At 35.7% G+C, this 69,750-nt stretch overlaps 4 protein-coding genes and 1 non-coding gene across 5 annotated transcripts; 4 read left to right on the forward strand and 1 right to left on the reverse strand.

The window, feature by feature from the left end:
- Positions 1–5,058: 5,058 nt before the first annotated feature.
- LOC122092864 (probable polygalacturonase At3g15720) lies at positions 5,059–16,273 on the reverse strand. Its single transcript, XM_042663170.1, has 7 exons — positions 16,063–16,273; positions 7,025–7,203; positions 6,907–6,927; positions 6,382–6,494; positions 5,731–5,845; positions 5,481–5,597; positions 5,059–5,286 (listed from the first exon to the last, which is right to left on the reverse strand). The coding sequence occupies exons 1-7, from the start codon at positions 16,271–16,273 to the stop codon at positions 5,059–5,061; spliced, it is 984 nt and encodes a 327-aa protein (XP_042519104.1).
- A 29,223-nt stretch (positions 16,274–45,496) lies between these two features.
- LOC122094158 (auxin-responsive protein SAUR71-like) lies at positions 45,497–46,265 on the forward strand. The gene has a single exon (XM_042664856.1). The coding sequence runs from the start codon at positions 45,618–45,620 to the stop codon at positions 46,008–46,010; it is 393 nt and encodes a 130-aa protein (XP_042520790.1). The 5' UTR covers positions 45,497–45,617; the 3' UTR covers positions 46,011–46,265.
- A 5,971-nt stretch (positions 46,266–52,236) lies between these two features.
- LOC122092865 (glycosyl hydrolase 5 family protein-like) lies at positions 52,237–54,877 on the forward strand. The gene is made up of 5 exons (XM_042663171.1): positions 52,237–52,635; positions 53,224–53,459; positions 53,696–53,896; positions 54,086–54,216; positions 54,441–54,877. The coding sequence occupies exons 1-5, from the start codon at positions 52,237–52,239 to the stop codon at positions 54,875–54,877; spliced, it is 1,404 nt and encodes a 467-aa protein (XP_042519105.1).
- A 2,723-nt stretch (positions 54,878–57,600) lies between these two features.
- Positions 57,601–60,719, forward strand: LOC122093603 (glycosyl hydrolase 5 family protein-like). Its single transcript, XM_042663960.1, has 4 exons — positions 57,601–58,028; positions 58,581–58,828; positions 59,162–59,685; positions 60,102–60,719. Exons 1-4 carry the CDS (start codon positions 57,630–57,632, stop codon positions 60,539–60,541), a joined length of 1,611 nt encoding a protein of 536 aa, XP_042519894.1. The 5' UTR covers positions 57,601–57,629; the 3' UTR covers positions 60,542–60,719.
- Positions 60,720–68,739: 8,020 nt separating this feature from the next.
- Positions 68,740–68,846, forward strand: LOC122094520. The gene has a single exon (XR_006144835.1). It is a non-coding gene; the product is annotated as a small nucleolar RNA R71 (small nucleolar RNA).
- The last annotated feature ends 904 nt before the right edge of the window (positions 68,847–69,750 follow it).

Consider the following 69,750-nt stretch of genomic DNA (forward strand, 5'->3'; position numbering starts at 1 on the left):
TTATCTCTTTTTTCAATTCTTTTTATTTTTTCAATATTATTGGTACCCTTTATATTTTTTAAATATTTAGTTATTCTCGAAAAAATTATTTCTTTATTCTTCTCATATCCCTTTCCTTATCTCTCCCTCACTTTTCTATTTTCCTTTTCAACCTTTCTCTTACCTCTCTCTCACGTTGCTCTTTTCAAAACTCTATAAATTAGGATTTTTTTACCAAAAAAATAAAATCTATATTTTTCTCTAAAAAAAATTCTCACACACTTCAATATTTTTCTCTTTTGATCTATATCTTTTCTTAAAAAATCCTATATTTAAGGAATATTTTTTATCAAAATAACCCTTCTTTCTCTCAAGTTGCTCTCTTTAAAACCCTTCGATATTCCTATTCTTATATTTTAAGAATTGTAAACAAAAAAATATACCTAAGAAGACATCCGTTTTAATAAACAATCAACTTTGCTTATCTATTTTGGTAGTAATACCAAGTGCAAAACGACACCTTGCCAATCAAAATCATCAAGCTTAGGCAGCAAAGGGGGACGGTTTTTGGGATCTTTATTTTATTATTTTTTATTTTTTATAACTATTTTGTGTGTTTTGTAGCTAGATGATAAGGTAAGTTAATTTATGCTTTATCAGTTATCATTGGCTGCAAGTTCTTTTTCAGTAGGTAGCACTCTTTCTCCTCCTTTCTTCATCCCCTTATTCACACAACCCAGTGATGCTTCATCCCGGTGGTGCATGTTCATGTTGTCTTCATGTTGTGCTACCACATTGTTATCTTTCAAAAATAATCATTGTAAATTTTCTCCATGAATACAATGCAATTGGATGAAGTTTGTGACCCTATTATGTTTAGGCAGCTTGATCTTACATCACTTCGGAAGTCTCTAGAGGAGATTTTTGTAGACAAATCTTGGAAGAATTGGAATGGTGTAGCCTCTTGCTTTGACACTTCAGTTGGGTCCGGCATTAGTGGATACATTCTCCACCAGATGTGGTATAGTTAAACTTTGATGGGAATTTTTTTTTGGTAATTCAAGCCCATTGGTAATTGTAGCGTTCATGGATGCAAAACTATGTTAATCTGTTCCAGTGGTTAATGATGTTGGAGCTTTCTTTCAGAAGTCAATTACCACTGATTTACAATGTTAACCACTCTCTCTTTTAGTTTATTTGGTGCAGGAAAAAAAAAAATAAAACGAAGTTAAACAAAGGGAAAAAGAAGAAAATATACAATCCTGTAAGTTAATCGAATTTATAGACGGTTAAATCAATTCTTTTTGTTCTAAGCTTTAATTTCTTCTCAATTTTCTTTTGCATGATTTAGTTTGACTTTTACCTCTATATGCAACCAAATTATTATCTGTGATTTAGCTCATCCATTTGAAAATAATATTGTTTCTCATGAAACAAGGGTATGCAAGGGTTGTTTCTTCCCTCTTTATGAAATATTTTCTATTACTCTTTATTTTATTCCTTTAGAAAAATTAATCTCCTTATTTGTCTCAATATCAATTTTGTGGCTCAATAAATTATTTGTCTTGCTTGCTTCTCCTTTGGAACCGGCAACTTGAAACCCCCCTAACGACACTCTGATTCTCTCGCTTGCTCACTCTATGGCTTAATTTTCTTTTATTTTTCTTGGTGTATTACCTAACCTTAATTGTTTATAAATGAATTAGAACTACTTTCTACTTGTGGATCTGTTGTTCAAATTCATAGGAGAGGCCTTCATTGATTTATAGGATTTATTCTCTTTTTACATATTATTAGGGTTTTTTCATAAAACCTTTCCTCTTTCTCTAACCGCCTATTATAGGGTTGTGATCTGCCCGTACATTCCATCCTACCTGTGGCTGTGAGCTCCATCTTATGGTGGTGATTTTAAAGTTTTTAATTTCACCTCGAACTTAACTTTTAGTATCTATTTATTCTAATTTGTAGTTTGTTGTTTGTTTCCCAGATTGACTTTGCAACTTGACCTTTAGAACAAGGATCAAATATTTTAGAAATCTTTTTGGAGTCGTTGTTGAGTGTAGAGAAAGGATGGGTTCATGGCCAACATAGTGTAAAGAAATGATCAAATGCTTCAGAAATATGGTCGTTGAGTGCAGATATCAATTTTCCCTAATATTTTGGTGATTGTTTAATTATGTCATCTCTTCTCACATGCTCACGTGTGCGTTTTTATATGGATTTTTGTAAATTAAACAATAAGATGCATGCAAGAAACTCTCCTTGCTTTTGATTTGCACAAAATCTTGATCGTTTTAGGGACGTTAAAAACTAAAAAACATTGTCCAGGCTCCAAAATAATACTATTTTCTTAATAATTTGAAAATTTTGGATTGGTATTTAATCTATTTTTGTAGCTGATGTGGTTATGTTTTATGATGAATTCTCAGTATTAGACTCCAACTATTTATCTCAGATTGGATAGAGGGGATTAGATGTTAGTCTAATCATTATTTTTTATTCGTTTAGGTTCAGCATACATTTTTGTACGTCCCTAAGTTGTTGACTGGAGACTATTTGGTGCACATTCAGAAGTTTAGGAATGGTAAATTGTCTGATTTTTGGATACATTTATAGATACTACTAATATATGTTTTCAATGACTTTATTTTTGAACTATTATGACCTTATCTACTTTCTTGATGTAATTTATCTCAATTTCTTTTAAATGCTTCTTCACTAATGCAAAATTGAGGCAATTATCTTTATTATGGTTTTTCGTGTATCTTTATTATGATTTTTTCATCTCTTTATATTATTTTTTGCATGCCCTTAAATTTTAAGGTGTTATTACTCACATCCTCTACCATAAGTACGTCCCCTACATCTCCCTTCATTCTATCTTATGTCCCTTGTTATCTTTATCTTTCTATCTCACACACATATCATATCTCCCTCAAAACAAAGACATAAACTTGTGACTATATAACTAAGTAGTACGGCCAATTTTGCAAAATGATATTTTATTTCATATATTCATTTAGTCTTTAATGCTTTATTTATTTTTATATTTTTCACATTCAACTGTCCTTTCTTGTAGCAATGCTTATTTAAACTTTCAGTAGTCATCAACTCTCTTTCTCAATGTAAGTCAAAACATATAGCTTTGATTTATTTGTAGTAATTTCTTACCCCACGTGCATATGCACATATGTTTTTTACTAGTATATATATATATATATATATATAGAATAGTCAATAAAATGTATGAAAATGGTCTAGATATGTATCATGTCAAAGAGATGCAAGACACTCTATATATATATATATATATATATATAGAAATAGTTAATAAAATGTAAGAAAATATTTTGGATATGTAAAATATAATTTTGAAACATAAAACACTATAAATAAGTAATATGAAAAATCTATTATGTATAACCAGGAGTATATAGGGAAGAGTTCAATCACTACTCACAAAGCTTTCCTGGGATTGGTGGTGAGACAAAGCTTATTTTTCATTGGAATCCTTAATTTCAATTGTGAAGTTTGGTGCAATGAGTAATATCATACATTTTCTTTCCACTCATTCTTGTTGAGACTTGACTGGTATATATAATTAATTCAGATTCTTTAGTTTTGGGTCAAACATAGTTCATGATTTCTATCTAGTGGAGAACTGAGCTTCTCAATGAGAATAATTACAACTTATTTCCCTTTTGATGAGCTTTATGTTGTGTGTCCTTTTTTGGAAAATAATAATTATAAACCGTATAAAAATGTAACCAAAATAGATTAGCATTGATTAAATTTTAACCAAAAGTTAATGTTCCTTCAATGATAGACAAGTTTCATGACCAAAAGAGTTGAAACTTCCTCACATATTTGATATAAAATTGAACCCAAATTTCTAATAAGTTAAACTTGAATGACAGAAAGGGTGAGATAAAATTGAAATTAATTAAAGATCCCATGAGAAAACTACTATACAAAGGAAAGAAGGGACATTGTTGTTTGATAACATGCTCCTAACTTTTGAGCTTCTAAAATTCCATTACTTTTGAGCTTGAGGAGAGTCACGCTTCTCACTTTTGGGATTTTTTATTGGGCACAAATCCAGAATTTGTTGCCTTCACTTGTTTCATCATAGTTGTTTTTTGTAACATGAATTTTCATAATTTCCTATTTATGTTTCTAAAAACGGGTGGAACGAAATAAGATTATCAAACGCTTTTTGTCCCCTTTCTCCATTTCTTGGAACAGGAAAACGCAGAAACGTGTTTTTAGGAACATTGTCAAACAGTGCCTTTATGTGTTTCTCTTAGCTTTCAGTTTGTTTTGGCCCAGTTGGGGTTTCTGAAGCACTGAAACAGGCAAGAACATATCTTTGAGAATATATCTAATTTCTTAAGTACTGAAACATGCAAGAATAGGTTTTACAGGATTGGCCTAATCTTGATTCAAGGGTAATTTTAAGGAAGGGAATACTTAATCTTGTTGGCATTAATCAACTAATTCACAAGTGCACCTATGAGTTAAAAATTCTTCCCTTCCTGGTGATACTTTACCTCCCCAAAAATCTGATACCCTTTTATCCTTAGAAGATTACCAAAGATTAAGTGATGAGATTGAGTGCTTGATGCTTTGTTATGGTAGCTTCGAGACAAGTTCGGGCATGGCTGCTTGAACTGAAGCCGACAGAAGTCATGGGCATTGAAGAGAACAAGCCAAGGTTCTCATCACCTAGCATCAATGTGCACATGCCTTCGTACGACTCTAAATGAGCCCATGCCAATCCACCCACTATCCTCCTCCACAAATACCTATAGGGTTTTAGTATGTTTTCAAAATACCCTCCCGATGCCTTCTATAACTAATGCATGCCTTCTATCGCTTATCCCATGCCCTTCATTCACCATTGGTGGAGGGAAACCAGATACTCATAACACATCATTTTATATCTTATGGGTTGGCAGCATCATTGTGTTGAGAGTATGAGTTATTGTATTTTACTATAACAATAAATGGAATTCTTTTATTATGGGATATGAAAGCTAGTTTACATCAACAAATTTGAATGTAAAGCTAGCGGCTTCACTATGCTAGGCATTGTACAAATGGTTCTACAGAAATTGCGTTTCCATGAACAGAATCACAATAAGAAGTTGTCTTGTATCTTGGATCAGTTCTTCTCAAATCAATATCCTTCAAATAGATGCCTGTGCAAGGAACAGTCTCACTACATGCAAGCTCAATGGTGACTTCTCTTGTGGAATTCCCTTTTATCCCTCTCAACAAAACTTTGCTTACTTCAACAGCCGATGTCTTTGCATCCATAACAAAAACATAAAAGAAGGTAGTGATTCAATCAATAAATCAATCTACATAAACACGGAAGCATTTGATACTCTCATCAGAGTCCCTTAAAAGCTGAAGTACTTATAAGCTGTCACATCTGATGTGAGATCATTGCTTTCGCATGGAACCCTAACACATAATGGAGGTGAAGGAAATTGTACTTGGTTCTTGCAATCAGTTTTACCATTACAGTAGTACTGATCAATGACAATAGGATTATCAACCGAAGACATAGTCTGGTTCTCAAATGTGATCTCTCTAGCAAAACCTGATCCACCCTAAATAATTCAGACACAACTTAGAAGGATTAGTGACCATTTAAAGTGAACTAATTTGTAAAACCACAAGAACCAATTAAAAAGGTGAAGCAATAGGAAGATCAAGGATGAGCAAGACATTTATTCTTTTTACCTGCCATGTCTTTGTCCTTGCCCCATTCATTGTCCCAATAAACTCACAATTGGAGACATGAATCTCTTCAACTACAGCTTTTGAGTACTCACCTGGATCCCCTAAGCTTCCAATTCTAAGAAGATATACAATGAAAAGATTATTTGGTTCTGATCATGGAAAAAATCCTATTTCCAATTCATTTACAAGATCTGAATAATGCCTATGGCATAAAAAAGAGTCACCCATGCACATGGCTCGTCCTGCTTCATAAGAGAGGTTGTTTCCAAAATTTTGAGCATGTAACCAATGTTGCAATTGTGCAATTTAACCGTTGCGCCACAAGATCTGAATAATGCTTATGGTATATCAAATTCAAATGACAGACCTTATTCCATGTCCCAAGCCACATTTAATTCGACTAACATTTAGGTCCCTGGTTCCGGTTTCGATAGAAATTCAGTCATGTCCTATAAAACAAGAGAGAACAAAAATAATCAGAGATTTGAAGTATTGAAATTGTTCCTTAATTTCCTTAGAAAAGGGTAGAAGAGATAGAGAAGTGGTAGTAGTACCAGTTCCTATGATTGAGTCTGTGATCGGAACATGTTCAGTACTACTAGTTATATGTATACCATCTGTGTTTGGACTGTCCCAGGTGCTACAATATACAATTGTGACACGTAAACCCAACTAGAGTCTTGAATCACAAAGTTTATATTTGGGCTGTCAATGAATTTCAAACCAGTCACACTTAGACCAATTATATTGTCAAAAAACAATGTCTGCAATAGTAGAACAAGAAGTTAGGTAAAGGAAAAATTAATCAAAGATAGAGAATAAGTGTTATTGGTGAAGCCTAATCTCAGTTTAATCCAAGAATTACTTTTCACTTTTCCCCTATGTTGACGGTTTGAAAATTTTTAGGAATCTGTTTATAATGGGGTTGCAAAGTTTTGTACTTTTGGGGATTAGGGTTTCACCATATCTTAACTGTGTCAAAATTCTATATATAAGATGTTATCTCATAAGGAAGTGTGGATTAGAGTTTTGTAATTTCCACATAAGAATAATGGAGGCTCTGGTTTGTAACTTGATTGTGGACATAGTCCATCTTGAGCGAACCACGTGAATTATGTGTGCAATGAGTATGGTTTTCTTTAGATTTTTAAATAATAAGGTTGACTAAATACTTACATTGGGCACACTGGAGCACTTCTGCACAAGGAAATTAACAAAAGAACTTTTGAGTCAAATAACTGGAAATAATTTAAAGATTTAAAATGTTAAAGAGAGTATTGCTTCAGAAATTTACTTCATTATTTTTGCAATCCCACCAGTAAGAACCACGTCCATCTAACCGGGCAGGTCCTGATCCAGTGATTGTTAGCCCATTAATGGAACCAAATCTAATCCAGTTATCTGTATCAGAATCTTTCCATTCTGATATATCACTTGGAGCTGTTAACTTTCCTGAAATCTGCATCTCACATTCTACAAGTTCGAAGAGCAATAGAAAGAGTGGAGAAAGTGATAAATGAGCAGATTAATGGTTAGTAACAGTACCATGACAAGTAACAATACCGTGACATTAATTTTATCTGTTTTGCATGGACCTTGAAATTTTAATGGCTTCAACAGGAAGGTCTTGTCTAGAATTGTCAAGGTGGAAGGTGCAGTACTTTTTGCAAACCTCATTCCATGCTTTCAAGAATGCCTACAAGTAAATGAAGAGAATGCCTACAAGTAAATGAAGGAAATATCAATAAAAATAATAGTGGAAAAAAAAAAAAAATTCTGCAATAGTTAGTTGTCACTTGTCACACATCTTACTTGAAAAAAATGATACCAAGTAACAAACCAGGGACATCTCAAGAGATAGGATTTAACAAAGGAACTAACCCTTTTTATGATTTATACAGCAAAAGGCAGGAGAAGAAAAACTTCAATATGAATGGAATTTTTTTTTTTTTTCAACAAAAGGTGAGGCTGTAATTTCTGACACCCTTATGTTTGGGCGCAAGGGGGATTTGGCTCTTCTATAGCGCGTGGGTGCGTCATATATCGTCTGGCGTAGCATAATAGCTTGACACGTGGATTTTCTTCATCGTGCGGTGTAGTTATCTTAGGTCATAGATATTGTATATACATTAGCGCTACACTTGATCATGTAAATATGTAGAACCAAATCCTTTGGCTGTTTTGGCTCTTTGCCTTTGTTTTTGACGTTCTTCGAGGTAAGGGGTATCAACCGGTCGGGTCGGTTCAGTTTCGATCGGGCTTAATCGGGCTTGAAGACTTTTAAAGGCTACATCGCGTCCGCCCATTTAACTAATTGGGCTTAGTTAGTGAGGGCATGGTACGCTTTATATTCGGTCGATCGGTCTCAGGTTATAATCGGGCTACTAAAATCAAACTTTAATCGGGTTTTAGTCGGGCCTTAACCGGGCCACGGACATATTTAATGTTAAACGGGCTTTAACTGATTTTTAAACGGGCCCTCTTTAAAATGACGGAGCAACTCAAACTCAAAAAAGACACAGAGATAGGCAAAGTGGGGTGACGCTGTGACGAACGATGTTTGGAACCCCAGAGTGAAGTGGGCGGGCTGGCGATGGCTTTGAGTGGCAATGCTATGCTCTTTATGAGAAGTGATGAGAATCCCGAAATAACCATGTCCAATTGTCCATTCCTCAAAGGCTAACTCTTCCCAAAGTAATTATTTGCTTGTAGATACTATTTTTTTCTTTTGGGTAAATACTAATTCATATCAACTGTAAATGCAATTCAATTAAACGAAAAAGGTTCCCAATACAACATAAACTTGTGGCTGCGGCTTGGGACTATCAAAACTCAGAAGGGGTTGGTTAACGAAAAAGGCAAATCAATGTGATGGACAAACCTTTTCAATTATTGAAATTTGAAGAGGAAGATCGAAGAAGGAGACCGACTACGAGGGTTTTTTCCTTTTTGCCTTTTTGGTTTCTTTGTTTACTTTTTATTTTTAACTATTTCATATGGGGTAAAATAAGTATTCTATAACCGGGTTGGGGCAGGCCGGTGCAAAATAGATCGATCTCCGTAGGGTATTAATTGATCGGTCTCGGTCAGGCGCCCGATGGTCCAAGTATCAGGACTGAGACCGACTGTTTATAAACCGGCCGGGCTCAAGCCCGACAAGTTTAATAAATGCGGTTCTGCCGGGTCGGGCCACGAATTGACACCCCTACTTCGAGGGATAGGCCAACGATGACTTTGATGATTTAACTCGTCTCTGCCTCCGGCATTCTTCCCATCGTCTCCAATTGGCCTTCTTCAACTTCTCTTTCGAACCCCTTTCTCTGTGTGAACCCTTTTTGATTTTTTTCTTTAAAAGGGTTTGGCTATACGCATCTAAGCGAAAGGGTTTCCTCTTCCTGGATTTGGTGATAATAGGGTCTTATCTTTGAAACCCGAATAGTGGAGACTGTTGGATACTAGCGCTCGGCTATAGTATGCCAGCCGCCTCCAATGAAAAAACTAGTTTATGGGAGGAACAGAGACCCGCTCAAGAATGGCTACTTCAACCCACATGATCTTGAGCTTCCCTTTTCCATGGCCCCAAGACGTGAAATCGAAGACTCTCAGGCTTTGAGAAATCTGAACTTCTTCATGATCAATATGAATTGATCTTCAACAGAAGCGATTGAAAGAACGGGATGGAGTTGTAAAACTATCGGTTGGTTCTCTATTTCTAATATTTGAAGGAACGAGACAGAGTTGCAAAACCATCGCATCATGATTCATGAAATCTGAACTTTGCTCGTCTTTCTCTTTTTTCTTTTTATTTTTTATTTGGTAGGGGCGGGGTGTTAAAGAGGGATTTGGCTCTTCTAGTGATAAGGTGTATCGTGCATGTATATTTTTCCCTAAGGTTTAAGCCACACACACCATAGGATCAATAAAATCCAAATGTCACGAGCTATAGAAGAGCAGAATCTGTGCAGGGGCCACTTAACTAGGTAACTTCTTTTTCCCTAGAGATTATTATTATTATTATTATTATTATTTTTGAGATAGGGTTCTCTATGTTGCCAGTGGGTGAATTTCTTAACATCAACAATGATGGCATGAGATTAGTATCATCTACATAGGCTCACATGATAAAAAAAAAAAAAAATATGAGAAGGTATATAATACATTGGCTAGAAACTTTTTCCTTATTATCTTTCATTGACTCAATTTAACTCCGAACTCGTATACTGATTGTTCAAACTCAATACTTTGTCAAGTCATACTAAGATTTTTTTTTCAAGGATATTCCTTCATCACAAGAATAGGTTTCCTAACCTATCTAGGGTCATTATTATGATTTGTTCATATTTCATGAAGTCCAATGCACCCAAGCTTTCAAGCAGGGATTCTCCATTTCTCGTGGGTGAAGGGAAACTGCCTCTCTTCTTTTAATGCTATGAACACACATAAAAACAAGAGAGAGAGAGAGAGAGAGAGAGAGAGAGAGAGAGAGAGAGAGAGAGAGAGTAATTATACAACGAAAGACAGAAACGTTTATCTCTCTCCTATGAAATGAATATCCCATATTGTACGAAGAGAGATAAACATAGAAAGGTACTAGCGTGTGCTACGCAGCCAAACAACGAAGTCTATCATTTATTGGATTGAGTAATGCACGAGAAGGGTGAAATTTTACCACTTAGTCATCAGTTTTGCCATCTCCAACTGCTCCAAAATTCATGACATCAAAAATAGTCCCTGAAGATTCATCTAAAGGGTCACTTCTTGGGCGAGCCCATGCAAATAGTGAAGCCAAACAAAACAAAAAAGAGAACAGAAACGCCCGGCACAAAAACCAAAAGAGAAAAAAAACCCATTAAGGCCATAGATATATAAGAAGAGAATAATATCGTTAGCCAATAAACAACCTCCCAACCCACTTATTCCTTCTGTTACTAAGAATAAACCATATGCATTTCAATGTAGAATCTCTGTCTTTAACTTATAAGAGACTCATAACCTATGAAAGACATGCAAAATAGAAATGATTGAGAGAAGAAAGAAGAAGAAGAAAAGGAACTCACATTGTTAGCCATGGTTTCTTACTCTTCACATGTAGTTGAGCTTAGTGAACTATTTAGTATTTATAAGAAGAAGGTGGCGAAATGTTAAGATAAGTAACAATTATTATCTTCCTTTCTCTCCCACTCTGTTTGGATATCCTACTTTTATTTTGGGTAAAAGTTTGGATATCCTACTAATACTATGTTTTTAGTAATAAACAAAATATTTTTTTTAATCCCAAATCAAATTGAATCTACAAGATTCCTTTCGGCCCAAAAAAAAAAAAAATCTACAAGATTCCTCCTTTTCAGAAATATGGTCGATTTTATGGGAATAAATCAATATAATCTTTACAAATATAATGCATGTTTCTCATGAAAAAATGACTTATAAGTAGTAGCAAATCTCTCTCTCTCTCTCTCTGTGGTAAAGATTTCATTCTAATTTTTTAATATTTTATTTCTAGTTTTATATTTCTTTGCATAATGTCATCTATTTTTTAATATTTTATTTCTAGTTTTTATATTACAAGCCCAACTTGAGATAACCTAGGCAGAGCCCAAGCCCAGCCTAACCTGATTTCGGGCTGGGGAAAATTCCAAATAATTGCCCACCACATCCAAGCTTCATTAATCCAATCAATACCATAGTCTGAGGGATGAACAATCTTGTATAATTGCATATAAATTGGGTTTGAGCCATGAAGGAGAAAGTGGAATTCCTAAACCCAACCCAACCCAGCCAGCTGATCATCCATAGTAGGCATGTGGGCTGGAAAAACCAGCTCAAGCCCAGAAAGTGCCAGGCAGGTTTCAGGTTTTTTGGGCCCCACTTGTGACCCTAATCGTTTCTGATTTCTTCTTTCATGAATATTATCCAGTTCATATATCCCCAAGATGTTGAAATCAGGGTCATGGTGTTCAACACCAAGAACAAATCAAGCTTTATTGGTAGGATTGTTAAACAAACTTCCAAAACCAATTCCAATTACTTAGCTGTTTTAGGTGTGGGTATCTTGTCCAGATAATGGCCCATGTACAATATGTAAATCAATCTAGGACAACTGGCTAGAGGTGCTCCAAGCATTATTCATTTATTTTTTGTAAAATATTATTATAACTAAAGTTGGTGAAAATGGGGTTGTATCTTTACTTTCTTTATCCACTTTGAGGTTCGAACGAGAGTAAAAGCATGTTATTTCACATGTGTATTCAAAAAACATGTCAAACTATAATATTTCTTGAGAGTGTTGTAATTGGAAAATCATTTTCATTTCTAAAAATCCATTTTTTACCAATGACTTGAGAACTTTTGAGAAAAAGATAAAGATCAATCCAAAAAATGTTACAATGCATCAACAAATAAATAACTAAAAATGCTCAATTATCCATATATATAGCCAACCCTATTTAGCTGAAATTTCTTGTTTTACTGGGCTATATCTCTTTCCTCTTATTCGCATCTTCCTACTCTCATCTTTTTGTATATTCCTTCCCTCTTTTTGTTAACCGACTCCATTGAGTTGGGATAACGCAAAGTTAGAGATTGAATTGTTTGAAATTTGAGGATTTACAGGCTACAACCTTACGTAGCTGAGAACACATATATCTTGATAAACAGATATGGATAGGGAGAAGAAATTTTCATGTTTTTGGAAGCATTAATTTGGTTATAATTTAAAATGGGTAAGACAAAACAACTCATTCTATGAAAATTTTAGAAGAGTACAAAGAAGATAGATATACGCCAGCACAACGTTTGGGAGGAAGTTTGAGAAGAAATCTTTGAATCATATTTATTTTTGGTTGAAAAATCTTGGATTAATATGAATCCACAAAAAGATTGAGGGATTGGAGTTATACCTAAGCTATTATTTTGGGTTGAAATTATCAAATCCATATATTATCAAATAATTAGTCACTCACTTTAGGCTACATGTGTGACATTTGAATCATTGCTTTGATAGAGCATTCACTCGATCCTTCCTCTTCCTTAAAGCTTAGGCTGATATAGGCTGGGGAACATGGATTTAGGTATCGGTGTTGGATTGACTGTATTGATCGTCTTGTATCGATATTGATTGAGATCGATCTCAATACCTAGCCAATTAAGGATCGAGTATCGTATTGATATCAGGGGTAAAATTGTAGTTTTATTTATCAAAAGTAGGGGTAATATTGAACAATATGGGTCGATACAACTAATCCTTGATCGGTATTGTATCAATATTGGCCAAGACCAATACCAATATTGATACTGATAACTAAATCCTTGGTGGGGAATGGTACACTAGGGATGTTAATTCTAGACCCCAATTGAGCCCGAAATGTTTATGGCCCGATCAATAAACGTTTATTTAATAGCGGTATTAATTCTTGCCCAACACGTTCATTGAATAAGCGGTGTACGGTGCAAGCTCAACGGGCACCCAACACATTGACAAGCCTAACTCCGCCCGACCTACTAGCCCGGTGTTTGAATGGACTTTATTTATTTATTTATTTATTTGTACAGAATAAGATATGCATTGATATTTTTACTGATGATTAAATGAATGTGATTAAGTGTAAATTCTTTTTTAAATTACTGATGATTTAATAAATATATTAAAATTTTCTAAAATTTAGGACAATTAAAGCCCTAACCTATTTACATCCCAATTGATAGAAGCCCGGTTAATGAAAAAACCTGATCCGACCGATTGACACCAACTACACATATTAGTAGTTGGAAGATCACCAATAAATACTTCAAAAATTATTTAAAAAAATACCTCGGCTCAAAATAATGAATTTAATGGAATATAGAAGTGAATGAAACTATTTCCCCAAAGATTGACATTCTTGATTATTTCATTAAAATTCATCTCCCATAAAAAATTGGAAGCAATTTCTCTTCATCCAAGGGAAAGGAGGAATTCATTCACCAATAGGCATATGTGTCTTCTATCATTCAAGGGTTTACATATTATTTTCAACAGTTATTGCACTTGATATTAATTAATGTTATTTATTAGGCAAATAATAATAATAATTATTACTATTATTATTATATACGAGTTAGACTTGTGTAAATTAAGTGGGAAGTGGGAACTTTCTATTGACACAGCATGAGAATCTTGAGAGATACATGATTCCACACATGCCCAATATTTAAGGGTTTCAGATCCCAAAAATCATGGGAGCCTCTCTCTCTATCTCTCTCTGTGGGGGTTTTAAGAGTGAACCCTAATTCAGTAATTCAGGAAGAGCATTTTTGTTGTGTTGATCTCTGTTGCCTCACACAGATTAGTCAGTTCAAGTGTTGCAATCCTAAACTCTTATTCTATTTATTTGTTCAAACTTGTTTTACACGTTCCATGATGTGAAGATACAAAATTATTGTCCGGCCGGTATTTCCCACTGCGAACAAGTCTATTATGTAAATTTTTTGTACATCAGTATATTCTACTTTAAATGGATTTGCTCAACCTCAATGGAAAGACTTTATTGCAAAAAAAGAAAAAAAAAATTGGAATTACTTTATTATTCATAGATTAACTCTTTATCATAAGCACTATATTTTGAGAAGAAATCTACACTAATAATGTCAGTGTTATTTATTTATTGTTAGATTTTATTTTATTTGCAATCAAATAAGAAACCCTAAACTCGCATTACGTTAAATTTTGGTAATTTTCTCTATGCTCTTAATTGATAGTTGATTGCCTGGATTTCATTTTTAAAATATTTAAATCATCCTTAAAAGTTCATATCAAATCTACCCAAATGTTTGATACTTTTAAAAGGAAAACAAAATCTTAGATAATGTCCTTTTATGTAAATTCTTCCAGAGCATTAAATTATTATTACAAAAAATAATTAATTTGTTTCTTTCTTTTATTTTCTATGATGCCAAACAAACATTTAGGAAAAAAAAATATGTTTCTCGCTCACACATCCATAATTAGGGGTGTCAAAAAAGCCCGGTTAGCCCGAACCCGCCCTAACCCACCCTGAGCCCGAACATGGCCTGGGCTGAGATTTTAGCCCATAGGGTGGGTTAGGATTGAGAATTTCAAACCCGACGTCGGGTTAGGCTAGGCTTGGGCCTGGGTTGAGGTCTCAACCCGACCAACCCAATCCAACTCAATCCCACATATTAAGTTTATAATAATATAAATATGTAAATAATTATAAATGATACTTATAGAAAAAGGTCTACAAAAAGTCTTTCATTTTCCACAATCTACATATATATGAAAATTCTGGTCTTTGTCCTCTGCAATGCATCAAGAACAAGCAATCAAGTAACCAAGCAACCAAGTAATCAAGTAACCAATAGTACTAAATTGGGCTGGATTGGGTTAAGCCAGGCCCAATCAAGGTCCATCAGTGTTAGGCTGGGTTAGGCTAAACCCGACAAGATTAGGGATCGGGCTCGTTTGTAACTAAGGGTGTCAATTGGTTCGGATTCGATTATTCGGACTGGTTTCAATTTTTGTTCGGTTCCAAATAATGATAAGGTGGACCATTACCGAACCAAGAACTAACTCGATTCCATATTTAGATACTCAAACCAATTCAATTCGGCTTGGTTCTGTTTTGGTTCCAATTTGGTTATGATATACAGTTTTATACCTCAGTTTTAATTCAGTTATGAAAACGGTTCCACTTTTGAACCATGACTGTGATGGACTAAACGCCATAATGGGCTCAAGTTATGGGCCTTATGGCCATTGCTAACTCCAAAATTATCTTAGCTTATAAATATGTGATGATAAATTGCAAAAAACACTTACCACATAAAAAAAAATTGCAAAAAACACTCTTGAATGATAAGAGCAATTCGGTTCGAACCGACAGTTTTGACACCCTAAACCAAAACTGAGCCCAACCAAATAGCATACTCAAATACTCAAACTGAATTTGAATTGAATAAATTCGGTTCAGTTTCAGTTCGATTAATTTGGCTCGATTTTGATTTTGGTATTCGGTTTCGGTTTGAAATTGACACCCTTACCTGTAGCACACCTTTGTGCTACAGATCTTGTAGTACACTCTAAATGATGGACACGTGGCAGATTTAAAATGAACAATGACGATATTTGAGGGAGGGAGACATCTCTACCTGCGCTGCAGCCAATAGAGGTATTCCCTGCGATTCTTCTCCGTCGAAAATATCTCAGGTAAGTATTCTTTTAGTACCTCTCTTTCCTCGGTTCAACCCGATCACCCCACCCCACCCCACTGAGGTCCTGACCATGGGTAGAACACCATAGATGTTTTCCCCCGCACAGAACACCAAGCATCTTACCAACTTGCATTTCATTCATCTTCTTCACCTTCGTCTCTAGCTCGTTCTCTTCTTCCACCCACATCAAGGCAATTGCGTCGGCCATAGCAGCGGCGTCCGATGCTATCATCGTTGTCGACACCCTCTGCGTTGACGGCTTTCTTACCGCCGCTATGAAGCAAATTAGAGACCCAACGAGAACCAAGATCACAATCGAGAACCCAACGACCATGATTGTGCACTTGTGTTCTGTTGCGTGCAAAAATAGGATAGTATTTTATTATTTTTGGTTAGTTAGAATTAAGTGGTTGAGTCAAACATGGGTTAGTAGTAAGTTTTTTATTGAGTGTGTGTTGTGGGCCATCGTGGTCGGTTACAGTGTGTAAGTGGAGTTGTGATGTTAGTAAGAGTTATATTAGTTATGAATAACTTCTTTTATGTACCTATTTAATAGGATGCTATTGGAATGGAAATAAAGAAGTTTAATCCCTAAAATTTCTCTTAAGAAATTGAGGTTGGTTCTCTCCCAATTAGCCAAAATCAAGGTTAGTGACCTCCCAATACGCTAAGACAATCCCATCCTATTCCTTCTCTCCTATTTTCTCTCTTGTATTCCTATTTTGTCTCCACCAAATTTGAGTACGTATCATGTTCCTCTCGTGATGGCAGAGGCAATACCAACCCTTGAACCTGCTCGTTCTGTCCAACTGCCATAGGTGGCGGTCCCAGCGCTGATGGCCCAAAAAAGGATAGATGTGGATGGCTTTCTTGGTGCACAATCTTGCCGCAGAGCTCGAGATTAGCAGAAAAGGAGTGTTGGAAGCGCGAGAGTGTGACAGTGACAGGAATGGCACCGGTGAGGTTGTTGGAGGAGACATTGAAGATTTGGAGAGAGGACTGGTTGAGTGGAGGGACGGAACCGTAGAACCGGTTGTTATCGAGGCGTAGATAGTAGAGTAGGTCGAGAGAGGTCAAGTCAGGCAAATAGCTCCGGTAAGGTTGTTGAAGGAGAGATCGAGGGTTCGGAGACGATGGAGAGAGAGAGGATAAAGGGAAGGAAGGAACCCGAGAAAGAGTTGTCGTCGAGGAAAAGGGTCCTGAGATTGGTGAGGTTGGAGAGATCGCTGAAAGGGAGTTGTTTTGAAGGCTGAGAACTCTGAGCTGATCGAGAAGACTCAAGGTGTTGGGGGCGAAAGAACCAGCAAGCCCAAAGCCTTCAAGGACGAGACGAATGACTCTACCTTGAGCGCATACCTATTTGTGATATTGTCGGTGGAGAAGAATCGTAGGGAATACCTCTACTGGCCGTAGCGCAGGTGGAGATGTCTCTCTCCTCCCTCAAATATTGTCATTGTTCATTTTAAATCCATCACATGTCAATCATTTAGAGTGTATTACAGACAAGCCTGATCCCAAGATTAGACCTGGGTTGAGACATCCCCACTCGGCCTAAGGCTTGGGTTGTGTGGAGAGGTTTTTCTCCTTTTTTTTTTTTTTCTCCCAATCCTTTTCAAGGCAAACAAACACAGCCTTTAGTAAACTATGGTTAAATCCTTAAAACAAAAATTTGTTAATTGAGGGTGTATTTGTAATTTCAATTTAAATATTATCGCGAGGGAACGAGAAGATGTTGATGGGGTTGAAGGCAACATGGCAACCACGAGACGCAGTGTCGCGCTGGAAAGTAACGGTTCTTAGTTGGAAGAACGAAAGCATCTCTTCCCTCACTTTTCTTTAATACGCAAAAAGTAATTCTTCTCTGTGTCACATCATATCATGTCATAGACACAACAACAACGAAAGAGTCAGCAACAACAAAGCAAGTGCGCCCCAAATTGATCGATACTTTTTAGATTACACCTCACTCTTTTACTTTGGTCTGTGTACGGCACATTTGACCCCACCACCACTACTGCCCAGAAAAAACTGACGCTCTGCCCATCCATTTTGGTGGGGTCCACAGAAGAAAAAAGATTGTCCTCCCGTACCTGTGACCGTAACGCCATTGTATATATGGTACCAGAAGAAAAGTATTCGGGGTCCGTTTGGATTTTCATGCCCGAGAAAAGTGGGAATATTCTGGAAATATGGCGTAGTTTAGCCACATGGCAGTATGAGTTGCTATGCTGCACACATTGGGTTGCTCGCCTCTCTCCTTCTCTATCTCAGTGGCTGAGGGGTTGATGTGGGGGATTTCGCCTTCCCGAGGAGGATAGAAAACGACCGGTTTGACCGTACGGTCGAGTGGGGTTGTGTTTGTTCAAACTTCAAAACTTGATCCTTTCGGCGATTTTTCTTTTTTTTCTTTTTATAAGACGAAACCACACCCCACTGGCCCACTCCGTTTGATATTTTCACCCTCTCTCTCTCCTCTCTCTCTCTCTCTCTCTCATATCACATATTGGAATCGGCCTAGATGTGTCAAACGGTCAATTTAGTTTGATTTTTATATTGGTCAGGTTGGAATTGAATCAGATCAATAATAAGATGGTTTGTTCTAGAAGAATAATAATAAAAAAAAATCAATAGGTATTGATCCGATTAGTTTTCGTCTATTGTTAATTTGATTGTCAAATAAATTTTGGAATCAATTCTCCATAAGGCCATGGTGAACGGATTTTATAGTTGATTTCGTCATTCGGACAGAATAAGGGAAAACAAGAGATGGAAATGTTTTTTTTTTTCATAGGGTTCATAAAACAAGCAGTGATTCCACGATTGGGATGACTTAAGGATACATATCCAGGCCTTCCCAACATAGTTCAATTGGGTTGGTTAGACTTTTGGTACTTTTATTGTCTCTATTACTGGAGTGTTTTCCAAACAGTTGAGGATAGTTTTCCACTTTAATTTTTGTTAATGCTATTAATTTCTTTCTTTTGAAAGGTGCCCTATTTATTGGGATTTTTTCTTTTTGTTTTTTCTTTAATGAATTATTAGGTATAATGTTCATCTCATAATCTTATTATGGAATTAGTATTAAGAAAAAAATTGATTTCTCAACATGTTACTTTGATGCTTATCTCTCTGAAAAAATAAGTCACATTTTGACCAATATGAAAATTTGAGGGGGAGAATAAAATAGAGAAAAACTTTATACGTAATGGTTCAAAACTTCACATGGTTGAAATATACTATAAAATTTGACATATGATTAATCCATATTATTTCTCCATCAATGATGCATTTTCTTTAATTGAATATATTTCCTACTTCTTGGAGGACAAATTAATTAAAGCCACTTCAATTATTTACCAATTCATCTCATTGGACCTTTAGATAGATGGATAAGTGACCTTTAGATAGATGGATAAGGCATCTCCCTCCAAGTAGGTGTGACAAATAATATAAAATTAAATTTTCCCCTAATCTTGAGTGGTGGTAACATTTAGTCATTTCATAAGTACTAAAAATGCAAGCAAATCTCTAACAACATTTGAAAATAACATAATAGTAGACTTTTTTAAAATTAATTTAAACCCACTTTTTATTTCTTCATTTAAACAATTTAAGAATAGAACAAGGAACAATTTTAAGGTTGGTAGATTATTATTAAGTTTTTTAAAATAACATAATAGTAGAATTTAAGGTTGGTTAGATGCTTTAATACGCCTATAGAGGTACCATTCAAACAATCCTTGTAGAAAATAATCTAGATAGACCATATGATTTTTAATCATAGGGCCCATCATGTACAAAATTTTCCTCCCCCTTTCTTTGACTACTTTTTAATTGCATTTAGTGTTGGGCAAAAAATAACTATTTTAATGGCTAAAATAAGAGGCAATTAGAAGAAGGTTGGTTATATGTTCCAAATATGCCTACGATGGTGTCATTCAAACAATCCTAATAGAAAATGGTCCTCATATACCATATATATATATATATATATATAAACTTTGATAGCCTATTTCAATCATAGAGCCCATGTGTACAAACCTTTCCTCCCCACTTCTTTGACTAGTTTTTTTTAATTGCATCTAGTACTACTCAAAGGTAACTATTTAAATGGCCAAAACAACATATAAGAAAATAGAATGGTTTGATCCATAGTTAGATTATTATATGTATGAATGAGGTTTCACTAATATATATATATATATATATATATATACACACACATATACGCAAATTAAAGCATAAAATGAGAGCACATGTACATACAACCCTCTAGTTCAAATACTTGATAGCAAAGTTTAAAGTATTAGTATCGGGTATTATATCCATAACCTGATTTTCAAAGATGTATTTTGTCGGAGAGATGCAAGATATATATATATATATATATATATAATAGTCAATAAAACATATGTAAGAAAATGCTCTAGATATGTATCGTGTCAGAGAGACGCCAGATACCCTAGAGATATATATAGAAAAGTTAATAAAACGTATGAAAATACTTCAGATATATAAAATATAATTTGAAGTATATGTTAGAGCCAACACCCAAAAAAATACGAAAATAAACTGACAATAGATCCGCACAACACAGAGATTGAACTAGGTTCGCACATCGATGTGGTGTGCTACGTCCTCGGGCGAAGAAGAAGATGTTTCACTATGCAGAGTAGAGATTACGCCCAAGCAGCGGCGAGAAAACTCGCCCTAAAACCCTAGCTCAAAAGCCCCCCCACCCCCCATATAAGATCAGTGTTGAACTCCGAGCTTAGGCCTATCGGCCCAACCCCTCTGCTTCCATTACATATCTCAGAAAACTTTCCATTCGGGTGACCATCAAAATAGGTCAGAGCGGATCAATTTTCAAAACGGATCAAGACTTCGAAACAAACTTAATAGTATAAAACATTATAAATAAGTGATGAAAAATCTATTATGTATAACGAGTATATAGGGAAGAGTTCAATCACTACTCACAAAGTTTTCCCAGGATTAAGAGACAAAGCTTATTTCTCATTGGAATCCATAATTTCAATTGTAAAGTTTGGTGCAATACTCATTCTTGTTGAACTTGGCTGGTATATATAATTAATTCAGTTTCTTTAGTTTTGGGTCAAACTTAGTTCATGATTTCTATCTGGTGGAGAACTAAGTTTCTCAATAAAAATAATTACAAATTATTTCCCTTTTGATGAGCTTTATGTTGTGTGTCCTTTTCTAGAAAATAATAATTGTAAACCGTGTAAAAATGTAATCAAAATAGATTAGCCTCGATAAATTTTAACCGAAAGTTAATGTTCCTTCAATGATAGACAAGTTTCATGTCCAAAAAAGTTGAAACCTCCTCACATATTTGATAAAAAAATTGAACCAAAGTTTCTAATAAGTTAAACTTGAATGACAAAAAAGGTGAGATAAAATTGAAATTACTTAAAGATCCCATGAGAAAACTACTATGCAAAGGGGAGAAGGAACATTTGAATCTCCAAGGATAGAGAAGAAATTGAAATGTTGGTGACTATATGTTAATACGAAATTGTATTGATATATGTCTTTCTTAACAATTTGAGCTTTTGAGATAAATGGTTGTAACATGGTATTAAAAACAATAGATCAAGTGCTTGATACCAAACAGTAGGGGGAAGTGTGGTTGTGCTGAGTCCAAACTGTTTGCAACAAGCGATGAGGTGCAGTGAACATCCAACGATTGGGAGGTTCAAACCATGCACTCCTACCGTTGGGTGTTCACTACAACTTATTAGCTCACCGCAGACAATTTTGATGCCATTGTGCCTCTGTACCCTATGCCTTAGATGTCACTAGGCTTATACATGTGGGACCAGTTTTTGTTTAGTGTGATTAAATGATTTTTCTCCCCTATCATTGTCTATTTTAACTTATATGTTCCACATTCCACATTTATTCCAAATATTGATCATTGTCATAGTCCAAACTTAAAAGGTCTACTTCCAGTATCAGACTAAATAATTTGTACATTTGACTGGCCAAGGTAGGGGGAGGTGGTTAAGAAGTAATCCTAATCCTTTCTGATCTTGAATGGACATTTCAAAAGACTACAAACCAGTTCTAAAGATATAGTTGGCCTATAATTGCTTAGAAAGTGCTTTCAAACTAGGTGATGGAAAAAAAATTCCAATAAGGATTGCTTGACCCAAATATCACATCTTACTTGAGTGGATTTCTTGACACCAAGATTACAATGGCTTGAATGACCATTTAAAAGTCTTGCGGATATGGGTCGAAATTACCAAATATTATAAGGATATTAAGAATAATAAAAATTATTAGTATGACTTTAAGACTTCTATTATCCCTTAATAATATTTTAACCTAGACCATTCTAGCATGTGGAGTGATGGTTGGTTTAGGAGGAAGACTATTGTGTATATCTCAGCTCCCATAATTAATCACTTATTAAATTTGGTGACAGTTCTCAACCATGTGGTCGATCTCATGTGGATTTGACCTATTGATTTGTTAACCATTTCTATTGAATTCTACTTACCTTTTTTACTCTACTTATGCTCAATTCCTTAGACTTCTCAAATTATATTTGAAACATCTACAATACCATGAAAGAATATATATCATATTTATTTGGAATTTTAACTCTTGCTAAACAAGACTTTGACATGTCCACCAAATGAGGGTTTGGCAAAGGTTGCTCCTAGAGTTGTCAAGATGCCGAATAATTTTCAAAAGTATTATAAGGTGTGCCAACACTTTTTGTTGGACGGTCCAACCTAAAGGCTCCATTTGGTATTGTTCTAAAAAAACGATTTTAGAGTTTTTTCATTCTATTGGAACGAAAAAACGGAATAAAGTGTTTGGTGCACTTATGGTCTGTTTCTTTTTCTTTTTTTTTTGGAACAAAAAGTGAAAAAAAAAAAAAAAACGAAAAAACGAGATTGGACAAAACTTCCTTTTGGAGTTCCCTTTTTTTCAGTTTCATTCCATTTTACAAAAAAAAAAAAAGAACTACCATTCCCGATAAAAATCTGAAATTTTAAAATACCATTTTTTCTTTTAAAAACGGCATTTTGACACAGAAACTGAAATTTTTGTTTTTGACACGAAATGTTGTCTCTATTCCAGAAACGATACCAAACGGAACCAAAACCTTAAGAAATTAAGTGGAGCAGGAGAGCTCCTCAAACATATGAAGGCACCAAGGACCTAAATAAAACAATGTAAAGCTATAGCTCTTTTAACTCCTAACACTTCTTAAAGGAAAGTTGTATGAAATGTCACCATACACATGGAAAAACAAAAATAGACCCAGTTTGGATATCATTTTTATGTATATGAAGCCACCAAAGGCTTTAATAAGAAGATGTGAGACTATAGCTCTATAACTTCCAACACTTTATCTCTCTCCTCCTTGCCTCTATTGACAAATCTTATCAGCAAGGAGAGGAATTTTCATATAAGCATTGTTCTTTCTACCATGTAAATAAATATATTTTGTATCTTCAGATCACCAATATGTCAGAATTTCATTGATCATTTCTATTGTATGACCCACCTGTTTCAAAATTTTCTCTTTTCACTTTCATTTGCTTTCCATGTCTCATTTCAATTGTGGAATAGATACAAAATCATTTAATTAATTGACCATTTTGAACATATGGTCCTCCTATATTAGACTAATGTTTTTTAATTATTAGTCCAAAATGTTGACTAATGCAAACAAATGTGTAGGAATTTTTTTTTTCTATCACTATGCTAGCAATGTATAATACTTCACTATTTGTCACATGACATTACATATGTTGGTCCATATGATAAAGGACCAAACAAGCATCTCAGTTGTACAATTTCGGCTTAAAAACGAGTCGAGCAAATAGCTAAAATTACAAAAGCTGCCACTCTGGGTTTTATATTCATCTTCATTTGATGGCATTTTGGTAATTTATCAAAACTTTGGATATCAAGTTTGAGTATATTTCCTTATTTATTTGGAACTAAAATTTGGTCATTGTAATATATGTGGGTTCCTCTATCACATGGATTACCCATGTACTCTCAAATAAATTGCATAGCAACTCCTAGAAGTATCCAAATAATATATATAAAATAAAAAAAGTATTTCATATGAATAAATTTTTTATTTACAAAAATCATTGCATCATAAAATTGTCATTGGGATAATTAGGCCATATTGCTTAATAGTTGGACCACTTTGTCACCCTATAAAGGAAAATCAATATACCTTACATGGCTCGGATTAGGGGTGTCAATTTGTGGCCCGAACCGGGTAAACCGACCGGGACCGACCATTTAAAGACCGGCCTGGTCCGGACCGTTTATTAAACGTGTCGGGCTTGAGCCCGGCTCGTTTATAAATAGTCGGTCTCGGTTTTGCTACTTGAACCGTCGGGCGCCCGACCGAGACCGACCGAATAAGGCCCGACCGAGACCGGCCTATTGTGCACCGACTTGGCCCGACCCTTTAATGATTGTAGAATACCTATTTTACCCCCCAAATTAAAGAATAAAAACTAAAAAGTAAAGACATGTTCACATTTTAAATAATGGTTATATTTTGTATCATTTATTGATTTATTGTCATTTTTTTGGGCTTGCATAAGTGGGCCGGAATATAATAGCACATTTTAAAGAGGGCCCGTTTAAAAACCGGTTAAAGCCCGTTTAACATTAAACATGTCCGTAGCCCGGTTAAGGCCCGACTAAAGCCCGATTAAGGTGGCCCGATTATAACCCGAGACCGACCGACCGAATATAAAGTGTACCATGCCTTCAATAACTAAGCCCGATTAGTTAAATGGGCGGACATGGTGTAGCCTTTGAAAGTCTTCAAGCCCGATTAAGCCCGACCGAAACCGAACCGGCCCGACCGGTTGACACCCCTAGCTCGGATGGTCATAACTTTCAGTCTAGTCTCAGTCAAAATCGAATTAGTTAACCCAAATAATCCCAAATGAAGTTTTGGACTTCCAAATATGGATTTCATATATTTCTTATACATGCATGCTCCAAAGTATGTAAACTTATACAAAACCAAAATTATGATTATTAATGATGATCATTAACAAAAGCATGAGATATTTAACATAATCATGAGCAATATGGCAGCCAAAAAACTAGTCAAAGTAGGCCTGAAACATAGTAAGTTTTGAAATATTGAAACTTTTTCTCTTCCTTTTAAGAGACGCATAGTAAAACCCCACAATTGAAAATGTCCAATTGAAGGCACTTTTTACATGTTGGTAATTTGTAGAATATTATCTTTCCATTCACCCTTTTTTTCCGTTTAACTTGAAAGATGCATATGTAGGATTAAAATTTCTCAGGAGATGTAAACATTAGACCCATAGATCACTATAGATAGATTAAGAATACGAACAATGGGATAGAAACTATAAACAATAAAAGCATACCTTGTTTGGGATCCATAGTAAAGCAAAGCGCAGCAGAAAAACTGCAAGGTACTTCTCTTCTATCCCCCTATGATCACTGGCTAGATGAAGAACCTGAAAGTATAAGGGAGGAAGCCACAAGAAACATTGTCTCTTTACTTTTCTTCCTCTCTTTTCAGAATGCACGTTATGAATTAGATTGTGGTTAAATGAGGGACCTAGCTCTCTATTTATAAAATTTCTCAATGGACCTACTCATTACAAGTCCAATGGTTAAGTAAAGCCCATACTAGCTAACTCATATTTAACTAATTAAAACCCGTATGTCTCATTTAATTAGACCAAATAATTAGCCTGATTTTATGCACAAAAAATCCAATTAGTATAAGCCCACATAGAAATATTCTAACATTCTCCCACTTGGGCTATATTAATTGCTACTAATTTTTGAAAACTTATTTTATCCTTAAAAAACAATCTCAAGTTAATCATCATCTTAATGCACGTGCCTTTATAATGGTCTAGAGACATCTTTAATAGTCAATTTTGTCCCATAGAGTTTCAAACACCGAATCACGGCAATAATTACATCTTGCAAACGACACAGGACCTTCCATGGTCACAGAAGCTCTCAACTCTATTAACATGGATTTAATATAGTAGTGTGGCAACTGGATAACACCCACATAATGGTTCCATATGTGTTATCACCTTGTCAATCCAATTTTCTCTCTCTTAAGTGAAACAACCACATTAGAGAAAATACTTTATGGTTTCAATGAACCTATATGTCTTATATTCAATAACTTGAGTTATATTTTATGTGTTATAAAACATACCTTAAGGCTAATCACTGAATGCCCCAGCCTTTGCTCAAGGTTAACACATACCTTAAGACTTCAAACATATATATATATATATATATAACATGTCAATATATAAAACACCCACGTGTTAAATACAACAGTTATAACAAAAATATATTTTATTGAATAGAATTGTATGCAAAAGACAGTTAATATATAATCCCAAAAATTACCAAAAAGTAAAAGTATAGATGAAAATTTTATTACATAATAGGGTAAAATAAAATATCTCTCACTAAACAATCGCATCTCATGATGCTCCTAAGCTCATGTTAATGACATGTCTCTCAAAAACACAAGGACAAACGCCTTTAGTAAGGGGATCAACTACCATATCATCTGTACCAATATACTCCACTGTGATGTCACATTTCTTAACATTTTCCTTTATGGTCAAATATTTGACCTCCATATGCTTAAACCCTGTGATACCCTTATTGTTGTTAATAAACAACACAGCAGAACTGTTATCACAGTACAACTGGATGGGTTTAGCCACAAAATCAAACAGTGTCAACTCTTTTATGAGGTTCTTGAGCCAAATTTCCTGAGTAGCTGCTCCATAGCATGCTACAAATTTTGCTTGCATAGTTAAAGAAGTTATCAATTTCTATGTCGTACTTTTCCATGATACTGCCCCACCTGCCTTTAAGAAAATATATCATGATGTGAACTTCCTGTCATCCTGACAACCAACAAAGTCAGAGTTTGTATACTCTACTAGTTGTAGGTATTGAACACGTCTATAAATCAACATATAATTTTTTGTCCCCTTTAAGTACCTCAAAACCTTCTTGGCAACAACCTAGTGATCATGACCAGGGTCTGACTGATATCTGCATAGAACTCCTATTGCAAAAGTAATATTTGGTCTAATACAAACTTGAGCATACATGATACTTCCAAGTGCACTAGCGTAGGGTACTTTCTTCATTAAATGTCTCTCAATATTATTTTTAGGGCACTGTAATAAGCTTAGTTTATCACCCTTGAGAATTGAAACATTCTCAGATTTGTAATCCAGTATACAGAACCTCCCGAGAACATGATCAATATTTTCCCTCTGAGAAAGACCTAACAGTTGGCGAGAATGATCCCTATGGATCTCAATGCCAAGGACAAAAGATGTATCACTAAGGTCCTTTATATCAAACTCCCTAGATAACCGTTGCTTTGTCTCATGCAACAACCCTAGATCACTGCTTGCAAGCAAAGTATCATCCATATAAAGTATAAGAAAAATAAATCTGTTCCCACTGACCTTATGATATATACACTGATCTACCTAGTTCTCAATAAAATCGAATGGAGTCACAACATTGTCAAACTTAAAGTACCATTACCTGGAAGCTTGCTTAAGCCTATAAATAGACTTATTAAGTCTACATACAAGATGGTCAAAATCATTCACCGCAAAGCCTTCAGATAATTTAACAAGCTCTCAAACACCATTATTTTTTATCGATTGCATCTCATCTTTTATTGTATCCAACCACAAATCTGACTGAGGACTAAAAATAGCATCTGAATAAGAAACTAGATCAATCAAATAATCGATGTCATAGTCGTGTTCTCCCAAATAGACCATGTAGTCTGGTGGTATAGCTGACCTCCTCTCCCTGGTGGATCTCCTGAGTGGAGCCTCCATAACCACATCCTGAACCTGAGGAACCTCACAAGGAGCTATATCAACATGCTCATGTATCTTAATAGGTGCGGCAACTGGTGTAGTAGGCTCTACATCCATCTGAATAGGTAGAGTAAATGATACAGTCGTCCCAACGTCACTACTGTTCTCTATAGTCTGAGAACAACTACCCTTCTCGGTCATGTCAAGTTTCAGAAACTTTGTTGTCTGTGATTCCATAATTCTAGTACCTCTTCAAGGGTTATAAAACATATACACTTTCAAATGATCAGGGTAAGCAACAAAGTAGCAACGAGTAATTCTAGAGTCCAACTTGCTCAAAGTTTGATTATACAATCTTATTTTTACAGGACATCCCCAAACTCTTAGATGGTTCAGACTAGGTTTTCGTCTAGTCCATAACTCAAAAGGAGTTAATGGAACAAATTTAGTAGGGACTTGGTTAAGGATGTAAAGGGTTGTCTTCAAAGCCTCACCCCATAAAAACTGAGGTAAATTTATCCTACTAACCATACTTCTCATCATATCCATAAGGGTGCGATTATGCCTGTCAGTCATCCCATTCTGCTCAGGACTCTTAGGCATAGTAAATTGACTTACTATCCTAGAATCCTCCAAGTATTTGGCAAACAGGCCTTTAAGTTGTCCAGCATCGCCATGTTTACCATAATACTCACCACCCTGGTCAGATTTAATAACATTGATGACTTTTTTCAACTGTTTTTCAACTTCAATCCTAAAAATCTTAAATTTATCAAGAGACTCAGACTTTTCCTTAATCAAGAACAGATAACCATATCGGGAGTAGTCATCAATAAATGTGATGAAATAAAATTTTTTATACAATGTAGTTGTATAGGGTCAACTGATGTCAGTGTGAATAACCTCCAACAGGTCATAACTATGGACTGTCGACTTCTTCTTTATCTTGATCATTTTTCATTTATAACAATCTACACATGTCTCTAGGTCACCTTCAAGAGTGGGCATGATATTAGAATTTATCAACCTTTCAACTCTTTCCCTATAGATGTGATCAATCCCTTTATGCTACAACATATAAGAATGTTTCTTAGGTAAAGACCTTTTGAAAATAATTCTTTCAATATTATAAGAGACATAAATATCATGAGAAGCTAAATACAATTTATATAATCCATTAGACATAATACAACAACCAACCTTATTTGAATTGAATAACAAATTAACCATAGCATTTTTTATTTCAAAATTGTAACCACACAAGACTAAAACTGAAAAGGAAATCAAATTCTACTTAAAGGATGGTATATAAAAAGTGTTTCTTAATATCAATATAAAATCAGAATCTAAAATTAAAATGACATCTCCCACGAATTCTATGTCACCTTGTTTGTTGTTCCCCACAGTGAGCTTTGATTCATCCTTAGTTGGCTTCCTCCGGTTTAAGAATCCATGTATGGTAGAAATAACATGGTTAATGACACTACTATCTAGCCACCAAGAATTGGATGAGGCTTCTAATAAGTTGGATTCACAAACAAATGCCAAAGAATCATTACCTGCATGCTCTCATTTAGATAACCAAGTAGTGTACTTAGGACATTCCTTCTTCATATGACATTTTTTCTTATAAAGGAAATAATGACCATCCTCCTTCTTAAAAGAGGATTTCTTATGACCTAAATTTCTAAATTAACTAGATTCCTTATTGGTTTCCTAAGCAACTTTATTACTATAAGATTTAAGCTATTTACATTTATGAAAACTAAAGCTAGAAGCAAACAAGTTTGTGTGGGTTTCTCCTTCTTCAGTTTTTCTTCCTTAGTAACAGCTTTAGAGTTCAAATCAATAATGGTCCAGGTTTCATCTTGGGAGTTATAATTTGTTTTGATGATCCCAAATTAAGAAGGAATGGTATTTAAGGCTTGATGAACAATTCAAAGGACAGGAAAATAAATATTTAAGGCTTTGAGTTTGGTTTGGTAATCCACTATCTGAATTATAGTCCCTAACACCTCTAGAACCATCATACCTTAAATTGAAAGTTCCTGCAGAAGAGTTTCTATTTCAGCATTCGATGAAACTCAGTACCTGAGTGCCACTGCATCCATCATCTCCTTAGTAGTGCAATTAATAGGTAAACCACTTTTTAAGTGATATTTGATTAACCTCTTTATGGATAGTAAATAGATATAATTACTCTTTACCAATGCAGTATACACTAATTTTTCATCATCAGTGCTTTGATCAGTAGGATTTACTGATTTATTCATAATAAGGAATGTGTGAACATCTGCCATTTTCATGAAAAACAATACATCATTTTTTTATTTCTTACAATTGAACCCAGTAGGAACTTCAATAGTAACCATATTATTATTGACAGAAAAAGTGATAGAAAAATAAATAATGTATATCATTAGCATAATGTGAGTACCGTGTAACTTAAAAAATATATAAGTGCACTAATTAAAAGTGCACAAACATCATTATATAAACACTTTTGGGCTGAATTCATAACAAGTAATTGCAAAACCCTCCACATATCAACGGTTATGGAAACATATTTCAACATTTAATAGGCCATCACCTTTGGGTGTATAGACTACTTGAGTTGGTCAATTCTCAACTATATGCTATTTATATGAACCTCTAAGTACTAACACATAATCACTTCTTTTGAGTGTATGACCATGCATTAGAACTAGAGATATCCCACTACCGTATAAGATTGATATTCCACAGATTCAATCAAGAAGATCACTTTGGTGGCTACAACTTAATCAAATTTATGAAACTCTCTCATACCGAGATATACTTAATATCACTCACATCAAACCAAATAATATGTAATTTTATATTTAAAGACAATGGGCTAAAAATTATCTCTAAAATTATATTAGATGGTAATAATATTGTTTAATACTTTAATCATCCATTAGAATATTTCTTCATTTATTTTTAATCCCATGAATAATACCATGGGTACTATTCATTCTTAATGATTAGGATTTTAAACTTAATGATTCTTATTTATTAGAGTTTCAAACCTTATAATCTTTAATCGATTAAAGTTTTAAAACTAACAATCCCTAATCAATTATGGTTTAAAAAATAATCATCCCTAATCGATTAGAGTTTCTAAAAATTAATCATCTTTAATTCATGAATCCAATCCAAAAATTATAATCCATCACTCATAAATTTAATTAGGGTTTTAATTAAAGTTTTAAACCTAATCACCCATAATCCATGAATTCAATCCAGAAATTTTAATTTATCCCTTACAAACATAATTATAATTCTAAATCCAATCTATGGTGGCTCTAGTACCATATGTAGGATTAAAATCTCTCACGAGATATAAACCTTAGACATATAGATCATCATAGATAGATTAAAAACACAAACAATAGGATATGAACTATAAACAATAAAAAGCGTACCTTATTTGGGATTCGTAGTAAAGCAAAGCGTAGCGTAGCGAAGCGAAAAACCTTCTGATCTACATAGCATGGTACTTCTCCTCTATTCTCCTATGATCACTGGCTAGATGAGGAACCTGAATGTACAAGGGAGGAGGATGCCATAAGAAACACTGTCTCTTTTACCTTTCTCTCTCTTTCTCTCTCTCCAGAATGTACGTTGTGAATTAGATTAGGGTTAGAGGAGGGACCTAGCTCCCTATTTATAAAGTTTCTCAATGGACCCACTCATGATAAGTCTAATGGTTAACTAAAGCCCACACTAGCCAGCCCATATTTAACTAATTAAAGCCTATATGTTTCACTTAATTAGACCAAATAATTAACTTGATTTTATTAAAGCACAAAAAATTCAAATAATATAAGCTCACATAGAAATATTCTAACAACATATACATGCGTAGTTAGGAGGCAAACTCTTTAAATGTCATTAAACTTTTAATGGTTTGCCATCAAGGTAAGAGGTTGAATATCAATTACTCAAACTAAGTTCTACAATCTTAAGAAGTGAAAAATTTTATCTATAACATACAAGTTGACACATATAGTAACGAGAAAAGATCTTGAACTATAGATAAACTGATGTTGATGAAGACAACTCAAGCCTCGTATACAACATCACAAATTTGAAAACATATGAAAAAACATAAGAAATCTATGAGGTTGAGTTGTATCATTGGTTACTCTTCTTAAGATTGTATATGTGCCATCTGGAGTAAAAATGGATTCTTACGAATTAGCCTTCAAGAAAAATAAAAAAAACTATCTAGAAAGCTCATCCAATGGTTGTTGCACTCATTTACTAGATCACGTTAGGAGACTTTAGAATTATAGGGGCCCCTTATGGTGCAAAAGTGGATTCTTACGAATCAACCTCTAAGAAAAATATAGCTCTAAAGGCCCCTTTAATAGTTGTTGTACTCATTTACTAGATCACGTTAAGAGACTTCAGAATTGTACCTAATTGGACATGAACAAAATAGTAAACAATGTTGGGATTGTTTCCTAGATTATTTAAAAAAAAAAAAGGGGGGGGGGGGGCTCAATCTCCTCTCTATGTGTGGAAAATGAAAAAAACACTACCAATGATTATTTGCAAAATGCATGCTCAAACTCCATGTTTTCACAAGTCGCATACATGTCACACCTATTGATCATGTACTCATGTATTAAGAAAAATCACAACCCTTTAACAATTTTTCACAAAATAAAACAATACTTTATATCATTAAAATTATATTTTCTTTAAAATTCCAACAATTCCCATAATAAGACTTCATCTATGTGGTACTAGAGATCCACAATTCCGTTGTCTTAGGGTATAGAACCCTTAATATATAGTTTACAAATTTTGGGGTATGCTTAAAAATTATTTGAAAATTGATGTAAAATTATTCAATCTTTTTAATTTACTTCCAATCAAACTCTTTATTGAACTTTACCCTTTTGTTCTAAAACCCTAAATTTGAAACATTATTTTAGAAAAAATTCTTTGAGCCATAGAGAGTTATATACTTTTTATCTCTCTCATCTTCACATAAGATGACTTCAATGCCTTCCCCGTATGCAAAAATATTTCATTGCACCTCATTTTTATGCATTTATGTTATTTGTAAAGAAAACTCTTTCCTCCTTTTTTTTTTTTTTCTTGATAAGATGATTGTTAGATTCAGCGTGGATTGTGGAAAACTTTTTCCACATGGATTTGCATGCAAGTGTAAAGATTTGTCATTACTGTTTCTATATTTGTGTCCCTCGGTGATCAGTTCTGGGAATTGAAAAGTACTTAAATCAGCGAGCATGTGCACCGCCAGTCCACCAGCGTGGCTTTGGTGATGGAACCTATTTTTTTTCACGCTGCACGCCTGCACCTCATTAAATACTGCGCTTTCTAGGTGATTTCCTTTGTGCTGTCATAAATCATCATAAGGGAAAACGCTTTCCAAGGAGTACACCACAAAAATGATAAAACCATCTCACAAGGGAAAAGCGACGGCGCAGGACCAATGGAATCATGTACGGAAGCATGTATGGAAACAGCAAAAGGGGCGTGATTTTTATTTTTTATGGGGGTAGAATAGTCATTTTGAATTTTATATTTGAAACTTTGAACGTAGGGGTCACATTACTTGCATTACTTACATTACTCTTCATGATTTTTTTTTTCTTTTTAATTTAATGGACAAGAGAACGCTAATGGTAGGTACAAGTATAGGCACAAACCAGCGGATATATCTTCAATGCAGGGTAGCATACTCTTTTTACGCACGCTGTGTTTAGGTATAGTTATTAAGGATGTGGATTTAAAATCGAAATCATTTATTGAAATCGAACAAAGTCATTTACATCAAAAACGCAAAATTGTTTAGCAAATGATTTGGTTCTGGTTTCAAGTTTAAGACCAATTAGTTAAATGAGTTGAGTCAATTTTAACCATTTAACCCGTTGATTTCAAACCGAATTGACATCGTAAAAATTGAACCATTTAAATCATCAAAACCGATCCAATTAACCCGTATAACGATTAAATATTTGATTGTTTTAACAAAACATGATGGTTTAATTTAGGAAAGAATTAAGGACCACAGAGGTTGTCCAATAGTTTATTCAATAATTTACTCCTATCAAGTAGTTATGTTGTTAAATCCTTGCTTGTTCAATATCTCATTTAATTTGATATAAGATTGAAGCATTTATTAACAAAAACAAATTTTAGTAAGCATACAAATAAACTAGCAAATCAATTGTTAATTGTTTATAAACCGTATAGAATAAACCGCGATCAAAACCGTTTAAAACCGTGAAATTGACACCATTTAAAAACCATTGAACCGAAACCATTCAGTTCCAGAATCTGCAACCGTTTAGTAAATGGGGCGGTTTTGGTTTCAGCAAAATAAATGTGAATCGAATCGAACTGCACCGTATACACTGAAAACGAACCGATTAACACCCTTAGTAGTCATAAACTAATGGGTAGTGTTCTTCCTTAATTCAATTAGGGGAAATAAATGTTCCCACTATACCGAAAAACAAAAGAAAAAGAAACGAACATTACAAAATAATGAGGCCATGTGTCGAGACACACACAAAAAGTAACAAAATGATGCCTCCAACCCTGTGAAGCTCAAAAAACCTATTATTTGTTGATGCCCATGTGCGCCCCCTCAGTAGCCCTCGCATTAGGGCAGGGGCCATGCAACCAAGGAACATTTTCCCCCATAATTATTAATAATGGGGAAAGGAACACTACCTGTCTTGTGGGCCCCCCGTTGTGTAGGGGCCGAGCAACCAATGAGCGTTCTTTTCCCCATTTAATTATAAATAACGGGAAAAAAAAACATTACCTAGTCATGTGACCTCTGCATCCACGTATAGAGGAAGTGAAAGGATGGTCATTTCCTTATGAAATATAAAATACCCACTCTCCTTTGATGCCCATGTATGCCCTCCCATTAGCCCCATGCAAGTACAGGTGTAAGGGCCATGCGATCAAGCGTGTTATTCTTCCCATTAATAATTCGGAAGAAAGAACATTACCTCCTAGCATGTCTCTACGCCTAGGTATTGCAAGTGTCCTCCATTGGCCGAGCTTGTTGATATATACCTAGGTGTGTAAGTTTGGCCTTGACGGTCTGAACCCGCCCTTGGCCCGTCCTGATCCAAAACAAGTATCGACCCAAAATTTTTGGCTTTGAGGGCCGGCCCGACCATAAAATTTCTGACCCTGAGTCAGGGTTAGGGCGGGTAAGGGTTGATGTCTTTCTCCCGCCCAGCTCGCCCTAAACCCAACCCTGATTTTTGCCCCTGATGTTGACCCTGGTTGTGATCCTGATGTTAACCATGAATTTAACTTAATTTTATATATTGTTTGACATTGAGTCATTGAGACCTCAATACTCCTAATATATCTTCTCACCGATCTCTCTTGCTTTTTTTACCAAGAAATTTGTAACTTTGCATTTTTTTTTTTATCTCCTCATTATTATGAATATTTTTAATTTTTAAGTTATTTCATATTTTGCATGGTCAAGGTCAGGGTATACTCAATCCTTGATGGCAAACCAATGTTAGGGTCAATCAAGGTCAGGGTCATCCCGGCCTGACCCTGAAAAATCAGAGCCAATCAGGGCGGGTAATGGTTGGGCTGAACCTTGAAGGGTAGGGTCAGGATTGAAGTTTTGCGACCCTGAATCAGGGTCAGGGCGGGTTTGGGCCTAGTTTAGGGGACTCAGGGTTGGGCTAGGGTTTTAAGAAACCCAACCCAACCCGGCAGTATTGCACCCCTAATATACCTACGTCAAGAGGTAGCATTCTCTTGCCCTAATAGTTTGTATATTATCTTGTATATAAAGAATTGTCTCTAGTTTGGATCAAGATCCTCTATCAGGCGACACACTTGTAGGCACACATCCAATGACAAAAAATGCCTCCTGAACATGCTAAATCGTTGCATATACACTACACACCTGTTGCGTGACGAAGGAGCCTAATCCCTCTAGTTTGTTAGTGATGGAATGTGAATCAGTAACCCATAATTATAGCTCAAATTCCAAATAAAACTTTGAATAATTTTATTCTGTAAGTGTAACCATTATTTTGAATAATTTTTTAAAGAAAAAAAGTTGGAAACGCTATCGGGGCTACACAGCCTGTATCACTAATCTCCCTCCCTTTGAAGATAACCACAATACCCCTTTCATCCCAGCCCTCCCATCGATTGAACAGCTGGCTCTGGATAGACTAACGGCCAGCCCAATCCCCTCCTTTAATAAATTATTAATAATTTTACAGACTATATTGTATAAGAGAGAGAATTGTCTCTAGATTGGCGGTGATGGAATATGACGTGCTAACCCATGATTAAAGCAGAAATTCCGGATAAAAGAACATTATTTTTGAATAATTTTATTCTTAAGAATCGCTGTAACCGAGTAATGTTTCAAAAGAATATTCTTTCTTGTACATGCCAGTTGCCACAATATATGATCATAGTTAGCAAATTCGGATTCGGGAATTATTCGGACGGAGAATTATTCGGAATAATTCGGACGATTAATTTAAGGATTCGGTCAAAAAAGCGGTCAAAAAATCTTATTGGGGTTTTTTTTAAAAAAAAATTGTTTTTTTATTTTTTATTTTTGGTTTTTTTTTTTAAATAATGTTTAAATGGGCCGAATAATTCGGTTTAATTCGGATTTGGTCCGAATTATTCGCGATTTATATTCATTTTGGAAAAAGTCGCGAATTTTAAAGAATTTTATTTTTAATTCGGATTCGGTCCGAATTTTTGATAAAATTCTTTAAAATTCGGTTCGGCCGAATAATTCGCGAATTATTCGGCCGAATTGATAACTATGGTATGAAGTCCCCTACATTGAGAACTCTTAGCAAATATCCAAGTACTTGTATCATCTGTCTAAGCCTTTTTACCACCACCTTCCTCCCCACCATATTTCTTCCCTAAAGGGAGGTGAGTGATATTTTTAGAAAAATATAGGAAAAATATAGGTCAAGTTGATATTTCGTCATAGTTCAAGCCTTCATGAAAGGGGAGTGATATTTCCTCGATAATATTTAGCAAAGTTGGATTGATCCATATTTTAAGAGGTTATGATGGATAAATTGACAAGTGGCCCTTGTATGTCAATTTGAATCTATTGACTATGGAAGTGTGGATTGAGTTTTCCTTCACCTATGGTGAAGAGAGAACTCTCTATTCATCACTTTTGGTAATTGGATAGAACTCTTGGAATAGTGCCCAAGATATTTCGGACTTCACACCCAAGAGAAGCAATTATGGCATCCTAATAATAGGATTCTCATCAGTTATGATGAAGTGAAACTTTCTTCTTCTAATTTTTTTGCTAAACATCAACAAAGAATATCATATATAAAAATTGCATGGTATAGAGATTTAAAAAAAAAAAAAAAAAAAAAAAAAAAAAAAAAAAAAAACCTATTGAACTGAAAAATCACCTTCGACATGGTCATCAGTAGATTTTTAGCCCAATCAAAAAATTATGTAAATGAAATCTGAGTCTTTTTTGAAAATCACAGCTTACATCCAATAAAACAAAAGTAGGAGGAGTTAACAATGAGGCTGATGCCTTAGTTCCAGCTCCATACTTTACAAGTTTATCAGCAATGACATTGACTTCTATGTAACAGTGAGAGATTGCCCAATTGATATCATTCAGATATTTCTTGTAAAATAACCATTGTCATTTAAAACACCATGGAATTCTATGATTTCTAATACAAGTAACCATTTCATCGGAGTCACTTTGAATCCAGAGACTTTCAGTACCCACAATTCTGGCATGATGCAGGCCATAAAAGAGAGCAATAAATTCCACCATAAAGTGAAACTTTCTCTTTACACTATTCCAAGGTGAAATGGGACTTGTCGATTCCAATGACATTGTTGGTCCTTTCGAGGCTCAGACGTTTTCACTATGCTAAAGCCAATTGATCGTAATAAGGGCATGGTCTTATTACCTTTTAAACAGGTTGGACTGTGAGACCTATAGTCATGAAAAGACGTTGCATTTTATGCTACCAGGACTAATGCCTATATATAATAAGGGGTAGAAATTTAAGAATTTAGATGGGTGTCCCCAGTCAAACGGTTACTTAGTCCGGCGGACCCTTGAGCTCTCGTGACACAACGTTCGGCTGGGAACTGGTCAGCCCCAACCATAGTTAGCAAATTCGGATTCAGGAATTATTCGGACGGAGAATTATTCGAAATAATTTGGACGATTAATTTAAGGATTCGGTCAAAAAAGCGGTCAAAAAATCTTATTGGGGTTTTTTTTTTTTTAAAAATTTGTTTTTTTATTTTTTTTTTTTTTTTTTTTTTTTATATATGTTTAATGGACCGAATAATTCGGTTTAATTCGGATTCGGTCCGAATTATTCGCGATTTATATTCATTTTGGAAAAAGTCGCGAATTTTAAAGAATTTTATTTTTAATTCGGATTCGGTCCGAATTTTTGATAAAATTCAGAAAAATTCGGTTCGGCCGAATAATTCGCGAATTATTCGGCCGAATTGATAACTATGGCCCCAACTACTTTGACCGGAAACCCTGTAAGGGCTATGCACAAGTGGGATCTTTTAAGAAGTTATCAAATTAGAGCATGTCTTCTAAATCAAAAACTACCTAATCAAGTTAAGTCTTTGGTACTAACAGATCAAATTTAGGTCTTTTGGATTGGGTGTCCTAAATGTCCAAATGTGATCATCACCTTACACAGGATTTTAAAAGAAATACAAATTAAAATATAGAAAATCCTAAGCCTAGAAACGTTTACTAATATGGTTCTTGATGAGTAAACCTCTCAAGCTCATGATCCACACTATTGTGCGAAACGTTTTCAACAACTTGGACTTACACAAGCTAATGAATATATTGATTGGAGATTGGCTTTTCCTTCACCTACGGTGAAAAAAGAACCTCTTAATTCATCATTTTGGGTGACTAGATAGGATTTTCGTAATAGTACCCAGGGCATTTCAGACTTCATAAACTCAGGGAAGCAATTATGATATCTTAGTAATAGGATTCTCATCAGTCATAATGAAAGAGAAATTTTCTCTATTCATTATATTCCATGGTATAGTGGGTCCTGTTGATAACAATGACATTGTTGGTCCTTTCCAGGTTCAGGTACTATCACTATGCTAAACCAAACCCTATTCACTCAAGTGGTTAGCATTTTTTTTTTTTTCTTTTTTTGGGGGGGGGGGGGGGTGTGGGCATAGTTAGCAATTCGGCCGAATAATTCGCGAATTATTCGGCCGAACCGAATTTTAAAGAATTTTATCAAAAATTCGGACCGAATCCAAATTTAANTCATAGTTAGCAAATTCGGATTCAGGAATTATTCGGACGGAGAATTATTCGGAATAATTCGGACGATTAATTTAAGGATTCGGTCAAAAAAGCGGTCAAAAAATCTTATTGGGGTTTTTTTTTAAAAAAAATTGTTTTTATTTTTTTTATTTTTTTATTTTTGGTTTTTTTTTAAAATAATGTTTAAATGGACCGAATAATTCGGTTTAATTCGGATTCGGTCCGAATTATTCGCGAATTATATTCATTTTTGAAAAAGTCGTGAATTTTAAAGAATTTTATTTTTAATTCGGATTCGGTCCGAATTTTTGATAAAATTCTTTAAAATTCGGTTCGGCCGAATAATTCGCGCAATATTTGTTATCACGGGTTGCGATTTTCCCAGTCAAAACCCAGTCATTCACTCGCTCCCAAAGAACATTCTTTCATGTGGGAACTGATCCAATACATTTCAGATATTCCATTATATAACATAGCACATTTTAATGCAACATCCATCAGATTCTGATCTAATGATCTTTAAACGGAGTTTATTATAGCTAACACAAAGTCTCACACATTATATCAGATACCAAATTCCAAGAAATAGGTAAAGTTTTTTTATTTTTTTTTATTATTATTTTTTGGGTAGGAGGTAAAGTTTTCTTCCACCACCTAAATAAAAAGACATTGTGTACAAGGTATATATTCTTTAGTTAAATTTGACAGTTGGATGGGATGAAATCATTTATATTAAATATTTGCCAAACATTTTTAGTTTCATATCTAGTCATGGTCCATACAAGTTTATGACTTATATTTCCAAAGATTGGATTCAAAGTATCTAACCCCTTTGTCTATATCTAAAAGGTTGGAGAAAAAAAAAAAAAAATTCCCCCGTAAAACAGAAATTTTTACTGAATGTTCTAAGGTAACAAGGAAAAACACGATATTAAAAAAGTAAGAAAATTTTACGTTGACAGAAATTTTCATGTGAAATGTCATTTGCATGAAAGTTTTTATGATAAATAGAGCCAAACTATTATAATTTAATTGTCAACCAATTTGAAACTTTTCAAAAATTAATAAATAAATTGAGTTTTCCTTCACCCATAATGAAAAAAGGAATCTTGTTTTCCATCACTTTTGATGGTTGGATGGCACTTGATTAAATAGTGTCAAGGGTATTCCAAACCTTCACATAATAAGAACATATATGAATATTTTGTGGGATTTTTTTTCCGGCACTTGAGAGAAAAAAGATAAGAATAAGGGAATTCGGATCCTCTCCAACCCCATTGATGGTGTGAGATGGGGTTGGAAAGTACAGTCGGATGGAGAGGATTTGAGCTCAGGAGAAAGTTCCTCCCCACCTATAGTGAAGATAACCGCGTGACATAATTATTATCCTATTTGTCATACGAAGTCTAAAACTGCCTTAAATCCTTGTCCAATCAAATGTAATCATGTCATGGAATCTCTTCACCAAGAGAAATAGGGTACAATAGATGATAACCTTAAACAATATATCTACAAATTAAAAATGGATCATGTGGAACTTCTACATTGAGTCATGTATAGAGACCGTTTTGCATTGTGTTGTGAAAAGAAAGTTTCTCACTGTTATTAAATTGTAAAGGAAAAAATAAAAAACCTGAAACGTAACATGACCCCTACGCTTAGACATGCATAGAGAGTAGGTAAAATGACTGTCGTAGTCTCTGTGCTTTATATGACAAGTGGATTAATCTTATGCATGGCATAGACCCTTCCAACAATAGTAAAGAATAGCTTTCTATCCACTCTATTCATCAAAACTCCTTTTCCTTTTTTCCAAAATTCTTGCATTCCCTTTCAATTAAAATGTCTTGGCACCATACAGCCACCCCCATCCTCCAAGATGGACCATTCCTTTCGGTCCCCCATCCTCCTTCTTTCTGGGTAACCTAGTCACTTTCACTCCAAATTAGGATTCAAGTTTGTTCATATAGTCTTTCGTCCGCACTACCTTGTAAGAAATGATTCTAGATTCTCTATCATTATATCAGTGCAATGAACATCCGATGATGATGATTGAGAACACTTTTACATACATTTCAAGATATTACCCGAAAAATCTATACCGATCCATGTTACATCTGTCGATGCTTCCATGCTCTCTCTTATTAACCCAAGAATAAAACAAGGACCACTGTTTTTCAGAAAATCTCTCACAGTTGTAAATAATGGTTTTCTAGGTAAGGTGTATAGAATAGGGTATACACCTTAAAGGTGCATGGAAGGTGTAGAGGAGAGACACGCACTCATCACGGAAGTTGTACTGAAACTGACTACGGAAAAGCGAAAAACAATGCCAAAAGTACAACTGACAGACCGACAATCACGAAGCTATACGTTTTATATTCTCTCTTTCTCTCTCTTTCCGTTTTATCAATTTCCCGACTTCTCTCGGTTTTTTCTAGAGCGAGAAAGTCACCCACCCTCATATCCTAGCCGTCCATTTGTAGGTTATTAATTACAATCAGAAATTGATGTTTACTTGTGGGTTTTGGTTACGAGACTAATTAATTAAACTTTGTGTGGTTAATTATATTGGGGGCTGAATTAAGTCCGGTCTGGGCCACCTCTTCCCGAGGTTGTCGAGAGACATAAGTGTAGGTAGGCCATAGGCAACTAGGACCTTATGACCTTATATAGTACCAACACCCTTTCCTTTTCCTTGCCTCCTCGGAGATCCTTGTCCCATTTCTACTTTCGAGGCTTTAGATTGGACTTTAAGACTTTAGACTTTAGACTTTAGACTTTAGACTTTAGAGCCCTCTAGGATAATATTTTATTTTAGATTGAAACTTTTTTTTATTAGTTAATGTGATAGAGGATCTAATAAATATTTTATTGATATATTTTAATTTAAAATAAATAAAAAAATAGTTAAAATTATAAAATATATAATTTATATTTTAATATTTTTACCCATTTGAAGATATTTTAGTAATTTTATATAAATTTTAAATTAAAATTTAAAGTTTAAATAACTTTTATTGCTTACTTTTATTAAAATTTGGTCATTAAATTATATGCGATGTTTTCTATTACATGGATTATTAAGTGATAAATAATGAAGTATTCATGGTTTTAAGTATCGGTGTGTATCGTGCCGTATCGGCCGATATGTATCCGTATCGGTAGGCATCGGCACGATACATACCGATACGTATCATGAAAATTTAAAAACCCTTATGTATCGATACGTATCCTACGATACGCACCGATACACCACCGATACGTACCGATACGCATCGATACGCACCGATATGTACCGATACTCTGTGAAAAATTTAAAATTGAAGTGAAATGTACGTTTCGGTATGTATCGGTGAGTATCGGTATGTATCGATACGTATCGGTGCGTATCGGTATGTATCGACCGATACACACCGATACGTACCGATACGGTCATAAAATGGCCAAAATGGGTAATTTTTTGAGGTGTTTTTGTTCTAAAGTTGCTGCCAACCATTTTTCTCTCTAACTAAAGTGGAAATCAAGGTTGGGAACAATGATTTTACATTTATGGGACAATTACAAACCTTGGATTCTTAGTGCGATACTCTCAATTTACTGTTTATGCATAATACATGTTATATATAACTTTTTTTAACTATTTTTTTATGCAAATGTGTATAAAAAAGTGTTTCCTATCCATTTATATGTGTATCTTTAGCGTATCTTAGCGTATCTCCGATACGATACGATACCTTCCAATACGTATCTTAATTTTGGCCGACCGATACGACGACCGATACCGATACTTTAATCCTTGGAAGTATTATATTTTACTAGGCATAGTCACGCCTGGAAGTACTCATATAAAAATGGTGAATAATTACTACAAGAAGACACTATTAATTTTTCAAATGATATAAGATATCTATTCTAACACTTGAACAAATGGTACGTTCATTCTAACTAAGATACAAAGAATATGATCTAGATTAGTTACATATCAAATTTTATAGTCTAATTCAATCAAATATCTCCTTTTGTATTGGGTTATCCATGTATATCTATGCATGTACATCAATACGATTTTAGATTAAAAAAAATATATATGGATAGCTAAAACCTTCAATATTATAAGAAAATTATGAACATTTCATTAATCTCCATTATTACGCTTTAGAAATTTTTTTGGCATTTTTGTAATTTTCTTGTCATCTTAAACCCTAATTTAACCCTCATTACACAATTGGCTGAAAATTTATGAGTGAGATTGATACAAAATATTATGTAACATCGACTCACCCAATGTTCATTTCTTACCGCATGGCAACTGGGGAACATCGACTGGAGAACTTTAGGAAGTTCCCCTGAGTTAGTGAAAAAGTTAACGAATAAAGTTTTCTGCTCTAGCAACCAGAAAATTGACACCGTGCTTTCAGACTACAAAATTTGAATATTTCTCCCCCCATTTCACAAATGGTCGATAATATCCATTATTTGGTTCTTTCTTTATTTTAACTCTAAAACTGCATTCTCTGTCAACTAGCGAACCACTTCCCAAAAGCTAACATCTCTAAAATCTAGTGGAAAATTTTAAATTGCTATATTTGATTCAAGTTAGTTGCATAATTATTGTTTGTATTATTTTGCAAATTTTTCATTACATCTTTGTTAACTCTCACATATTAATTTGATATATATATATATTTTAGATATATTATCCACATCATCATCATCACCGTTTATCCATGGTTAAAGTTTAAGGCTAACTTACTATATCTGGAAGGTGATCTCAAAATCCACTTAGAAAGAATACTAAGTCACCGTTTATCTGGAAGCAAATGCAAATCTCTTTTGTTTTGTTTTAACTTTATGAGAGAAATGAATACTACCTGTCCACAATCCCCATGCCCGAACACAGCCACATGCGTGGACTGCACTGACTTCTATATTTTGAGAATTTTGAAAAAAAACGCCTTCACCTCCTAAAAACAGGGACTATGTATAGACAAGGGGAACGTAGACGTAGGATGTTTCTCCTCCCTTAGCTTTGTATACCTTTATTTTTTTCTATTTTTTCGTCTAATAAACATTTTACCATGGTCTTACATCCAAAATCATAGGGTTTATTCAAATTAAAAAAATATGCCATTCATATGTCATATCGATATTAACAATGAAAATGATATATGATATCTGGAGGATAAAGCTTCAATTATATCTAATACATAAAGTGAGATGAAAAGTTAATTTTAGAATCATAAAACTACAAAGCTGAGAACTTTACACATCATTATTCTCGATTATTCTAGAAGAAGAAGGAAGCATGAAAATGTTAATCCTCCTATCAATTTTAGTGTTACCAGAAACGTAATTCTGTTTCCTATTGTGCTAAAAGATGTCCAAACTATTATTAAAAATGAGGTAAGGTATGGCTTACTTTGAAACCCCTTGAGCATCCCAAAAGGTTTGCAGAACCATAGTTACAAAAATAAAATATAAAAAAATAGTTTATATTTGTTAGGTGTTGAAGCCGATATTGATAGTTGGCCGATTTCATATTGATGAAATAATTTTAAATAAAAATAAATTTGTCTAAAAATAATTTTTTTAATGAAAATAAAAAAAATTGTTCAATGAATCAATATTGATCACGACTAATACCAATATCCAATCAAGTTGAATTGAAATGATCCAAATTGAAAAATATGGAAAATAATTTCATACCCGATTCGAGTTTGAGATTGAAATCAGGAACCATCCTATAACTGATCCGTTAAAACTCAAAAACTGAACCACCTTATCAATAAATGAGACAAAATGATTCTGAGACCGATTTTCCAATGGTTCAAGAACTGATAGTGAAATAAAAAATCGATTGGAACCAAAACCGTTATTAGACATTCTTAGATTGACCCCTTGGTACCAGAACCAATTAGGAACTGTACCAATTATCCAGAACCATACCGATTGATACCCTTGACTACACTAATTCCAAGTTTTTAGACCTTCCCTAGTTTGGCTAATAAAGTGGGTAAAGATGAATTAAAGCCTAATAATAACAGCTTATCCGCAGAAGATCTAAGGGTCCAGAATCCATCACATCACCAAACTCTGGCACGTCCGGAACACGTTAAATTTCTCCTTGGGGCAAAACCAAAACCATTTTCTCGCGAGATATTTTTTCTCTCTCTAGATTCTAGAGAGAGAGAGTGGAATGAAACACATCTGGAACATGACTTTCTCTCTCTATGTACCTGCCAGGTACTCCTATCTGTACCGTTCAAACAATTCTATTTTTAAATCCCAATTTTTTTTTTCATTTAAATCCCCCACGCCCACCACGCCTCTTCACTCTCTCTCTCTCTCTCTCTCTCTCTCTCTACACTTTCTTGCTGCAACCCATTTCCCTCTGTACTCTCGCCTCCCTTGCTTTCTCTCTTCCAGCGATGAAGCAACTCATCCGACGCCTCTCTCGAGTAGCAGATTCATCGCAGTACTGTCTTCTCCGTTCAGAATCACGAGCAGCCTCCAGAAATCGCCGTTCCGAATCCTTCAGAATCGCCAGAGATCGCCGATCAGGCGTTCCTCAAGGGCATCTACCTGTGTACGTCGGTGAAGAGATGGAGCGATTTGTGGTCAGTGCGGAGTTCTTGCATCACCCGATCTTTGTGGAACTCCTCAAGAGATCAGCTCAAGAGTACGGTTACGAACAGAAAGGCGTCCTTAGGATCCCTTGTCGTGTCCTCGTCTTTGAACGAGTTCTTGAAGCTTTGAAAGATGGAGATGAAACCAGAGACCTTGAAGAGCTTCTCCGCTCTTTCTCTTCGGATTTTCTTTAATATACTCTGTTTTTGCTCCATTTCTCATCGTTTTTTTTTTCAGTTTTCTTTGTTTTAATTTCCCCTTTTCCTGTTTGGGAGATCAGATCCTTGTGTATATATTACTCTCCGGCCGTGAAAAGGAGGAAGTGAAATTAGGGCTTTCTTTTTCTCTTTTTTTCTGTCTACAAAGATGTTTCTTGGTGGCGAGTAGCTTTTACTGTAAAGATCAAATTCTACAAGAACAGAAATAGAGATTACTAGTTTTTGCCCTAATTTCATCCTTTTTTCTCACACTTTTTCGCGGTGAAATTCATGCTTTCTGTTTCGTTTTCGCCGGATTCCGGTCAAAAATCGCCGTAATTCTACTCTCCTATGACCTTTCCGGTGTAGTTGCAGCGGTCTGGGAGTTCGGATTCGGTCGCTCTTATTTGTTTTTTTTTTAAATTCATTTCTTCTAGCATGACGATAATACCCTTCCCTTTCTGTTAATTTACGTGATTATCGGTAACTTTTATGAAAAAAAAGGGCTGCATTTGTTAATTGTTAACAATATGGAGGGTATTTTAGGTATCTTGAATATAGGCGTCTTTCACGTAAAATACCCTTTTTTTAATGTAAGTTTAGAGTTATAACGTTTATCACTTTTGGTGGGTTTTTATGTAATTTCCTTGTGATCCTGTGATGATATTTTTTGTCCTTTATCGTTGGGCAGCTTACCTGTCCCTTCTGTACTTAATATAATGAAGTAAATCTAAGGAAGCGGTTTTAATTAATATTTAATAGGAAGAGGTACGCATGCGTGGTACATGAGGTTTTAGCACAAGCAACAATGGGTAGAAGCCATCAGGGCCCTTTGGTATTAAAGTGGTTAGGTGATATTTCGGTGGTCATTAAGCATTATGGGATGAGTTTTTTTTTTTGGGTAGAAAGAACTATAGGATGAGTTGTAACTAAACAAAGAGAAATTATAAGATGGAAACAAGGGTGGTGATGTAAAATTAATTTTGATCCAATGAGTCTGGAGGATTTTAATGTTCATTTGACTGAGCATTTAGGGTTAAAAAGACATTAAAAGATTTTATGCATAGCGGCGTATATATATAGTTGTGCCTTCAATCATTGGATGAGGGGTGATTATAGAGTCTAAGGTTAAAAAGACATTAAAAGATTTTATGTACAGCAACGTATATATGCAGTTGTGCCTTCAATCATTGGATGAGGAGAGATTGCATACACATATAAGAGTATTTTGTGTAATTATGTATAGTTATATCTTTTTTTTTTTTTTGTAAAATATGGTTATATCATATGAGTCTAGGTAGTTATGATTATCTAGTATATAAATTTTTGTATTATTATTTATACTAACTAAAGGACAAAGAAGACTACTCCTATTGTATGAAGGAGGGGAAATTCATGATGGTTATAGACATATGCATGAATCATACTTATATGTTACCGAAAAATTGATTTGGAGGTATGGACTCCACAACTGTTCTAGAGCTCCAAGATATCCATAATATGCATAGCCAGTTAAATTAGTTCCATCTAGTTAATTAGTAGTATGAATGAATAGTTCATAAATATGTATTTTTATTATTCATTTGATGTTGGGGTTTCATGTGTAAGAAATAATATTATATCGGAAATGAGTAGCATGATGAAGAGAATTATAGGTATTTAGGCCTTTTCTTTTTAACTACTAGCTTTTAAGGTTGAGTTCTACCCATATTCCTAACAAGTGGTGTAAGAACTAAGATTGTAACAAGGCCAATATTCTTCCAAAGCCAAAGTGTGACAACCCGTCTTACAATGGACCCAATTTAGGTAGAAGTCTTGATCATGTCAAATACGACATGTGGCTTGTCTTGGGAGCCCAAACTAAACAATTTCCTGATCGATCATGTTATTAGCTCTGAAAAATTGGTAGTGACTTTAGATTAGAGGATGGTCAGTCAAGTACTCAAGTTGGATGGAGTTGTAGAAGGTTAATTTGAAACTGTCCTTGGGCCCTAACCATATATTAAAAAAGAAAAGAAACTGACACTTCTATTGGTGATCCATTAGGTCAATTGGTCTTGGATTTGTACATCTTAAATACCCATTTATGGATCTAGTTGAGAAATATCAATGTGGTTAGATAATCCTTTGTAATCTTCGGTTGAAAATTGCTGGCCTGTTTGGCGAACTAAGCTCAATATTCCGGCATTTGGATTTGGCAGGTGAAGAGATTCTCTATCTTCACCCAATAGGAGATTTGAGTTTATAATTAGATTAAGAAGAGGGGATGTCATCATTAATTCTTACTCACTATTATTGTAGATCCAATATATTCTTTGTCAGTCCAATCAAATGGTCAGGTCCCGTGAATGAAAAGATTCTCCCATCACCATGAGTTAGGAGAAACCAGAAAGGTCTTATGAATTAATTTGAGAAATGATGATAATAAATATTTGACTCATTGCTTCCCACAATGGCCGCTTTAAACCGAAATTGCAGGCCCCACCTGAAACATGATAGCAATCCCTAGGAAATGTCCCAAATAGCCCCTCCTTTATTCAGAACTGCAAACAGACATTGGAGAGATCCTTCCTGTAAATTATCGATATAAAAGTCCGTGAAGTAATATCATATAATAAAATATATAGCCAAATCCACAAACCCCATGCATCCCTAATTGGATTCTTATATGAGAAAAAGGGGGAGCAAATAAAGAAAGGAAGGAAAGAAGAGGAAGTAAAGAAAAAGAAAGAGAGTCATTTTCAAGTTAGTAGGTTACGTGAAGAATTGCCATCTTGAACCAAATCCTGATTAGTCTGGTAAAGGGAGTCCATTATCTTGACTATGTACGGAATTTATATTAAGTAAAGAGGTTAAGGAGTCAGAAAAGAAGAAATCTTAGCTAAGCAAGTGGTAGGAGAATCGTCCTTTTCGCTTGGGACTACTTGTTTGGCTAATGCATCCATGAGAGATGGCTGCTTGGTTACAATGATTTCCAGGGAGAAAATAATATATATATATATATATATACATATGGAGAAATCATAGTATATATTATAGATTTATTGACTAAGAAATCCATCTAAGCAAAGACAGCTATCCTACCATTCTTCCTTTTGACTCTAAGGTGATATAGACATGACTACATGATTATAGCCTACCGAGTGTCATGGTTTAATAAGATGTGTATTTTTTTTTAATAGTGAAAATGTTGGTATACTATCCGTATTTTGTAAGCTAGTATCCACTGTCTTTTTTTTTTTCTTCCTTCATTTGTGATCCTTTGCTCCTTTCGTATGATCTGTTGTCCCGCACCTCCGTTGGTGTCACCTGTTAGCTCGTCACATGTTGACGATGTCTCTATATTTCTCCCTTTTTTTATCTGTGGAAAAACGAATGGGGAAGAGGGGTTTGGAATATTTTTCTTGGATTGAGTTTCTCTTTCTTGTGGTAAAGAGATTTCTTATTTTTTATTGTTGAATGAAAATTGAAGGCAAGACAGATATATACGAGATACACAAGAGAGAAAAATGATGACCCTTGATTCTTATATGTGGCATAGTTGGAAAATCAGTTTTTTTTTTTTTTTTTTGGACTAGTTCTTTTCAGAACATAGTGACTGGGGGAGTCATTCATGTTCTTATTCTTCCTTTCCGGGTGAAGAGGGACTAAGGCTATACTTAATTCATATAAGAGGGAAAAAAAAATGGATCAATATTTTTTTTACTCGACTCAAATAACTTGTCTAAATCAAAAAATAATTTTCCAACCATGCCCTCTGGATGAATAGAAACTTTCTCTTTCTTTTTTTTTTTTTTTTTTTTGGTGATATTCCGCCCCTACACTTTAGATAAATTGAGAATCACATTAACGATTATGATCATTATACTCTTAAGTTAGACAATGATTATGATTATAACTCATAAGCCTCTTAGGATATACAATAGTAATGATTAATGAAAAAGAAAAAGAAAAAGAAAAAAGACAACCAATTCAGTGATTCCTATCATAGTCTTTGTTATTAATTATTAGAGAATAAAAAATGGACATAGTTTTATTATTTATTAGAAGATAAAAAAATGTTATCTGGTCATTTGTTCTTGCATCAGACATACTCACACACATACAGTAAAATAACCATTCTACCCCCTTTTGGATGCCTCGAGGCATATTCGCATTGATCCTGTGTTAGTGTAGGAGCCATGCTATCAGTTAAAGTTCTCTTTCCGTTTATTAAAATTGTCAAATACCCTTATAATTTAAAAACTTTAGAAAATCAATGAAATGTATGATTTTTATTCAAACTTTAGGAAATTATTATTTTATAAAAGGTTCCTCAAAAAATTATCGATGTTATAAAAAATGATTAAAACTTTCTTATTATGGTTGACTGAACCTTCTGATGTAGTGACAGAATCATAATTTATTCATATAAAAAATAGACAATAATAATTTACTTTTGATAAAATTAGTGACCCGCAGCTTTTTTCGGGAGATTTTTATGTCATTTTGAGGCTCAAGATCTTCCTTCCAATGCCTCAACAATTGAGCCAAGTACCTATTAGAGCACAAAGTAATACTGAAATTAATTTTGAGGAATTTTTTTTTCCCCACACCATTATTGTATTATCGTCTTCTCACATATTTTTATTTTTATTCTCTTTTCCACCTAATGGCCGACAACGTAAAAAACTCACTCCCTAAACAAATCAAACAAGATACATTAACAGTCGCCATTAATAAGACAGGCTTAACATTTTTCGAACAATGTTACTTCCTTCTTCAATTTTATCTCTAAGACTAAATCTACCATTGAAGTAATGACATTGATCACTGAGGAATGGGTTGTCCCCAGACTCCCAGTAGAATGAAATTTTGCTTATTCGATCCCATAATATGGGATCTCCTATATCAAAGATCTTCCAAAAACAGGGAAGAGATTGTGGATTTGAGGGGGTAAAGATGATGAAAGTTTTCCTATGCCACCATCCTAGGGTTTAAATGTTTGCCTCCCTATTAATGAATAGTTGACACAATCCCCCATTGCTGTGTATTATCTTATGAACACTGATTGAACGCGTTAGTTCTCCCTTGATCGTGGGTGTGAGAAAACTTGGTCCTTAAAGATTATCTAATATTGGGTATTGAACACTATCTGGATAATATCAGTTTGATGATTTTGAGATAGAATTGGATATTGTGATAATCAAATTCGACTTCAAGGTACACTTTCCACCGGGTGTTTGAAAACCCAATCCCAACTAGGGTCCCCAAGGCTCAGCCCAAGCTTTGCCCCAGCCCTAGATCAAGTAAAATATGTCAGCCTAGACCCGACGGGCTTGGGTGGGGGCATGCCAGGCTTGACTTTGTTATATCATCAGTCCTATCATGAGTATCCTTTTTTTAGTAGTTACCAAGGAGAGTTAAACTCATAACCTCTTAATTGTGAAGTTTTGATTAATAAAGACTTTGAAAATATATACCATATATATTCATCTTATTTATAGATGTCTCTCATTCCTTTCTTCTCCTCTTAAATTTTCGATGTTAGATTAAAAATGAATACATTCTCTCAGTCTTTTCTCCTTGGCCAAAATGAATTTTTATTTATTTATTTTATCATACGTTGATTCTCATTTATATATATTTAAAAATATGTAAAAATATATATAGGGGGTTGGGTGGCGTTAGGCTCAACCCAATGCCTGATCAGCCCAACCCCTCCCCCCCCCTAAAAAACCTAGCCCAAGCCTAGGAATCTCAACCCTGGTCCATCCTGTGGGCTGAAAGGCCAGCCCATGCCCAGCACACAGGGTGGGCTTGGACTTAGGCTTGGGCTCGCGGGACCAAACTAACACCCCATCGTTTACTTACTTGGCATGGTCCGTTATGGTGAAACTAAAGGACTGGGATCTTGACGTCTATCAATCCACAAAATTTGCTCCGTTGATAATCTTATTAGAATTTTACCCATGCTAAAGACATTTGCTTTATTATTATCAAGATTAATCCTTTGTCCAGATCCATATGTTAGTCAAAATAAGACCGGAACAACCCAATCCAGATCAGAAAGAAGATAAATTCAGAAGAGTGGCCATTAATAGACTTAAGATTTGTGGACCCTAATTAAAGTAATTAAACTATGAAACTGATCCAGTTCACCATCTCATCATTGGGTATCTCTATAAATAATCACTCACTCGTTTCCAAACTCAGAATTGTATACGAAAAATCTAAGGGAGAAATGGCCGCCGGGAACTTCTATACACTATTTTCCCTTACAGTTCTTTTGATCATCTCTCAGCAAGTATTTGCTCTGCCCTCATTGCCTCTTCATACAAATTCAAGATGGATTGTGGATGAAGATGATAAACGAGTGAAGCTAGCTTGTGTGAACTGGGCTGGGCACCTTCCACCATTGCTGGCTGAGGGTCTCAGCAAGCAGCCTTTGGATACAATATCTAAGAAGATTGTATCTATGGGATTCAATTGTGTTAGGCTTACATGGCCAACTTTCATGGTTACCAATGACACCTTATCCTCTATGACTGTTCATGACTCCTTCCAGGGCTACAACCTTCTTGAATCCGTTGCTGGCCTGCAAGTCAATAATCCTTCCTTGCTTAACATCACTATTTTGCAAGCTCTCCAGGCAAGACAACTTTTCCTTCTCTAGTACATAGACATCTTACACACTTACACATACAACGCACAGAGAGAGAGAGAGAGAGAGAGAGAGAGAGAGAGAGAGAGAGAGAGAGAGAGAGGCCCAAAATTAAGCCCAATTGAAATGTGGGTTAGGTTCGGTAGATTCAGCTAAACCTACCCTCTATAAACAACCGATGTATTTTTTTTTTTTTTGCGAACGACGGGTATCCAGACCTTCAGCCCGACTAATTCTACGGGTCCATACTGACCCCACAATCGCATGGACCGGGGTTGAATGAGAACCATTCAATCTTCACTAAAAGCGGTGAAGAGCACTCAACACCCCTGTGTGAGTGGCCCTAAGGAGATAAGAGGAGTTGAACTCCGAATCACACGCTTCCTGAGGTGAGGGTCCCTTGCCAACTCAGCTACCCCTTTAGGGTTACCACAACTAATATGGGATTACCTCAATAAGTAGGAAATCATCTATTCATTGCTAATGAAAGAAACTTAGTTTAGTTACATAAGCTAAAGAAGTTTGGTTTATTTGAATCATTTTATATTTTTGCAGGAAGTGGTTAAGAAGCTTGGGGAGAACAATGTGATGGTCATATTAGACAACCATGTAAGCAAACCTATGTGGTGTTGCAACAGATATGATGGTAATGGTTTCTTTGGCGATCGCTACTTTAAACCACGCACCTGGCTTGATGGGTTATACAAAATTGCAACAATATTTAATGGTGTTCCCAATGTCATTGGAATAAGCCTGAGGAATGAGCTGCGAGGACCTGGGAGGAATGATAGCATTTGGTACAAGTATGTTTACCACATTTCCCATTTTTAAACATATGTTTATACCTATAGACATAAATTCATGTATTGTTTAAATCTTCTATTTAGAAGAAGCATCGGTAAGTGATTAATTGCACTTCACAATGCTTTAAAACCCATGGAGCAAATCTTGGTAAGTTTTTTAATGGACTTAAGTGTTCAATATTGAGCAAGATATTGCTAATCTGAGAACTAATTCTTTTCCAACTTCTTTGCATTAGCTTCATGCAAAAAGGAGCAGAAGTGGTGCATGATGCAAACCCTAATGTTCTTGTAATTATCTCGGGTCATGATTTTGATAAAGACTTGAGAATGCTTAAGAACCAACCACTGCATGTTTCGTTCAAGGAGAAGCTTGTATTTGAGCTTCATTGGTACAGTTTCGCTGCTACTGATGGTTGGACGAATGGGAACCCCAACGATGTATGTGCAAGTCAAGTAAATTTTTTGAAGGATCATGCATTCTTTTTGTTGGATCAAGGGTATCCATTATTTATGAGCGAGTGGGGTGTATATCTTGGAGGAAATGATGTGGCTGATAACCGGTTCTCAAGTTGTGCTTTCGCTCTTGCAGCTGAATTAGACTTAGATTGGGGTTTGTGGGCACTTATGGGCAGTTATTACTATAGAGGAAACATTATGGCAAGAAATGAAGGCTATGGAGTTTTGAATTGGGATTGGTCAGAAGTCCGGAACCCAAGTTTCATGCAGAGGCTTTCTGCTCTTCAGTCCCCTTTTCGAGGTATGTTATCTATCTTTTCGATCATGTAATTGTTGGGACTTGGGTAAAACTCATCTTGAAAAGCTAATTATTTCGAAAAGGGTATCCAAGTTCATGTATGCATCTACAGGGGACTATTCACATCCAATGTGAGATAATTGCTTTCGAATGAAATCCTAATAGCTTTCACCTTTCTAAAAGCTACCTATTATATTTACCATCTATTAACTTTCTTGTGTGTGTAGGACCGGGGCTTTTTGATGATGAAGAGTATGATGTAATTTACCATCCACTCAAGGGATTGTGCATCCCTAAGAGTCCAGATGCACCACCAGTGGTTCCTGTTAAGCTAAGTTCTTGTGTCCAACCTGAAGCTTGGACCTATACACTTGAAAAGAATCTACAAATTAAGGATTCATACTACTGCTTACAAGCTGATGGAGAAGGTAAACCTGTCGAGTTCGGAACTGGTAGCAGTTGCAGAAGTCCGAGTGCTAAATGGGAGAGAATAACAACCTCCAAGTTCCATTTCTCAACAATTGTTGGCAATACTACCTTGTGCTTGGATATAGGCTCTGACAACACCATCATCACAAATAAATGCAAATGCTTAACTGGATCATGTGAACCTGCGAGTCAATGGTTCCATATCATCCCCAGTACCATACCTTATGATTTCTAAGATGTACACTTGAAATCCACCTTCATGAAACAAATCCAAGAGAAGTACAATCCTGCAAGTAATCCAATTGATATTTCAGGAAAAGAATTTTTTCTACATATATTGCAAGCACTTACATTTCCTTGTAGAATCCTTACAATGTCTTCATTTAGAAAAGGGATATTTTTCCATGTAATTATACATGGTTACAATGAGATGTCACTATGTGATGCTGACTATGTAACAAAAAGGATAATGACATCATCGTTTGTTATACTCAATTTTATATCATCATTTAAAGCACTCTAGAAAATGTCGAGGTTGGATAATTAAAAAAAGGGGTAGGTTAGAAAATTCTATTGCTCAAGAATGAAGATTCACATTAAATTTTCATTTTCCAAACCCCTTAGTTGGCAAGGCTTTCAATGCTTAAAATTACAATATGAGATGTTTGTACTAAAAATATGGTCGACACAAGGTTTGATTTCTCTTCCCTTTTTTATGCGACAAAGAATAAAAGAAGTTTCAGGAAAGAACAACTTTACGAAGAAAGCTTGTCTTGGCTTTATTAAGACATTTTTTTAGGGAAAATAATCAGATATCTTTCCTCATTCCTTCAAATATTAAACAGGACTCCTTTAAGAGGGAGTCGTTACAATCACATCCACTTCCCTACTAAGACGTACTACTATCACGAATAAACTATAGCCCATGATGGCTCACTTACTTCTTCCAATACTCTCCTACTAATTAACACTAACATAAATTTTCTTTTGCTAACGACCGGTATCCAGGCCTTCAGCTTGACTAGTCACGTATGCCCATAATGACCCCACAACTGCATGGACCGAGTCATACTAGAGTTAGAATGAGAACTATTCAACTATCACTGAAAGCAATGAATAGCATTAAACACCCTCGTGTGAGTGGTCCCAAGGAGATAAGAGAGTCGAACTCAGAATCACATGCTTCCTGAGGTTAAGATCCCTTGTTAGCTCGGCTACCCCCTTGGGGTTCCAACACTAACATAACAGCTTACTACATGATACATTTAATAATTGACCAAGAAAAAACAATTGGTGCACGCTACAAGTCCCTCCCCCTTGAGGAATCATGTCCTCAATGCTCTAATCTGGAAATGGCTTTACTAGCACCTAAATCCTCCTATCCAACTTCTTCAAGATTCGTCCCTTTTTCATCCTAGGCCTCAAGTAAGAACAACTTCTTACATCGATGTAATTACAGCACAAATCCTTTGCACATCTTTCTTGCATTTTAGCTAGTGACACCCGCTGAGCTGAAAGAGTTGGTAACTATCAACTCTTCTAACTCAGCCAGGAGAATTGTGGTAATTATCATCAAACAAATTTTAAAACTCCTTTAAACCTCACATGATTTCTATGAAACAAATCTTGTAATGTTCACAAGTAATGATTAAAAATATAATAGGGTAGGTGGTGTTAGGAATTAACAACGCATTAGAATAAAGATTTGCAAAAAAAGAACGAAAGAGAATCATAAGGGCACATGACACAAATTTACGTGATTCACCCAATATGGGTTACATCTATGGCTAAGCAATAACTAGAACTTCCACTATTTTGATGAAGAAATTACAAATCCTAATCCCTCACACCTCCTAATGAGATAACCCCTTATATATAGTGTCTCGTGCATTATATAGAGAAACTTAATTTTCTAAAGGTACCAAAATACGCTATGTAAATGACTCTGACAAATTTCTATTCGGGGCTTCACCCCTTGCACAGGGGGCCTTTTGCTCCCTTGCAGCCTTATCAGCAAGTGGGACTATCGTCATTAAATAAAGCAGGGAGACCTTTTGCCCCCTTGCAACCTTTACTGGCAAGGGAGACCACCGGTATTGAAGAAAAATCACTAGTACTTATTACATTAAACTGAAATTAGGCTTCACCATAACTGGCGGTAACATCAAGGATGTGTCGTATACTAACCACAAATCCCAACTGATATCCACCACAAGGCAATCGACTTCGTCCTAAAATAATTTGGTCCATTAGTAGGCCTTACCATTCCTTATTTAGTTATAAAAATTGCAATATAATCTCAGTTTTGAAGAAAATGTAGATCAAAATACTATTAAAATATTAATAATAAGAATAAAAATTATGGGCATCCAAAGTAAATGTAAGCAATTCAATACAATTAGGCATTATGATTGAATTTTTACTACATTATTTGACATGTGACTAATTTATGAGGGTCTTGGTTTGAGTTTTCTCTCTGCTGATGGCAACGTCGAAGATGGAAGAAAACTTATCTTGTATTTTAATTCTTTGGGATATCCTTCCACTGTTGGATATATATATATATATTTCTTCTAAATATTTATAAATCTGCTGACGGTTAGCAAAATAAAAAAATAAAAAAATATCAAATAATAAAAAAATATGAAGGCCTCTCTCTCTCTCTCTCTCCTGCCAACTCCATCAACAGCCAAGACAAATTCAGAAATTAAGAAGAGTGGCTTTTATGGATTTTCGGATTTTCCACATGGTTGACTGTTTCATACCCTTTAGTAGCTAGGGTTGAATTTTTCTCATATCCAAAACATAACTTCTATTATTAGGCTTAAGATTAGTGGATGAAGAGAAATGGGTCATCTATTTATAAGTAATCAATCTCATTTTGGATGGAACTACTCCCACAAAATTCACCATCTAACCATTCGATCATCTATATAAGTAATCACTTTCTCTTTTCCAAACTCATCAGCACAATTTCTGAAGGAGACATGGGGAAGTTCCATACCATTTTTTCCCTTGTAGTACTTTTGATCATCTTTCAGCAGGTGTTAGCTCTGCCAACATTGCCTCTTCATACAAATTCAAGATGGATTGTGGATGAAGATGGAAAAAGAGTGAAACTAGCTTGTGTGAATTGGGCTTCACACATTTTAATGTTGGCTGAGGGTCTCAGTAAACAGCCTTTGGATAAAATATCAAAGAAGATTGCATCCATGGGATTCAATTGTGTTAGGCTTACATGGCCAACATTCATGGTTACCAATGAGACCTTATCCTCTATGACTGCTCGTGAGTCCTTCCAGAGTGTCAACCTTGTTGAATCTATTGCTGGCTTGGAAGTCAATAATCCATCTTTGGTAAATATGACGGTTGTGCAAGTTCTCCAGGCAAGACATCTTCCCTTATTTATTCCATTACTTCCACAAAAGAAACTACAGGCAAAATTTGCAAAAACACAATTGATGATTTTTGTGTGTGTGCACACGGAGCCCAATAGAGTCATGCAAGGGACCCACATAGAAGTAAAAAAGAAACGATCCATTTAAAATTCAAATGGGCCCAAGAGGGTCATCACAACCTTTGAGGAAAGTAGAAAGATATTAATAGTTTTAGGATTTAGATGATTTATCGAAGGGGCTTGATCCACTGACCAAGTCTCTGATGCGCTCTCCCAAGAGAGAGGTAACAACTAAGTACTCTACAAATGTGAAATAATTTTTACTATTAAGTATAACCTTTACAAGATTAGAAGTTATGAGAGTCAAGGGTCACCATTAGACCATTTATTAAACATTGTCAAGGGGATGGGAGTTGCCCTTATAGAAAATGAAACCATTGCCCCATTGGCAGCTTTTCCTGTTGTCCCATAAGGCCTTATTCTATTTATTTAAACCATTTCATTTTTTCTGTTGGTAAACTTCTTACTATGAGCTGTGCAGGAAGTAGTTAAGAACCTTGGGGTGAACAATGTGATGGTCATATTGGACAACCATGTAAGCAAACCTATGTGGTGTTGCAACAAATATGATGGCAATGGCTTCTTTGGAGATCGCTACTTCAATCCAAGGGTATGGCTTGAGGGGTTAAACAAAATTGCCACAATGTTCAAAGGTGTTCAAAATGTCATCGGCATGAGCTTGAGGAATGAGTTGCGAGGACCAGGGACGAATATCGCGGCTTGGTACAAGTATGTCGGACCTATAACCATTGATCTTCTTCACATGTAACATTCATAGATTAGTATGGTCCCAAGGGCCCATACTGACCCCACAACCGCATAGACCGGGTCATACCGGGATTGAATTAGAACCATTCAACTTTTACTGAAAGTAGTGAAGAGCACTAAACACCCCTGTGTGAGTGGCCCAATGTGTGCCTAATGGGAGTCGCACTTAGGACGTCAGAGTTTTCGACTCCTACCAAGTTCGTTGCTCACCAACTGCACTACCCCTTTGGGTTTCCAATTAGAATATAATACATGTGATGATCAACTAATGCTCTTTTCTCTTCTATGCATTAGCTTCATGCAGAAAGGAGCAGAAGTAGTGCATACTGCAAACCCTAATATTCTTGTTATTCTCTCGGGACTTGACTTTGATAAAGACTTGAGAATGCTTAAGAATCAATCTCAAGTGACCGTTTCTTTCAAGGAGAAGCTTGTATTTGAGATTCATTGGTACAGTTTTGCTGCTCCTGATGATTGGAAGAATGGAAACCCTAATGATGTATGTGCAGCTCAAGTACAAGTTATGAAGGATCAAGCATACTTTCTATTAGATCAAGGATATCCACTCTTTATGGGTGAGTGGGGTATAAATCTAGCAAAAGATGATGTGGCTGATAATAGATTCGCGAGCTGTGCTTTCGCTTCTATAGCTGAACTAGACTTAGATTGGGCTTGGTGGTCACTTATGGGCAGTTATTACTTTAGAGAACATATTATGGCACTGAATGAATTCTATGCTGTTTTGAATTGGGACTGGTCAGAGGTTCGGAACCCAAGCTTCATGCAGAGGCTCTCTTCTGTGCAGTCTCCTTTCCGAGGTATGTTATCTATCTTGTTTTTACAATGTTATGATCACCATACAAAAGATTCCTTTTTTAATTTACAAACTATTAATTTTTGTTAAGTATGTCTAAAATTTTGGTGGGTTTGACCAGATAGATAGTGACCCGATGGGTAGACCCACGAGTTGGAGTATATAGTGTACTATTGTCTTGTTGAGAAAGTTATTATATTTTGGGAGATTTTCCGAACTAGGGTTTCAGGGCGAGTTTTCTCACCGCTGTTTGGGTGTAATCTCTATTTTGTATAATGCAACATCTTTTTCTTCGTCCGAAGACGTAGCACACCACACTGGTGTGTGAAACTCGATAAATCTTTGTGTCGAGCGAATCTATTGTCTCTTTAATTTCGTATTTCTTGATGTTTGATCTAACAATTTTTCTATGTGATATAGGTCCAGGTCTTTCTGATCATGAACAATATGATGTAATTTACCATCCACTCACGGGATTGTGTATCCCTAAAAGTCCAGAAGCACCTCCAACGGTGCCTGTCAAGCTAGGTTCTTGTGTTCAACCTGAAGCCTGGACCTACACGCCTGAAAAGAATCTACAGATTAAAGATGCGTACTACTGTTTACAAGCTGAAGGAGAAGGTAAGCCTGTCAAGTTTGGAACAGATACTGATTGCAAAAGCTTGAATGCCCAATGGGAGAGAATAACAAACTCCAAGTTCCACTTCTCAACAATGGTTAACAGTACTGCCTTGTGCTTGGATATAGACTCTAACAATACTATAGTCACAACACAATGCAAATGCTTGACTGGTGGATCATGTGAACCTGCAAGTCAGTGGTTCCATATTATCCCTAGTACCATACGTTATGATTCCTAAGATGTAAACTTGAAATCTACCTTCATAAACACGTCCAAGAGAATTATAATCCTTTATATTATACAATTGAAATTTCAAGTCGAAGAAATGTCTCTTTATATTGCAAGCATTGTTGTTATATATCAACATTTCCTTGTAAATTTCTTAGTGTATTCAATTTGAAAAGGGACATTCTCCATGTAGTTGAGTGTTTGAGATTTAAAATGTAACCGCAAGCGTACGGATCAGTGTAGCTACGGGTCGAACACAGGGAGAGCAGCCACTTTATTTTTTTATTTCTTTTAATAATGCGAAAGTGAACTGATTAATGGTTGTGATCTAATTCTAATTACCGTCCTAAAAATAACGTCCTAACCATTCGTCATCTAAGAATTTAAAGACGCAAGCCACACAATTAAAATTAAATTAAATAAATAAATAACTGAAAATAAACAACCCACGCAATTAAAAAAAAATAAATAAATAAATAAAAGAAAAAAAAATGCTGAAATAAAAATAAAGTAAAAGAAAGGGAATAAAGCTAGAGAGAGACTCACAAGTAGGTTTCTCTACTTAGCCCGAGGGATGCATCATAATATGAGCTTCCCTACTTGACCAGAGAGTCACTCTTACAAGGGTTTCTCTACTTGGCTTTAGGGAAAGGGAGACAATTAAAATAAAAGCAATAAATTGATGGTTCTATGACTAGGAGGGGCAAAGCCAACACATACACTAGCCATGAACCTTGGGGGAAAGGGATAGCAATAATGTAATGACTGAATAAAAATCCTAAATTAAGAAAGAAAGGGTAGTCAGAAGAGGGAATGAGAGGGGGGAGAGAAGACTACTGAAGGAGCCTACTTACTTGAATCAATGCTTGAACTTGAAAAAAAATTGCTCCACGGCTCGTGATCTTGTCACCTAGATCTAAGCCTAGAACTATAACTTAAAAAATTACAACTCAATTGCATAAATCATAAACATAAAAAGAACTGAATAAAAATAAAAGAGTGCTTGCATTAATTGACATAAAAAAACTATTACAAAAGTGATTAAAGCAAAAATAGAGAAGAACTAGAACTAAAGAGAGAGAGAGGGAGAGAGAGAGAACAACTAAAAAAACTAGAAGAAGAATGAATTGTGTCTCCTCCTCTTACATGAGTTGTATTTATAGGGAATGGAGAGGTAGGGTAACAATTTTTTATTTCCTAAAAGAGAGAAACCCACAATTGATTGTGAGATCTTTTGAGTCCAAAAGTGCTAAGGTGGAGGAGAGAGAAGAGAGAAATAAATTTCCTATAATTTTTTTTTTGCTTATTTTCTTTCCTTTTTTTTTTCCTAATTTTTTTTTCTTCTTTTTCTCTCTCCTAGGGACGATTTTCTTCTTCTTTGTGTGATTTGAACAATATTTGGTGATGATGTGGAGGAGAGAGAAGATTTGGACAATCTTTGGTTCTCCCCTTTTTTGTCTCTTTCCTTTTTTTTCTCTTCTCTTCTTGCTTCCACGATTTTCCTTTCCTTTTTTTTTCTTGTGCAAGAACCCTTCCACGATTTTGCTTGCTTCTAAAGCAGAAAATCTTCAACAAAATCTTCTAAAAAAAACAACCATAAGATTCGAACTTGAGACCTCTTGGTGAGCAAGAGAATTTTGTACACCATAGCTCACCAACTAAGCTAGGTAGTTGTTGTTACCAAAAACAAATCTTTAATCACTTAAAGATGTGGTCCATCGATCCTTGTTGGCATTTGGAGTATTCCTTGTACCTCTGGGACAATTGCAAACGGGCTGGTTCTGCATCTCGGTTCAGTTCTGATCCATTATTCTTTTTCTGACCCGAAAAAGAATAATCATTTGTACGGGTGACCAAACGAATGTGTACTTTTAATTGAACACGTCCATCTTGCTCAGAATTTCGTCCTCTTCGCAACCATGGAAAGAAATAGGACCTCTTTACGTGTAAAATTGAAGATATAGCTCCCGATAGTCCTTAAGGCCTTGAAAATATAAAACCTGCAAAAAGAGAGTAAAACCCAAGGTAGCTCCATTCTAAATATGTAAAATGCATGTTTTACTACCCTAGATTTCACACATAAATGTGCTCATCAGAATTCCCCCACACTTAGACTTTGCTAGTCCTCGAGCAAAACAAAAAGAAAAAGAATAAAGATAAAAAAACCTAACTCACTTTCGTAGGAATCACGGTTGCACTTAGCATGTGCAACAAGCCTTTAAACCCCTAGGTCACCCCTAGTGGACGAGTTGTGTCTCGTGGGTGTTTGCAGTGAATATACACCCAAAATTCAGAATAAACAAATCCCAACTTTGGCTAAAGGTAAGGCTTATACCGATCCGGAGCAAAGATAATTTGTCTTACAAGGGACCCCCACACTTGAACTTTTATTACCCTTTATCAATTCCAGGCACTAGCATATTTCTTAATTTGGAACTCACCTCATCTCTTCCAAAACATCCTTACCTTAAGGCAAAACCACTTGTGAAGAAATAGGGAACCAATGACTAAAGCGTTGGAGTGTTTTTGACCAAACATGTTACCAAGCAATAATGACATTTGCACATTTTTTTTCTCTTTTTTTTCACTAATAAACTCTATTCTACTCCACTACTTTTGGCCTGAATGACATGGTGGAGCAAACACCAGACACCCAAGTTACTATGTAGCTTCGCTTTTTGCATATGTCTACAAAGGCAGTGATGCTAGAGTTACTTCAGAAGTTTCCCCCCAAGGAATTTCGATCAAGACACCACGCTTCCTGAGGCGCAATGCCCTGTCTAGTTCCAAGGGAATCAACTCTTATTCTTCTTTATACCACATTTCACATTTCATTTAAAATTGTGCATTTGTCAACCCATGCCAAATTAAAAAGAAGGTCTCAACTCCAAATCAAAAGTACAAGGAACCCACAGACTTACATATGGTCCATCACCATAAAACAGGGGTCTCTTATTTTTCAAAAGAAAGTCCCATCTCAAGACACATGCTTGTTTCTTTCTTCTCAACAGGGTTTTTATACGTTCAAAATGGGTACCTTAGTCAAAACTTTTATTTTCATACATCAAGCAACCGAATGGTATGATCATTAGCCAAAAGCCAAAGTAGGACTTCATCCTTAGCAAGCTCAAAAAAATAAAAAGAAAAACAAACAGAACAAAGTGAAAAAAAATAATAATAATAAATAAATAAATAAAAACTGGTTTCCCTCCCCCACACTTAAGTCATGCAATGTCCTCAATGCATGGAAAAAATTAAAAGCAAAGACAATGCAAGGGGGTCATACCTGAATAACAGTTAGTCATCAGTGTAAAGAGGTTCATGGAGATCCATGACCTCTTCACTACTAGTAGTGGGAAACTCGAAGAACGGTTTCAAACGCTGACCATTAACCTTCGAAATTACCCCTGTTCCTGGATTCAAAATCTCCACAGCCCCATGGGGATATACATTATGAACAATAAATGGGCCATCCCATCGGGATCTAAGCTTACCAGGAAAAAGATGCAATCGAGAGTTGTACAATAAGACCTTATCACCAATTGCAAAAGATTTACGCAGAATGTGTTTATCATGGAAAGCTTTGGTCTTTTCCTTGTAAATTCTAGAACTTTCATATGCTTCATTCCTAAGTTCCTCCAACTCAGATAGTTGGAGCCTACGATGAATTCCCGCATCAGACAAATCAAAGTTAAGCTTCTTAATGGCCCAAAAGGCCTTATGCTCCAACTCAACTGGTAAGTGACAAGCTTTTCCATACACCAAACGGTAGGGAGACTGACCAAGGTCGGTCTTGAATGCAGTCCGATGGGCCCACAAGGCATCAATGAGCCTAAGGGACCAATCCTTACGGTTGGGATTAACAGTTTTCTCCAAGATTTGTTTGATCTGCCTATTAGACACCTCCACTTGGCCACTAGTTTGAGGGTGATAAGGGGTAGATAACTTATGGGTGATCCCATACTTTTTCATTAAGGCCTCAAAAGGCCGATTACAAAAATGAGTACCCCTATCACTAATTATTGCACGTGGTGCACCAAAGCGGGAAAAAATGTTCTCTTTGAGAAACTGGACCACCACTTTGTGGTCATTAGTTTTACAAGGTATGGCCTCTATCCATTTAGAAACATAATCAACGGCCAAAAGTATGTACAAATTCCCAAAAGAATTAGGGAATGGTCCCATAAAATCGATGCCCCATACATCAAAGATCTCAACTACCAAAATAGGGTTGAGGGGCATCATGTTCCTTTTATTGATGTGGCCAAAAGACTGGCAGGCGAGGCAAGCCTTGCAAAAATCAAAAGCATCTCTAAAAAGAGTGGGCCAATAAAATCCGCATTGGAGAACCTTTGCGGCAGTCTTCTTAGGTCCAAAGTGTCCACCACATGCATGATCATGACAAAAAGAGAGAATAGAATGTTGCTCATGATCAGGAACACATCGTCGGATAATCTGATCCGGACATATCTTAAACAAATAAGGATCATCCCAGAAAAAGTGTTTAACTTGGGAATGAAACCTATGCTTATCTTGAGTGGACCAGTGATCCGGAGTCACACCTGAAACTAAGAAGTTTACAATGTCAGCAAACCATGGTTCACTAGACATTGCAAATAATTGTTCATCTAGAAAGTTCTCGTTGACTGGAGAATCAACAGTCAAGGAATTGGGAAGCCGGGATAAATGGTCTGCAACTAGGTTTTCAACTCCTTTCTTATCCCTAATTTCTAAATCAAACTCTTGCAAAAGTAAAACCCACCTAATGAGACGGGCTTTGGCATCCTTCTTCTGAACTAGGTATCTGAGGGCAGAATGATCAGTATACACCACCACATGTGAGCCAACTAAGTAAGATCGAAACTTTTCTAATGCAAACACAACAGCTAAAAATTCTTTTTCAGTGGTTGTATAATTGAGTTGTGCATCATTTAAGGTCCTACTAGCATAGTAAATGACAGTGGGTAACTTATTAATCCTTTGACCTAAAACTGCTCCTATGGCAAAATCTGAAGCATCACACATCAGTTCAAAAGGTTCAGTCCAAACAGGTGGTTGAACAATGGGTGCATTGGTCAACTCCTTCTTAAGTTGCTTGAAGGATTCTAGGCACTCTTTGGAAAACTCAAAAGTCTGATCTTTGGCAAGTAATGAGGTGAGAGGTCGGACTAACTGACTAAAGTTCTTAATAAACCTTCTGTAGAAGCCTGCATGCCCTAGAAAGGACCGAACATCCTTAACAGATTGAGGAGGTGGTAAATTATCAATTAAATCCACTTTGGCTCTATCTACCTTAATTCCCTCCTTGGATATTACATGGCCTAAAAAAATACCAGATTTAACCATAAAATGGCATTTCTCCCAATTCAAAACCAAATTCTTAGATATGCACCTTTTCAAAACTAGGGAAAGATGATGAAGACATTCAGAATAGGAATTCCCATGAATTGAAAAGTCATCCATAAATACTTCTAAGAATTTTTCGACCATGTCAGAAAAAATGCTCATCATGCATCGTTGGAACGTAGCAGGGACATTGCAAAGCCCAAAGGGCATACGCCTGTAAGCAAATGTTCCATATGGGCATGTAAAAGTGGTCTTATGTTGGTCCTCTAAAGCAATTGGGATTTGGTTATAGCCGGAATATCCATCAAGAAAGCAATAGTATTCATGTACAGCTAACCTCTCTAACATCTGGTCAATGAATGGCAATGGGAAGTGGTCCTTCCAGGTTGTCGCATTTAACTTCCTATAGTCAATGCACACACGCCATCCTGTTTGGACACGGGTAGGGATCAACTCATTATTGGCATTAGGAACTACAGTCACACCAGACTTCTTAGGCACTACGTGAACTGGGCTTACCCATTGGCTGTCAGAAATAGGATAAATTATTCCATGATCCAAGCACTTTAGGATCTCTTTCTTAATGGCTTCCATCATCACTGGGTTAGCTCTTCTTTGGGGTTCCGTGGATGGTTTGGAATCCTCCATAAGATGTATATGATGTTGCACAATGGAAGGGCTTATACCCTTGATATCAGCCATGGTCCAACCTAGGGCTTCCTTATTATCTTTTAACACTTTAAGTAACTCCTCTTCCTGGCTAGAAGTCAAATTTGAAGAAATTATTACAGGAAGAGTCTGGTCAGGCCCTAGGAAAGCATATCTCAAATTAGATGGCAACTCCTTAAGATCTAGCTTAGGGGGCTCAACTATGGAAGGTTTGGGAATGGAATTGGAAAGGGGTCCTAAGGGCTCCACAAGTGTGTGAAGACTCAAGACTTCAGAAAAGAAATTTTCACTATCATCATCCAACTCATCCATACACTCTTGGAATTCTGAATCAAAATCAATATCAAAGTTGGTAACTAAATCATCAGAAAAATCCAAAAAATCCTCAAGCATATTGATCTCTTCTTCCATATGTGGTTGCTTGCCAATCCTAAACATGTTAAACTCAACAGTTTGGTTACCAAAAGATAATCTTAGGAAACCATTCCGGCAATTGATTAATGCATTACTGGTAGCCAAGAATGGTCTTCCTAGAATTATCGGGATCTCATCCTTGGTTGAGAAGGGCTTAGTATCTAACACAATGAAATCAACAGGGAAAAAAAATTCCCCCACCTTTAGTAAGACATCCTCAACCATCCCTTTAGGAATCTTAACAGACCTATCTGCCAATTGAAGAGTAGTTCCAGTGGCTTTCAATTCTCTTAATCCTAATTGCTTGTACACATGGTAAGGTAAAAGATTCACACTTGCGCCAAGGTCAAGTAAGGCATGCTCAATATAGGTGTTGCCTATGACACAAGATATGGTAGGGCTCCCTGGATCCTTATACTTGGCTGCTATGGGCTGAGTAATTATGGAACTAATGTTACCTGCCAAGAATGCCTTTTTAGGCACACTAGTGATACGTTTGTGAGTACACAAATCTTTCAGTACCTTTGCATAGGCGGGGATCTGGGATATGGCATCCAAAAGAGGGATGTTTACTTCTACCTTTTTGAAGACTTCTAAAATTTTGTCCATGGAAGCAGTCTTCTTTTTGTTTACCAAGCGATTAGGAAATGGGACAGGATGAACATAAGGACTGTTAGGGATTTGCCCCTGTTCAGAAGAATCATTTTTGGTTTCCTCAACCAAATCATCTTTAGTTTCAGAAAAATCTTTAGGTTCATCAGACGAACCTGGAACAAGAGGCACATTTGTGTCCTCAACTGAAGAAGAGTTAACAGGAGTAATAGATGGGGAAGATTTAGGAACGCTCTGTAGGTACTCTCTACCACTCCTAAGGGCATAAACAACATTGCATTGGTTAGAGGGCCCTTGTTGAGTCTGACCTTGTAATATATTCAGTGGTACATTAGTTGGTCCTTGTAAACTAACAGGCTGATGATGCCTAGAGTTAGGCTCTGGTTGACTGGGTAAAGTTCCCTTCTCCCTCTCACGCATAATTGAGACAACTTGGGTAAGTTCTCTCGTAAGATTTTGATGGCTTGTCATGAGGAGGGCCATATTTTTTTCCAAGTCACTTATTCTACTTGCCTCTCCAGTGTTAGTAAACCCAGGGGGTTGCTGATAAGATGATAGGAGAGGGGCCCTAGGAAAACTCGCCTGAGGTCCTACATTTGACCTAGGAAAAGTATTTTGAGAAAAAGATTGTTGTGCAAAGGGAGGCCTTTGGGGTCCAGGTTGACCTTGATTATAGAAATTGGAAGGTCCTGCTTGGTTGCCCTGATTCCAAGAGAAATTTGGGTGATTTCTCCATCCTGGATTGTAGGTGTTACTATATGGATTATTCTGGTATAAGGCATTAACACTATCATTAGAAGTGCCCCCAGAGGTGTTGGGGCATTCTTCTATGACATGTCCAGGGGACTGGCACCAAGCACAAATCTTAACCAAATTGACTGATGATGGCTCTCTAGGAACAATAGCCTCAATCTCTTGATTAGGCTATCCAAATGGGCTTCCTTGGCTACTATCCCATCCACAAAATATCCTTTTCCTCCTATGGTTCTTTCACTCTCTTGGGTTGATTCCCATTCATGGGTTTTGTTAGCTAAGTCAAGTAAGAATTCCCATACCTTTCTTTCATCTGTAAAGGATGTGAATCCCTCAGGGCACATAGACTCTATCATTTGTTTTGTTGGGTAATCAATACCCTCATAAATTATTTGACATAAATGCCATAGGTCTAGGCCATGGTGAGGGCATTCTTGGAGTAGATCCTTGAATCTCTCCATAAGCTTGGAAAATGACTCACTAGGCTTTTGCCTAAACTGAAGGATATCACTTCTAAGCTTATTGGTCTTGTGAGTTGGGAAAAACTTCTTAAGGAAGACAACTGTGAACTGTTCCCATGAGGTTATGGAATTTGTGGGTAATCCATACAACCACTTCTTAGCTTGGTCTTTCAATGCAAAAGTGATAAACCTAAGCTTAACAGCATCATCAGAAAGCTGTTGGATCTTAATTAGAACACATACCTCTTCAAATTCCCTTAGAAATAGGTATGCATCCTCAGAGGTCAACCCATGGAAGTGGGGCAACATAGTGATGTATTGAGATTTGAGTTCAAAATTATTGCCCTGGGCTTGTGGTAGAACTATGCAGGAAGGTTGGGCTGTTCTAGCAGGGTAGAACTTATCTTTCAGAGATTTAGGTGAAGGGTTTTGCTGTTGGTCTCCCATATTGAAGGGTTTTAAAGAGAGCAAACGTATAGGGTCACTACTTGTTGGATCTCTTCTTTCTAACCGATTCTTAGTATTACGTACCCACTTAACACTCATGCAACAGAAAACTACCCACAACTAAAGTAAAGCAAGCACAAAAGAATGGATAGCAAAAATTTATTTTTTTTTTATGATTTTTTTTTTGAATTTTTTTTTTGATTTTTTTGTTTTTTGTTTTTTTTGGAGCTTACCGGCAGGGATCCGGGGTTGCTCAGGTCAATTCCTGAGGTACTGCTACAGGGCGAAACCTGTCTTTATCATACTGTGAGGTATGGCGACCTCCACTGATACAACTATTATTGCAAGTTGTTCTTCTCAGGAATTCAATAAAAGAAAAGGAAAAATATAAAACAAAGCACTCCGATTTACCAAAAGAAAGTGAAAAATAACATGGAACTGTCTCCCCCGGCAACGGCGCCAAAAACTTGTTTGAGATTTAAAATGTAACCGCAAGCGTACGGATCAGTGTAGCTAC

Source organism: Macadamia integrifolia, chromosome 11, assembly GCF_013358625.1.
Source record: "Macadamia integrifolia cultivar HAES 741 chromosome 11, SCU_Mint_v3, whole genome shotgun sequence".
In the NCBI taxonomy this organism is placed as follows: Eukaryota; Viridiplantae; Streptophyta; class Magnoliopsida; order Proteales; family Proteaceae; genus Macadamia; species Macadamia integrifolia.

Excerpts from the sequence above, each read along its gene's own strand:
- LOC122092864 (XM_042663170.1), bottom strand. The coding sequence starts at position 16,273 with ATGGTCGTTGGGTTCTCGATTGTGATCTTGGTTCTCGTTGGGTCTCTA. Across the intron at positions 6,495-6,906 it reads AGTGCTCCAGTGTGCCCAAT|ACATTGTTTTTTGACAATAT; the intron begins GTAAGTATTTAG and ends CTACTATTGCAG. Across the intron at positions 5,846-6,381 it reads TGGGTTTACGTGTCACAATT|AATTGGAAGCTTAGGGGATC; the intron begins GTATATTGTAGC and ends ATATCTTCTTAG.
- LOC122094158 (XM_042664856.1), top strand. The coding sequence starts at position 45,618 with ATGAAGCAACTCATCCGACGCCTCTCTCGAGTAGCAGATTCATCGCAG.
- LOC122092865 (XM_042663171.1), top strand. The coding sequence starts at position 52,237 with ATGGCCGCCGGGAACTTCTATACACTATTTTCCCTTACAGTTCTTTTG. Across the intron at positions 53,460-53,695 it reads AATGATAGCATTTGGTACAA|CTTCATGCAAAAAGGAGCAG; the intron begins GTATGTTTACCA and ends TCTTTGCATTAG. Across the intron at positions 54,217-54,440 it reads TCTTCAGTCCCCTTTTCGAG|GACCGGGGCTTTTTGATGAT; the intron begins GTATGTTATCTA and ends TTGTGTGTGTAG.
- LOC122093603 (XM_042663960.1), top strand. The coding sequence starts at position 57,630 with ATGGGGAAGTTCCATACCATTTTTTCCCTTGTAGTACTTTTGATCATC. Across the intron at positions 58,829-59,161 it reads AATATCGCGGCTTGGTACAA|CTTCATGCAGAAAGGAGCAG; the intron begins GTATGTCGGACC and ends TCTATGCATTAG. Across the intron at positions 59,686-60,101 it reads TGTGCAGTCTCCTTTCCGAG|GTCCAGGTCTTTCTGATCAT; the intron begins GTATGTTATCTA and ends TATGTGATATAG.